Source organism: Solanum dulcamara, chromosome 9 (genome assembly GCF_947179165.1).
Source record: "Solanum dulcamara chromosome 9, daSolDulc1.2, whole genome shotgun sequence".
Classification (NCBI taxonomy): domain Eukaryota; kingdom Viridiplantae; phylum Streptophyta; class Magnoliopsida; order Solanales; family Solanaceae; genus Solanum; species Solanum dulcamara.
Genome location: NC_077245.1, coordinates 18,375,310 through 18,439,769, shown reverse-complemented (window position 1 = coordinate 18,439,769; position 64,460 = coordinate 18,375,310). Strand labels below are relative to the sequence as shown.

General features: G+C 34.2%; 2 protein-coding genes and 1 pseudogene across 5 annotated transcripts; 1 reads left to right on the top strand and 2 right to left on the bottom strand.

Moving 5' to 3' along the window:
• The first annotated feature begins 15,357 nt into the window (after positions 1-15,357).
• LOC129903584 (SNW/SKI-interacting protein A-like) lies at positions 15,358-32,570 on the top strand (annotated as a pseudogene).
• A 94-nt stretch (positions 32,571-32,664) lies between these two features.
• On the bottom strand, positions 32,665-37,318 carry LOC129904189 (uncharacterized). 4 transcript variants are annotated; one of them, XM_055979731.1, is made up of 7 exons: positions 36,820-37,318; positions 35,842-36,012; positions 34,680-34,914; positions 34,214-34,436; positions 33,942-34,104; positions 33,071-33,219; positions 32,665-33,003 (listed from the first exon to the last, which is right to left on the bottom strand). In XM_055979731.1, the coding sequence occupies exons 1-5, from the start codon at positions 37,189-37,191 to the stop codon at positions 33,963-33,965; spliced, it is 1,143 nt and encodes a 380-aa protein (XP_055835706.1). In that variant the 5' UTR covers positions 37,192-37,318; the 3' UTR covers positions 32,665-33,003; positions 33,071-33,219; positions 33,942-33,962. The 4 variants fall into 4 exon arrangements, with proteins under 4 accessions (XP_055835706.1, XP_055835704.1, XP_055835707.1 ...); XM_055979729.1 differs by having other exon boundaries at positions 32,665-32,986; XM_055979732.1 differs by having other exon boundaries at positions 33,099-33,219.
• A 14,356-nt stretch (positions 37,319-51,674) lies between these two features.
• On the bottom strand, positions 51,675-61,170 carry LOC129904405 (chorismate mutase 2). Its single transcript, XM_055979967.1, has 5 exons — positions 60,866-61,170; positions 59,792-59,878; positions 59,520-59,666; positions 52,419-52,511; positions 51,675-51,987 (listed from the first exon to the last, which is right to left on the bottom strand). Exons 1-5 carry the CDS (start codon positions 61,064-61,066, stop codon positions 51,757-51,759), a joined length of 759 nt encoding a protein of 252 aa, XP_055835942.1. The 5' UTR covers positions 61,067-61,170; the 3' UTR covers positions 51,675-51,756.
• Positions 61,171-64,460: the final 3,290 nt, after the last annotated feature.

Below are 64,460 nucleotides of genomic sequence, written 5' to 3'. Positions count from 1 at the left end.
ACTAATGTTAGGTTTTTATGAGGGTAGATTGGTATTTTTCCACCTATGTTTGTAACATCCCCTAAAAACGTTGTATACGATGTTTCAAATTTTGCCTAAACATGATACAGCCTCTGTATTGTGGTCATAACTTTTCATAGAAATATCCAAATTGAGTGATTCAAATTTCTGAGTAACCACAAGATCATTACCTACAACTCTTATGAAGACCATATTGTAAGATTCGGAGGTTAAGTAGTTCAAATAAATTAATCTTTGTAAGGTAGGACGCTGTGACGGAAATAAGTGTTCATAGAAGAAAAATCATATCTCACTGTAGGTTTATCCAAATTGGTTGATTATTGAACGATATGAAACTAGACTTCCATATCTACAATTCTTATGAAGACACCAAATCCTAATAAGGAATTTATCGTATTCAAACACAGCTCTTAAAAAGAGTATTCTGTCAAAGATAACGCATTTCACCTACCATAGAAAGATCTAGATACATTTGACATCACTCATGACATAAATTGTCCTCCATTTAACATCATCCATGACATCAATATATTCCACTAAATTTTCAGATTTTTCTTTATAATTATTTTATTTATTGTTAGGTCCCTCTTTCCCACCTATAAATACCCACCTTATTTCCTCATTTTATTCATCAAGCTTTCTCAAGCAAATCTTCTCTCTATACACTTCTTTACACATTCTCAAATATAGTTTTAGTTCTTAGTAGTGAAGAAATACTATTCCGGTAATTCATATATTCCGGGTAGTACACAAAACGTTCCGGCAAGGAGAGAAGCTAGGACTCAAGAGTGGTTATTAAGTCTTCCGGTACCAACTAAAGCTTCGGTTTCCAGGTATGTAAGGCTTCAATGAGAGTATTCCTTCCACTCTCATGTCTAAATTATTTTGATTATATGATAAATTATGTTTATTTTCTTTAAGCTTTACTCTAAGTTATGTGAGTGTTTATCCATGGGTTCTTCCAACCATGTAGTCCAAAAAACTCTTTCAATTAAATATCTTGATTTCAAGTAATATTTTCTTATGTTAATTCTTAATTTTACTTAATAGTATGAATCATGGTTAAACTAATGATTATTTCTCTATTTTGATGCAACATAATTTCATATGTATGAATTGATGGTTTACAAGTAATTCTTTTATTTATCTATTTAAAGGTTCTTGAAATTCATGGTGGGTTGTTTAAAGCATGATTTTTAATTAATGGATTTTAAAGTATTTATGTATATTTATTTACATACATATTTGCAAGTTGAAGTGATTTGAACCCACCTAGTTTTACTATGTTTTTAATAAAGTTTGACTTGAAAGCTTTGACTCCAAATAAATATTCATGAAAGTAATATCTATGATCAAAAAGGGAGTCTTATGAAATGAAAGAATGATTAAAATGATATGAATCATGGATTCTTTATGCAATAAGGACAATTCTTGCATATTTGAATTATTATAACATCCCCTAAAAACGTTGTATACGATGTTTCAAATTTTGCCTAAACATGATACAGCCTCTGTATGTTGATCATAACCTTTCATAGGAATATCCAAATTGAGTGATTCAAATTTCTGAGTAACCACAAGATCATTACCTACAACTCTTATGAAGACCATATTGTAAGATTCGGAGGTTAAGTAGGTCAAATAAATTAATCTTTGTAAGGTAGGACGCTGTGACGGAAATAAGTGTTCATAGAAGAAAAATCATATCTCACTGTAGGTTTATCCAAATTGGTTGATTCTTGAACGATATGAAACTAGACTTCCATATCTACAATTCTTATGAAGACACCAAATCCTAATAAGGAATTTATCTTATTCAAACGCAGCTCCCAAAAAGAGTATTCTGTCAAAGATAACTCATTTCACCTACCATAGAAAGATCTAGATACATTTGACATCACTCATAACATAAATTGTCCTCCATTTAACATCATCCATGACATCAATATATTCCACTAAATTTTCAGATTTTTATTTATAATTATTTTATTTATTGTTAGGTCTCTCTTTCCCACCTATAAATACCCACCTTATTTCCTCATTTTATTCATCAAGCTTTCTCAAGCAAATCTTCTCTCTATACACTTCTTTACACATTCTCAAATATAGTTTTAGTTCTTAGTAGTGAAGAAATACTATTCCGGTAATTCATATATTCCGGGTAGTACACAAAACGTTCCGGCAAGGAGAGAAGCTAGGACTCAAGAGTGGTCATTAAGTCTTCCGGTACCAACTAAAGCTTCGGTTTCCAGGTATGTAAGGCTTCAATGAGAGTATTCCTTCCACTCTCATGTCTAAATTATTTTGATTATATGATAAATTATGTTTATTTTCTTTAAGCTTTACTCTAAGTTATGTGAGTGTTTATCCATGGGTTCTTCCAACCATGTAGTCCAAAAAACTCTTTCAATTAAATATCTTGATTTCAAGTATTATTTTCTTATGTTAATTCTTAATTTTACTTAATAGTATGAATCATGGTTAAACTAATGATTATTTCTCTATTTTGATGCAACATAATTTCATATGTATGAATTGATGGTTTACAAGTAATTCTTTTATTTATCTATTTAAAGGTTCTTGAAATTCATGGTGGGTTGTTTAAAGCATGATTTTTAATTAATGGATTTTAAAGTATTTATGTATATTTATTTACATACATATTTGCAAGTTGAAGTGATTTGAACCCACCTAGTTTTACTATGTTTTTAATAAAGTTTGACTTGAAAGCTTTGACTCCAAATAAATGTTTATGAAAGCAATATCTATGATCAAAAAGGGAGTCTTATGAAATGAAAGAATGATGAAATGATATGAATCATGGATTCTTTATGCAATAAGGACAATTCTTGCATATTTGAATTATCAAATGTTTTAATGAGCTATTCTACCAAATATGATGTTTGAATTCTCAAGTTATATGCTATGAATATTTTGAAGTATTAAACTATTCCGTGGGATTGACTTAGCACCGAATGAGGCATTGAGGTGGGATTCGGTAAGGGAATCCTAGTAGCAACCCCTTGTCTCATTAACTATGTGCCAACATAGGAGCCCTTGTAGGCTTAGGCTAATGGATCCATAAATAGCCTTTAAAGTTAAAGTTAAAGAAATGAATGAAGTTGATGGAGTTCTACCTAGCAAGTAGTCTCCCCGGCCAACGTAGGGGGTTATGTTGGATTCCATGTAATAGCTCGCATGGTCTTAAATGTCGGTTATGGTTAATTTCCCACAAAATGAATGTTTTAAAGGATATCTATATGATTTATTATGCATACATTAAATTATGTTTCATATTACATAAATGTTTTAATGTTTCCTCAATGTTCATGCATCCTTACATACTTAGTACATTCAAAGTACTAACGCATACTCTTTTGCCTACATGATATCACCATGTAGGGATCGGTGCTCCTCCTCGTTCTCCTCCACGTGGCTAGTTGATATTCCATTGGAGACTACTTTTGGTGAGTTCCCATGTTCCGGGAACAATACTCTTTTATCTTTCCAGTTTATGATATGTTAAGATATTTTACTATTACATTTCTTCTATTATGATTGAGGGTGAGCTAGGGACTTGTCTTAGCCCCGTTAAATCTAATAGTTAGAGGTATTGTTGGACATATGTAAGTTGAAGATTTACTATTATGATTTCCGCTTGTTTATTTATCATCATTACCTATGAAAGGCTAAAAGAATGCTAAGAGGCTTGATTGAGGTACTTTCGGGTTCCTCATTCGCCATGTCACATCTAGGCCCTAGGCTTGGGTCGTGACAATTATCAAATATTTTAATGAGCTATTCTACCGAATATGATGTTTGAATTCTCAAGTTATATGCTATGAATATTTTGAAGTATTAAACTATTTTGTGGGATTGACTTAGCACCGAATGAGGCATTGAGGTGGGATTCGGTAAGGGAATTCTAGTAGCAACCCCTTGTCTCATTAACTATGTGCCAACATAGGAGCCCTTGTAGGCTTAGGCTAATGGATCCATAAATAGCCCTTAAAGTTAAAGTTAAAGAAATAAATGAAGTTGACGGAGTTCTACCTGGCAAGTAGTCTCCCCGGCCAACGTAGGGGGTTATGTTGGATTCCATGTAATAGCTCGCATGGTCTTAAATGTCGGTTATGGTTAATTTCCCATAAAATGAATATTTTAAAGGATATATATATGATTTATTATGCATACATTAAATTATGTTCCATATTACATAAATGTTTTAATATTTCCTCAATGTTCATGCATCCTTACATATTTAGTAAATTCAAAGTACTAACGCATACTCTTTTGCCTACATGATATCACCATGTAGGGATCAGTGCTCCTCCTCGTTCTCCTCCACGTGGCTAGTTGAGACTTCATTTGAAGACTACTTTTGGTGAGTTCCCATGTTCCGGGAACAATACTCCTTCATATTTCTAACTTATGTTATGTTAAGACATTTTACTATGAAATTTCTTCTATTATGATTGAGGGTGAGTTAGGGACTTGTCTTAGCCCCGTTAAATCAAATAGTTAGAGGTATTGTTGGACATATGTAAGTTGAAGATTTATTATTATTTCCGCTTGTTTATTTATCATCATTACCTATGAAAGGCTAAAAGAATGCTAAGAGGCTTGTTTGAGGTGCTTTCGGGTTCTTCATTCGCCATGTCACGTCTAGGCCCTAGGCTTGGGTCGTGACAATCTTAGACTAAAACCCTGACGTTTTAGGACTAAATTAAGTCCCTTATAAGTAACTAGTATTCCTAATACCCTCAATAACACTTGGATTATTTGAAATCGAGGATTTGATAAGAGAAGAAAGACTAGGGTTCAAGTTCTTCAAGCGAGGTCTCCGAGTTCTTGATTGTTCTTCGAGTCCAGGTATGTAAGGTTGAACTAAAATATGGATTTTGTTATTCCATGTGCCCATGATTGTGATAGATGGAATATGTACGGATTGAGCCTCCATGATTGTACTCCATGAGAAGTTCTTGTCTTAAAAATATACATGTTTTACTGATTATTGATGGAATATTTTTTTTCTACGAATTAATTCCTCGAACACATGAATTCAACTACTTGTTTTACTTAAACCCTAGAAGTATGTTGATTGATATGGAATTATATACATCTTAAGATTGAGTCTAGAGCCTTGAATTATGGATGTAGGATTTTGATTGGAACTTGAGTGTGATGATAGTATCAACAAATTAATAGTCCTGAATGTTGTCATAAATGATTGTCTAAAATCTCTTTTAATTACATGATTTAAAATGATTAGGAAATTGATTAGTTGAAGGGATTGATTTGATAGAACGAATGAATTGAGAGAGTCCAAAAACGACTTATTGATTTGGTTTGATTCGGATTAATTGTCTTATGAGCTTGAGTCTTGGGAGGAGTATCGAGCACCGAATTAGGTAAAAGTAAGTAATAACTCAAACCCAATAACTACGTCACCAAACGTAGAAGAGGATTGAAACGTTAAAGTTGGATGTTTCCCAAATTACTGTCCTGACATGATAGGACTTAATTCGTTATGGATCTATGATTGTTGATTCGTTCCTACCCTGGCAAAGTATGAATGGATGTGGCAACAAAGTCGGTTTGTTGTACTATCATTGGCTCATAAGTGATAGTTGTCAGATAAGAAAAACTCTCATATAGGTCTTGATAGTAGTCTAAGTCAGATTGGAATGGATTGGATTGGATTGTATATGATTGGTGTTGTCTAAATCATATTCTTGTTTAGACTTAGGACATCTTGATTGAGTTGTTCCTTCTTATGAGTTGAGATTCTGAGTTGATTTGATTCTACCCTGATGCATGTTTCATTCTACCATTTTACATACTCGTACATTCCACGTACTAACATTCATTTGGGCCTGCATCATTTCATGATGCAGAGACAATTACTAGATATCATCAACAGGTGCATCGTTGAGGATCTATTCACTTCCAGCTAGTTGGTGAGTTCTCCCTGTTTCCATAGGATACCACGGTTATCTTTTCAGCTTTGAGTTAGCTTTTCTTTATTTGATTTGTGGTAGTCATGAACTTGTCATTAACACCTCTTAGATTGTTGATAGAGGCTTCATAGACTAGAGTGTCGATGATGTTGATTTGTTTTATTTTGACTAGTTTCATTCTTACTAGTTGTTGATTGGATAGATGGTTGGCCTTTGGCCTTATTTGTGAGTAGTATTCTTGTGAGTTGAGTCTTTCACTGATAGAATATGATTGAATGAAGGTGTGATTGGACCAAGTGGTTTGGTTGACGACCAACAATGGTCTTCGAGTACCGACCACGTCTAGGGTACCCTTTCGGGGCGTGGCAGTGACAATGTTCCACTTTTACATATTTACTATATTTAAATTCATGTTAATTGTACTTGTTTAATTAAAAAAATTAAGAAATAATTATCACGTAGTTCCTAATTTATCCTTGTTATTATCGATCAGTTTTTTCAATGAATTAATTATATTCAAAAAGTGTGATAAAATTGTCATTATATTTACAACGAATAACGTACTTGATCCTCCTTCAAACTTAATTAATGAGCCCAAAATTGAAAGAGTCGACTATAACCCTAAATTTATAGGTTTATCACTCAAATAAAAGTTCTGCATATCAAGATTCAACACTTAATTATAATCTTATATTTTGAATTCAACAAATAAGTTTGATTAAAAATCAACAATAATACTAATGAATGATATACTAAAATATAGTGATATAACATAATCACAATTAAGTTACAATTAACCTGAAGAAATATGTAATAAATAGTGAAAATGAGGAATCAAGCTCTATTGATTGTTTATCTTACGATATACAGATATGCCTATTTATGCTTGTTGGACATGGAGTCCTAATACTCTTCTTCCTATTCCTATATATGTTTATACATCTATATAATACAAAGCGCATAGCGGGAGCTTTAGTGCACCAGGCTGCCCTTTTTTATATTACAAACTATCAACATGGAAGTTTCATCCAAACACAATCCTATACAAATACTTAGATGTTATCTACTAATTTTTGGAGTTCAGATATTGAGTATCCTAACAAAATGAACATAAAAAATTTCATATCAAATATCTTTTTTAAAAATATATAGGCATTTTTTAAAACTCCAAGATTTTCATTCTATAGTTACCATTCAACGGATGACTTCAAAGCTCCAATAAACATCTAACACATTATTGTTGACACTCAATTTTAACCCTCACAACATAAATTAATAATCAAGTTTCTTCATTTTTAACAATTTCAAAATAATTTGCTTGCAAAATTTCAAAATATTTTAAAGTTATTTTAATATTTTTATAATTCTTGAACAATATATATTTCTAAATATATTTGGCATTCAGTTAATTAAAATATATGTTTTTAGTTATTTTATGTAGTTGTATGTTGTATTTGGACTATTTTAAAATTATTTTACTATAAAACATGAAGTAATAATTAAATTTAATATAATAATATATGAGTAACTAAGTAGTCGAACGGTTGATTATTATGTTAAATTGGGTGAATATTCATCAACAAAGAAATTAAAAGTGATATTTTAAGTAATTGAAAGTAAAAAAATATTTTTTTAGATATCGCAATAAGTGGAAATATAATTTATCAATAATTGAGATACTAAAATATTGTTGGTTTTTTTATTATTATTTATTTAGTAAATTTTGAATTCCTTTTAAATTAATTGTCATTTTACCAAATTTATTGAGAATGTAATTTTGAATTCAAAAGATTCCTCAACGTTGGAATTTGGAAATTTGACCAAATGTACTTTGACTAAATCAACTCTTTGGGAGTCATGTATTACTTTTATTTGTACAGTTTTAATTTTGTACTCTTTTAAGAAATATATTATCAATATAATATGACGACATCCAATTTCAATCATTCGCAATGTATATTAATTATCGAACTTCTTCAATTTTAAATAATTTACTTGCAAAATTCTTAAATGTTTTAAAGTTATTTTTGATATTTTTAAAATTCTTGAACAATATATATTTTCTATATATCTATATTTAATTACTACATTTTACGATTATTCAAAAATCGTCTTAAAATTTTTTTGTTTCTAACTAAATATCATGTTAATTTGGTTAGTCTAGCTAGTAGCTTGTATTTTTAAATTAATTAATTTGTAATTAAATTAATTATTTTATTTTATCAAAATTAAAAAGCTTGTTAATTAATTAATATTAATTTCTACAAAGCTCTATCTCGTCACCTCACCAATACCTATGTCTAAGATTACACTACACACAAACCAGTACTTACCCACTTTTCTTATTTTCTACCTACAGCAACGTGTCTCCAATTCCATACATGCAACATCACATTCTTACACATATATTCCTGCAATTAACTACAATTTTCCAATCCAACAAGCACACAAAAAGACCTCCAATGTGTGCACACCCAACAAATACATACAACGCCTATACGCGCATACTTGCGACAACACACACAGACGTGTGTGTGCCCATGCCATGCGCACTGTCCCATCTTTTTCCTCGAGCACGCCCGACAAATAGCATACTAAAAGGATGGCTCCTCTGGTGTCGATGGGGGGAATGCTTCTCCTTTATGTCACTCTACTGATGAGTAATTTTAAACGAAATGTTGGGTCTGTTTGATTCTGGCACCTCGAGAATGGTGTCTTCGATCGTATTGTTTTGAAGTGTCGAATAGAAGCTGAAGAAGAGGAGTAATTTGGAGAAGACGACCTAAGAGAGTTGAGAGAAATTTGGGGATTTTGTATTTTGTCTAAGAGAGAAAAGAGTAAAGTGAAGCTCTACTTTTCTTTTCTTACACTGATGTATATATATAATGTGGTTAACTTATTTGTTAACCTCCACTAATAACCACATCTAACAACCCTTAACAAACTAACAACTCCTTAACAGAATTACTTAACAGACCAACAACTAACTACATATTTACATTATGTGCATAACTACTAACTAATTACACTTATGTGTCAATACTCCCCCTCAAGTTGGAGGGTGCATAACATCCAACACTCCCAACTTGTTCATCAAATACACATGTTGCTGCCTGCTCAGTCCCTTTGTCATCAGGTCTGCCTCCTGATCATTTGTCTTTACGAATTCAGTCTTGATGATTCCTTCCTTTATCTTGTCCCTTATAAAGTGACAGTCGATTTCTATATGTTTTGTTCTCTCATGATAGACTGGGAGCCCGTTTGGATGAGCTTAAAAAGTAACTTTTATATATGAAGTGCTTTTAGAACTTTAAAGTGTTGAAAGTTATTTTTATAAATAAGCAATTGAGTGTTTGGATAAAAGTTCTTAAATGAGAAAAATTATGTGAATTTTAGGGTTAAAAGAATAAAAAGGGTAATTTGGGAATTTAGTTAAAATATAAGGGATATAAAAGTAATTTCCATGGTCAAAGAAAATGACTTTAAGCACTTAGAAAAAAAAAGTTAGGAATCCTAACTTTTCATTTTTGACTGACTTTAAGAACTTTCTGGCTTAAAGTTAGCATTAGGCAAACACGTCCAAAAGCTGAAAAGGGGCTTTAAGTTGGTTTTGACCAACTTAAAGCCAATCCAAACGGGCTCTGGATTTGCTGCAAGTTGAATCGCTGCCTTGCTATCACTCCAAACAACTACTGGCTGATAAACCTTCACTCTAAGCTCACTGAACAAGCCCAGCAGCCAAGTAACTTCTGCAACAACCGCTGCCATGCTTCTATATTCAACTTCACCTGGACTCTAGGACACTGTTTGCTGCATCTTTGATTTCCAAGAGATTAGTGACTCTCCAAATTTTACTACATAACCTGTAATAGATCTTCTTGTGTTGGGACATGTTGCCTAGTCTGAGTCACACCAACATGTTATTTCCTATGTAGGTTGTTCTTTGAAAACAAGACCTCGACCTGGTGCATTTTTTAGGTACTTGACCACTCTAACAGCTGCTTCCCAATATGATACCTTGGGCTCTTGCATGAATTGACTTAGTGTTTGGACTGCAAAGTTGATATCTGCCTAGTGATGGTGACATACAACAACCTTTCTATCAACCTTTGGTACCTTGAGACTTCCTCCAAGGCTTCATCTCCTTTAACTCCAACAGCCTTGCCATATTCCACAGTGGTCAGTTTGTTTCCAGCTTCTAGTGGTGTGGTAACTGGCTTTGTGCCTGCTAAGCCCATCTCTGATATGAGTTCCAATATGTATTTTCTTTGATTAAAGATGATGCCATGTTGTGATCTCAGAACTTCTATACCAAGGAAGTATTTGAGTTTCCCCAAGTTTTTCACTTTGAAGTCATGCTGCAGAATCTGTTTGGCTGCTTCTACGAGACTGTTGTTGTCTCCAGTGATAAAAAGGTCATCCACATATACAAGTATTATGACAATATTGTTACATGACCTCTTTATAAAGAGTGAGTAGTCATGAAGGCTTTGTGTGAATCCTGCAGCTATCAATCAGTCAACTTGATGTTCCATTGTCTTAATGCCTATTTTAGGCCATACAGAGATTTCCGCAACCTGCATACCTTGGTCCCCCTTGTCTCTTGAACCCTTCTAGCATCTCCATATAGACTTCTTCATAAAGATCCCCTTGTAAGAATGCATTGTACACATCCATTCGATGAAGTTTCCACCCTCTTGAGGCTGCCAGTACAATCCCTGATCTCATAGTAATCATTTTAGCCATTAGAGAGAAGGTCTCATGATAATCAAGTCCTTCTTTTTGACTGTATCCTTTTACTACCAGCCTTGACTTGAATCTTTCTACCTCCCCATTTGCCTTATACTTGATCTTGTATACCCACTTACAACCAACTACATTCTTTCCATTTGGAAGATCAACAATTTTCCAAGTATGATTGTCCTCAAGCGCCTTGGTCTCCTGTTACATAGCTTCTATCCACCTTGCATCCCTTGAAGCCTCCTTAAATTTTTTTAGTTCAGCTAGGGCAGACAACTTAGCCAAATAACTTATATAATTTTATATTGTGTCTGCATATGACAAATATTTGTTTATAGAATATATGTAGTCATGGCTAGTATTGACAACATAGTCATTCAACCACCCAGGTTGCTTAGTTGACCTGACTGGTCTGTTGCCAGTGACAGCAAGAGGAGCAACATCAGTCTGCAATGGAATTTGTGCATTCTCTTGTGCAACTTCAGCAGATGGAATTTGTGCACTCTCTTGTACAGCTTCAGCATCATCAGCATCATCAAGTTCTTCAACATCAACCATATCTTTTACCGTATCTGTAGCAATAGCAGCCTTGTCAGCAGCAGAGTGTGTCCCCCTTGCTACTACTGGTGGAGGCTGGCAAATGTGAGCAGGGGCAAGGGAATCATATGTAGCATCAACATGGCTCAGTTGGAGAAATGTGCTATCTTCAGAGTCTGCAATGTTGCTGAAAGGAAATTCATTTTCATGGAACACCGCATTCCTGCTAACAAAAAATTTATCAATAGATAAATCAAGTACAATGTAGCCTTTTTGGGTTTCTGAAAACCCCATGAATGCAACTTCTTTGTCTCTATAGGCAAATTTGTCTGATTTAGGCAGTGCAGTAACAAAGCATAGGCAGTCAGGTACCCTTAGATAATCAAGGGATGTCTTACTGTGATATAGCAACTCATAAGGAGTATACCCCTTTAGGGCACTTGATGGCAACCTATTCATAAGGTATACTGCAGTTTTAACACAGATACCCTAGTACTTTGTTGGAAAGGAAGCCTGAAATTTAATAGCTTTTGCCATCTTCAAAATATGCCTGTGTTTTCTCTCCATTACCCCATTTTGTTGAGGTGTATTAGGACAGCTGCTTTGGTGAAGTATCCCCAAGTTCTGTAAAAGCTCACAGGTTTGAGAGTTAAAAAATTCAGTACCATTGTCAGAACTAATGGTCTTGACCTTGCAGTTAAACTGAGTATTCACAAGGGCAAGAAATTGTTTCAAAACTATAATCACTTCAGTCTTCAGTTGTAACAAATGAATCTAAGTATATCTGGTATGATCATCAACAATAGTGAGAAAATAACTCTTCTTATCAAAAGTAGGAGTTTTATAAGGACCCCACAAATTTAAGTGAATCAATTCAAAAGGCTGATTTATTCTAGAGATGCTTAAAGGGAATTGTAATCTGGTCTGTTTTGCTAATGGACATATTCTACAATTATTATACACATTCCTGTCAATCTTATTTTGGAATTCTACCATAGTCTTCATAGTGGATATAGAAGGGTGGCCTAGTCTTTTATGCCATAAGCTGCACCTTCTATCAGCATCTACTAGGTAAACTTGCCTCACATCTCCTCTTCCTTGTTCATCAGAGTCTTTAACTGCCCCTTGGAAAATGTATAGTCCTTCTTACAACCTACCAATCCCCTTCACCCTGCCATTGTAGAGATCTTGAAAGATACAGTGATCAGGAAAAATAATGACTGAGCAACACAACTCCTTGGTTAATTGTGACACTGACAATAATTTATATTTAAAATCAGGCACAAATAACACATTTGTGATTCTCTCCTATCCAAATAATTCTGCACTTCCTGTATGTGTAATTGGCACTGTACTTTTATTTGGCAAGTGCATCCTTACTCCTTTATTGGTTTGCAGGCTATGAATATTCTAGAGTATTTTGTCATTTGTAGTGGCATGGTGAGAAGCACCGGAATCTACTATCCATTCACACCTTTCTAGCTGGGACATCAGACAAGTCACCATACCTGTCATATGGGCTTGATATTCTTCAGAGTCATTGTCATGATGCTTGTACTGATATTCTGAATCATGATGATTACTCTTGCCATCACTTCTTCTGTTGTCATCAGTATATTGTCCTCCATTATCATTCTTACCTGCATGTTTCCCTTGAAAGCAATCTGCATTATTAGCCACTGCAATATGTGTTTCTTTTTTCCATCCTTCATTGTTATCCCTCTTATACCTTTATCTGTATCTATCTTTCCTCCATCTTTCTCGATAGTTGTTATCTTTTCTGTAGCCATCATAAGCACCTTTCACCTTTCTGTTGGCTTTGCTATCCCTTTTCGAAGGATATCCAACAAGTTTGTAACACTCCTTCTTTGTATGATTTCGCATGTGACAGTGCTCACAATACATTGGACTACCTCCCTTATAGTTGTCATTTCTTTTGACTTGCATTGCTATAGGATTGGATTTTTCAACACTTAACTGTTGACTTTTATCTTGCACTATTAGAGCATAGGCTTGATTTACAGATGGTGCATTGGACTTCATCAAAATTTGCCGCTTAGCTTGATCGTAAGATTCGTTCAAACCTCTCAGAAACTGCATTAGCCTTTGCTCTTGTAGATACTCAATATAGTCCCTGGACTTTGGAGAACCATAGTTCAGAGAAGGATCTATCAAATCGGATTCACTCCACAACTCCTTCAGCTTGGAGAAATACACCGACACTGGGTTTGTTCCCTGTTTGAGATTTGCAACAGTTGTGTGCACTTGAAAAACTAGTACTCAATTTACCTTGTCAAAGATTTCCTTCAGATCCTCCTAGACTAAATATGCATTTGATGCATACATGATGCCACTTAACAGGCTCTCTGATACTGTGTTTATGATCCATGATAGTACAATCGCATTCACCTTCTCTCACTGTTCATGAAGCAATTCGTCGAATGATTCCTTTGTGCATATACCAGTCATGAATCCTAGCTTCTTCTTGGCTAGAAGAGAGATCCTCATAGCTCGACTCCATACCCCATAATTTTTAGATCCGGTGAGTTTCACTGGTGCTAAAACACATCCCGATGTGTCCGATGGGTGCACATACAAAGGATGACCATGCTCTATGACTATTTTTTAATTGATGCTTACGATTGTGCGAGCTTACCCATGATTTTTAGTTTCGAGCTTCAATGGTGATAGTAAGCTTCTCTGATGAACTCCAGCTCCTCAATCCCTTCTCCAACGAACTCCAGCTCCTCAATCGGCGACTCGATCTGATACCATGTCGAATAGAAGCTGAAGAAGAGGAGTAATTTAGAGAAGGCGACCTAAGAGAGTTGAGAGAAATTTGGGGATTTTGAATTTTGTCTGAGAGAGAAAAGAGTAAAGTGAAGCTCTACTTTTCTTTTCTTACACTGATGTATATATATAATGTGGTTAACTTATTTGTCAACCTCCACTAATAACCACATCTAACAACCCTTAACAAACTAACAACTCCTTAACAGAATTACTTAACAGACCAACAACTAACTACATATTTACATTATGTGCATAACTACTAACTAATTACACTTATGTGTCAATATGAAGAACTTTAAATGTTAACTTTGTTATTCTTAATGTCTAATATAGTCGAGATTGGTGTGAAGTCTTCTAAAGCTTGAAACAAGTTAATAAGCCTGTTAATTTTTAGCTTTAGAATGTAACTTTACGTCTCTTTGTTGTTCTTTACACCAAAGTCAATCGGCTAAATATTATGAGTTTTTTTAAGTTTTTGTTAAGGTTCTATCCTTAAGTTCATTTGAAGCATGAATTTATTGATTTTAATCTTCAAAGGATAATGTATATCATGTAGTGCTTATGTGCATCCTTGAATATTGAGTACTATTTTAATACGAATATGAATCTGACTATGGATTAGGTTTATTACTCGATTGTCTCGGTCTTCATTTGTTTTACTATTAAGTTATGAAAATCAATTAGTCTACCTTATTTAGCTCGTCAATTTCTGTGTTTTCAATATGTGCCTAGTCATAGACTTGAACATATGAATTCTTTGGCATCCCATATTGTTACAATGGGCTAAGACATGACCAGCATATTGATTTTGGGGTACAATAGCCCCACTTGCAATGTTAAGTCTATCTATTCATGGTTTCTAGTTTCAAGTTTAGTATGGTGTTTTAAAAATATATGCTTCGGCCTTTAAATGCTTTGGTGCATAAGTGTTAGCAATAATTTGATTGGTATAAATATTTAGTGCCCTTGTAAGTATTATTATCTCTCTTACATTTGCTTTCATATCAGTGTTTATATGGAAACTTCTATTATTATTATTATTATTATTATTATTATTATTATTATTATTATTATTATTATTATAGGAGTAAGGTTTGCGTATACTTTACCCTCCCCAGACCCCACGTTGTGGATTTTACTGGGTTGTTGTTGTTGTATATTTTTTTTCTCCATTCTTTTGCTCTCTGGGTTTTGTTGTCATTGGGGCGTGTTACTAATCCATTTGTTTTCTCCTTCTTGTATCATGTGGGATTTGTTCCGAGTTCTTTGTGGATTTATTTTCCCCTTTACATTATCAACTCGAGCCATGGAGGTTCAAAATTCCAAATCTTTTATCGAGTCGAACTTATCTATAAAGGAAGTTGATGAACAATTGTATGGGAAGCTGGTATACAGATGCCGAAGATCGTATACGCCTAATATATGGCCAGATATATAGGGAATTTGTGTTGTATACACTGATATACAGTGTACACACAATTGTGATATGGAGAAATAGGCCAAAAGTCCTAAATGCAGGTGATCCAACTCCTTAGTCCAGGCGTGCAAAAATTAAGTGTTGGGTCAAATTTTTTCATATTTTCATTGTTTTATTTATTTTATTTAATTGGGTTGTAATAATTTAATTTACTTGTGGTTTAATTTATTAAGTTCCCCCTAAGGAGAAATCATTTTATTTTAATTTACTATTAAAAAAATAATTTTGTTTCAAGTGTTTTCTCATATTTTAATATTTTGACAAATAGAATCTTCTTTCAAATTATTTTGAAACAATTTAAGTTGATATTCTTTCAAATGAGTTTAAAGTATCTTTTCTTTAAATTTTGTTAAATAGACAAATGATTTACATCGTTGGATAACCGCATATTAGCGGTTATTTTAAGCGTTAAAACCTTCTTAAAATAGTAATTTGAACCTTGCACTCTTTTATCTAAATTTTTAAGACTTGTTTCTGTTTAGGTCTTTTAAATTAAAGTTTTCTTAATTTCCTTTAAAAACTTAAGTGACGACTCTTTTTTAAAGTTGATTTTTAGTAAAAAGTTTAAATCAATTTTAAATCTCATCTATTTTTCGACATAGCAATTTTTATCTAAACAAAGAAAAAACTAGGCAAACCATTATTTGTCTAGCTACTTCATTTGGCAGCAACAAATTTATTTCATCCAATTATAAATTTTCAACTGAAAGAGAAAACACAAGTGATTATCAAAACGAAAGAAGTCATTGTCAATTATTAATTATATATAATTCATATAATCTTTAAAGTTATCAAGCAAAAAAAAGGCATAAATGATGATGATAATGAATTCAAGAAGACAATTTAAAATAAGAAGAAAATCTAGAGATAGAAAAAGCGTACTTAATTGTAGAAACTCTTCTTTATATAAGGTAAAATTCTAATTGATGTAGAATTGTTAAATATTATGATTTCTAAGTTAAATCTCGATGACAATTTATTCTTTGACTATTAACCTACTGTCACAATCCCGACCCGTCGTGACTAGCACTCACACTAATACTCCGATGGAAGAACCAATTATACAACCCAAAGTAACAACACTGACAGGATATAATAAGTTTTAAAAAATGCGGGAGCAGGTTTAATCAACAAAACATAGGCTGAGTTCACATAAACTCAGAAATGTCTAATTATCAACCCAAACATGCACAAAATCATCCTATGAACTGAAAGTCAATCGTACCAAAACTCTAAAGGACTAACAAGTCTAGAAATAAAAAATGGACACAACCCCAAAAGAAACATAACCATAATGTCTGAAGTTTAAGTCTCAGAAGAAGGACTAGAAATAATTAGAGAGTCCACGGCAGCCTGAAAGAATTCGTTCACCCTTGAACTCGAACAACTTTCTCTCCTCTAAACGAGGCCTCTCTGTAGATGGCTGAATATGCCCTGTACTCAACAAAGACATAGCAAATATAGTATCAGTACACAAAATCAATAGTGTACTGATAGGATCACGCGGCTAGCCAGTAAGCAAGTCATGGACAAGTAAACCCAACATAGTAAGCACACACATATATATAATAACTTAATCATTTTCATCTCAATTAGTACTCAACAAGATCATAGTTCATCAATTCCAATATCATGCATTTTCACATAAGGGTCCTCTCATAGGATTTGCAAATACTTAATTTGTGTTGGAAGGTGACACCCGATCCAAGTTTTGTGTAGAAACATGAAACCCAATTCAAATGTGTGTCGAAACATGATATTCGATTCAATTATGTGTTGTAATGTGACATCTGATCCAAACGTACAAGCAATCACCAATTACCAACAATAGTCAACATTATATCACCAAGAACAGGTTCATCACAAAACAGACCAATAGTGATATTCATTTCATATATTTCGTAGTATGCTTCCCTAATCATATATACATATACCTACAATGAAGTAATTTATCAAGTATATGAAACACATACGGGAAACAAAACTATCACCAACCTCGAATTCGAGTTTCACCACTCTAAGATGCAAGAGTTTTTCCTTTCCGGGTTTGTTTCGCTTGTTCTTAGTCGAATTATTGTATGATTCCCTTCTTAGACCAACCCATGATCTTAAACCCCACCTATAGCTAATTTCCACCATTACCCACAGGTCAAAATCCTCCCATAATGATCACCCATCCTAGCTTATGTGTTTTAGGAATCGAATTATGAGTTTAGGGAGTAGACATCTTACTTTTGGCATGATAATCCATGGAAAAGTGATTAAAACCTCCCTAGGTCGCCTCCTAATGTCTTAAGAATAGTTTTTGAAGAAGAATAACATTTCTAGGGTTTTCCCCAACTTAAGTCGCGATTGTCCCGCCACAACAGGACCATCCCGCTCTATCGAGAATAATTTCAATCTGGCGGGTTACACGGAAACAAAGAGCTCAAAACTTGAGCTCCAAACTCCCATTTCATAACACACCTCCATTTCATGGCATCTTAAATTATACCATTCACGCCGAATCCAATTCCAGGAGTTTTACTCATCCAAATGCGATTTCGTGAAGCCGTAACAGCTCCGTATCGTCCATGCTATCCATAAATTTAATCAAATCATTGATTTGATCCCCCACCTATCACCAGGTCACCCTATATCTCTCCTGAATAAGAATACATCCAAGCCTGGCCTAGGCTCAAATTTCCAAAGTTACTACCCAAAGTTTTTTGGCCTAAATTCCTTTTCCCTTGGCCTATCCATATCAACGGGTACATGTCATTACACCTGCGTATCTTTATTTAATTTTTATTATGTTTATTATAGTCAATATTTAACATCATTAAAATAATAATATAATAATTGAAGTAAAATGGTGAAAAGATGATTGTAACACCCCAAAATTTTTTACTAAGATTCAGACCATTCTTTGTGTACGTATAGGATCGTACTCGACGATTTTAAAGTGCATTCATGAGTTAGGATCAATTCCTAAGTAATTGAAGGGTATTAGATGTGATTTAGGGTCATAAGGGATCCCTAAAACCAAGCCAAATCCAAAGAACTCGTCTTGGCTAAGTTTCCGAATGAGTTCGTATAAGGGTCAACTTCCAATGCTCTTATATTTTTTAATATAATGAAATGGGTGGCCCAGTACCTATCAAATTAAAGGTCTTTGAGTTTTCTTTCCAACGCCGCCAAGAATGCAATTTTTGGAGTTCGAAGTCAAAAGTTATGACTATCCTACGACGTACTAGTATTGCAAGAATTTCAGGCCTGGACTATAACTGCGGAAAACATGACCTTGGCGCCGCAGTGGCGCGATGCGCCACTATAGCACCTGGAACAAGCCTCATTAGTTTGTTCCTTGGCGCGATGCACCACTATTAGGCCTGCAGGGTTTTTAAGCCCATTTTCCAGATTTCAGAAAAATTTAGGCTTGGCGCTGCAAGGGCGCGACGTGCCACTATAGCGCCAGAAAATAGCCTCAGTAGTTTGGTCCTTGGCGCGATGCGCCACTGTTAGGTGTGCAGGGTTTTAAGCCCATTTTGGCTTGGCCCTGCAGTGGCGCGACGCACCACTATAGCGCCAGAAGGGTTTTTAGCCCATTTTTCCAGATTTTTGAGGAAGGGCAAATTGGACATTTTCCCTAATTATATATACACTAACTTAGGATGATTTGGACCATTTTTTCAGTCTTGTGCCTCTCTAAAAAAACCTAATCTTCATTCTCTTCTCTCTCAATCCATCTCCAAAAGAATTGCCCAAAAAAATTCCAAGGGTTCAAGCCTTCCATTGAAGACCTAACATCAAGGTTTCTTCAAAGTCTTCACCAAGGTAAGTAAGGCTACTCAAAGCATGGGTTGAGTCCACCCATGTGCTCTGCATCTTCCTTGAGATTAAATGTTCATAAGAATGGAGTTTCTTGATGGGCTTATATCCAAATGAGCCTTTTTCATCTATTAACTTAATTTTTGTTATGTTGATGTTGTTGAGTCAAGAAATTCATAAATACTTCATGTTGGTATGAGTTGATTGATATGAGTTGTTAAACATATTTTGTTGATTTTCTTAAATATGTCGATTATCTTAAATATGTTAATTATCTTAAATTGTTGATTTAGAGTCTTGGAGTCTTGATAAATCTCGAAAAGATTTGCTAAATGAATGGAGAAACGATTGGATAGGATTACATGTTGTCATAAATGCATATCTAAACTACTCTTGAAAGATGTGATTGGGATTGATCGGATAGTATGATTAGAAGAGGTTTGATTGTGATAGAATTGATGAACTGACAAGGTTCCAAATGAGACTTATCGATATAATTAGATTGAGTTGATTGGATGGAGTTTTATGAGCATTAAGTATTGAGAGGAGTATAGAGCACCGAATTGGGTAAGAGTAAGTAATAACTCGAATCCAATAACTACGTCACCAAATGTAGGAGGAGATTGGACAGTTAAAGTCGGATCTTTCCCAAATTATTGTCCTGACATGATAGGACTTGGTTGGTAATGGATTCATGATTGGTTGATTCATTCATACCCTGGAAAAGTATGAACGGACGTGGCAACAATGTCGTCTTGTTGTACTATCACTGGCTCATAAGTGATGGTTATTGAATAAGAGAAACTCCCATATAGGTATTGATAGTACTCTGAGTCGGATTGGGTTGAATTTGTATGTGATTGGTCTTGTCTAAACCATATTTTTGTTTAGACTTAGGATACTTGATTGAGTTGTTCCTTCTTTTGACTAGAGATTCCGAGTTGATTTGATTCTCCCTTGATGTTTGTTTCATTCGACCATTTTACATACTCGTACATTCCACGTACTGACGCTATTTGGCCTGCATCATTTTATGATGCAGAGATAGGTACTAAAGATCATCAATCGGCGCACCGTTGAAGATCTATTCACTTCCAGCTAGTTGGTGAGTCCTCCCTATTTTCGGAGGATGCTGAAATATCTTCTTTTTTTTGCTTTGATTAGTTTTCTTTTATTTTGATTTTTGGTAGCCATGGACCTGTCATCGGCACCTCCTGGATTATTGATAGAGGCTTCATACACTAGAGTGTGGAAAATGTTGAATTGTTCATTTTGACTAATTTTATTCTTGCTAGTTGTTGATTGGATATAAGTTTGGCCTTTGGCCCTAAATTATAAATAGTATTCTTATGATTGAGTCTTCCACTCATAGAATGTGACTGAATGAAAGTGTGATTGGACTAAGTGGTTCGCTTGAAGGCCATAAATGGTTTTTGAGTGCCGGCCACATCTAGGGTACCCTCTCGGGGCGTGATAAACATGATATCAGAGCATAGAGTTCAAGAGTCCTAGGGAGTCTATGAACCCATTTCTAGTAGAGTCTTGCTTATGGGTGTGTTTTGCACCACACTTTTAATCAGGAGGCTATAAAACATTAAGAATTATTTCACTTCTTTCATACTCTGAACTCGTGTGATAGAGTTAAACTCTATAAGACTTTTTTTCTAATTCGTGCATTTATACGTTGCAGACAATGCCTCCTAAACATACTACCAACCAGACAAATACTGATAACACAGAGATTCCACAGTCAGAAATGCGCCCATCGAGGACAGGGGCCGACATGCAAGGTATGCTGAGGCACCTCAAGTGTCTACTACTCCGCCTTATTTCTCAAAGATAGACCTAAGATCAGGTTACCATCAGTTGAAGGTGAGAGAGTGTGACATCCCAAAGACAGCTTTTCAGACCCGTTATGGCCATTTTGAGTTTTTGGTCATGTCCTTTGAGTTGCCCAATGCCCCTATAGCTTTTATGGATCTCATGAATTGAGTATTTAAGCCATATCTTGATATGTTTGTGATTGTATTCATTGATGATATTTTGGTTTACTCCAAGAATAAGGAGGAGCACGCCTATCATCTCAAAGTCGTCTTGCAAACTTTGAAGGACCAAGTATTGTATGCAAAGTTCTCCAAATGTGAATTTTGGCTTGCATCAGTGGCTTTTCTCGGCCACATTATATCTAGAGATGGTATTCAGGTTGATGCCCAGAAGATTGAGGTAGTGAAAAATTGGCCCATACCCACATCCCCAACAGATATAAGAAGCTTCTTGGGTTTGGCTGGCTATTATCGAAGCTTTGTAGAGGGATTCTCATCCATATCATCACCATTGACCAAGATGACCCAAAAGAAGGATAAGCTCTAATGGTCCGATGCTTGCGAGGAGAGTTTCCAGAAATTGAAGACCAAACTGACCACTGCTCTTGTTCTAACTTTTCTCGATAGAATAGAGGATTTTGTGATCTATTGTGATGTGTCTAGAGTTGGTTTGGGATGTATGTTGATGCAGAGGGGAAAATTGATAGCCTATGCTTCAAGACAACTTAAAGTTCATGAGAGAAATTACCCAACTTATGACCTTGAGCTGGTAGCGATGGTATTTGCTCTTAAAATTTGGCACCACTACTTGTATAGAGTGCATGTTGATGTGTTCATCGATCATAAGAGTTTGCAATACATCTTCAGCCAGAAAGAACTCAATCTGAGGCAAAGGAGATGGCTCGAGCTACTCAAGGATTATGATATGAGCATTCTCTACCATCTAGGTAAAGCTAATGTTTTTGCTGATGCTCTTAGCAGGTTGTCTATGGGTAGCACTGCCCATATAGAGGAGGGAAGGAAAGAGTTGGCTAAAGAGGTGCATAGACTAGCTCGATTGGGAGAACGGCTTGAAGAGAATAATGAAGGTGGAGTTAATGTTTAGGATGGGTCTGCATCCTCACTCGTGGCAGAGGTAAAAGAGAAGCAAGACCAAGATCTCATCTTTCTCCAGTTGAAGAAAGTTGTTCACAAACAAAAAGTGATGGTTTTTACCAAAGGGGGAGATGGTGTGTTGAGGTACCAAAATAGATTGTGTGTCCCAGATGTTGATGATGTCCGAGAAAGGATTATGGCCGAAGCGCATAGTTCCAGATACTTTATTCATCCTGGCTCTACAAAGATGTATCATGACTTGAGAAAAGTTTATTGGTAGAGTAGAATGAAGAGAGATATCGCGGAATTTGTTTCCAAGTGCTCGAATTGTCAATAGGTTAAAGTTGAGCATCAAAGGCCATATGGGTTAACGCAAAATATAGAAATTTTGGAATGAAAGTGAGAGATGATCAATATGGAATTTATTATAGGATTGCCGAGGTCCTGAAAATAACATGATTCGATTTGGGTGATTGTGGATAGGATGACGAAATCAGCTCACTTCTTGGCAGTTAAGACTACTGACACCGCAGAAGATTATGCAAAATTATATATTCAGGAGATCGTCAGATTGCATGGGGTTCCCTTTTCTATCATCTCAGACAGAGAAGCTCAATTCACTTCCCAATTTTGGAGATCCTTTCAGAAAGGACTAGGTTTAAAGGTAAATCTTAGTACAGCCTTTCATCCCAGACAGATGGCCAAGCGGAGCGCACCATCCAGACATTGGAGGATATGTTTAGGGCATGTGTACTTGACTTCAAAGGAAATTGGGATGATCACTTACCTCTCATACAGTTTGCATACAATAACAGTTATCATGCAAGTATTCAAATGGCTCCCTATGAAGCTTTGTATGGGAGGAGGTGTAGATCACCAATTGGGTGGTTTAAGGTTGGTGAAGTTGAGTTGATTGGGCCTGATTTTATTCACTAAGCTATGGAGAAGGTGAGAGTTATTCAAGATAGGCTAAATACGGCCCAAAGCCGTCAAAAATCTTATACTAATGTGAGGAGGAGAGACTTAGAGTTTCAGGTGGATGATTGGGTGTACTTGAAAGTTTCACCCATGAAGGGCGTCATGAGGTTTGGAAGGAAGGAAAAGCTTAGTCCTCGATACATTGTTCCTTACCAGATTGTGAGGAGGATTGAGAGTGTCGCTTATGAGTTGGAGTTACCCTCGGAACTAGCCGCTATTCATCCGGTATTTCACGTTTTGATATTGAAGAAGTGCTTGGGCGATCCCTCATTGGTAGTCCCTATTGATAGTATTGGAGTTAAGGATAACTTATCATATGAAAAGGTTCTGGTCCAAATTCTTGATCGTCAGGTTCGCAAATTGAGGAACGAGAAGATTGCCTCGGTCAAAGTCTTGTGGAGAAATCAATTTGTTGAGGAAGCCACATGGGAATCGTAGGAAGATATGAAAGCTAAATATCCGCATCTATTCATTCCTATCGATGAGAATGTTGAAGGTAATGTCCATTTTCTTGATTTGAATTCGTATGTGCATTTTTGAGTTCAGATAGTAAATTATTTTGAGAATTTGATTGGTTGAATGACTGAATTCTGATTGAGATTTGTACCTCGAGTCCGTCCTTGGTTTACTCATCATTCGAGTACGAATGATCCCAAGGGGGAGATAATGTAACACCCCAAAAATTTTCACCAAGATTCGGACCATTCTTCGTGTATGTGTAGGATCGTACTCGATGATTGTAAAGTGCATGCATGAGTTAGGATCAATTCCTAAGTAATTAAAGGGTGTTATATGTGATTTAGGGTCATAAGGGATCCCTAAAACCAAGCCAAATCCAAAGAACTCGTCTTGGCTAAGTTTTCGAATGAGTTCGTATAAGGGTCAACTTCCAACAATCTTATCTTTTCGAATATAACGAACTGGGTGGCCCAGGACCTATCAAATTAAAGGTCTTTGAGTCTTGTTTCCAACACTGCCAAGATTGCAATTTTTAGAGTTCGAAGTCAAAAGTTATGACTATCCTACGACGGACTAGTACTGCAGGAATTTCAGGCCTAGACTATAACTGCGGAAAACCTGGGCTTGGCGACGCAGTGGTGCATTGCGCCACTATAGCGCCAGGAACAAGCCTCAGTAGTTTGGTCCTTGGCACAACGCGCCACTATTAGGCCTGCAGGATTTTTAAGCCCATTTTCCAGATTTCAGAAAAAAAATAGGCTTGGCGCTGCAAGGGCGCGACGCGCCACTATAGCGCTAGAAAATAGCCTCAGTAGTTTGGTCCTTGGCGTGACACGCCACTTTTAGATGTGTAGGGTTTTAAGCCCATTTTGGCTTGGCACTGCAGTGGCACGACGCGCCACTATAGCGCTAGAAGGGCTTTTAGTCCATTTTTCCAGATTTTTGAGAAAGGGCAAATTGGATATTTTCCCTAATTATATATACACTAGCTTGGGACGATTTGGACCATTTTTTTCAGTCTTGTGCCTCTCTAAAAAAAGCCCTAATCTCCATTCTCTTCTCTCTCAATCCATCTCTAACAAGAATTGCCCAAAACAATCCAAGGGTTCAAGCCTTCCATTGAAGACCTAACATCAAGGTTTCTTCAAAGTCTTCACCAAGGTATGTAAGGCTACTCAAAGCATGGGTTGAGTCCACCCATGTGCCCTGCATCTTCTTTGAGATTAAATGTTCATAAGAATGGAGTTTCTTGATGCGCTTATATCCAAATGAGCCTTTTTCATCTATTAACTTAATTTTTGTTATGTTGATGTTGTTGAACCAAGAAATTGATAAATACTTCATGTTGGTATGAGTTGATTGATAGGAGTTGTTAAATATATTTTGTTGATTTTCTTAAATATGTCGATTATCTTAAATATGTTAATTATCTTAAATTGTTGATTTAGAGTCTTGGAATCTTGATAAATCCCGAAAAGATTTGCTAAATGAATAGAGAAATGATTGGATAGGATTACATATTGTCATAAATGCATATCTAAACTACTCTTGAAAGATGTGATTGGGATTGATCGGATAGTATGATTGAAAGATGTCCTATAGCCTCCTGATTATAAGTGTGGTGCACAACACACCCATAAGCAAGACTCTACTAGACACGGCTTCATAGACTCCGTAGGACTCTTGAACTCTGTACTCTGATACCATGTTTGTCATACCCCAAGAGGGTACCCTAGACGTGACCGGCACTCGAAGACCATTATTGGTCCCCAAATGAACCACTTGGTCCAATCACACATCCGTTCATATCAATTAACCAGCGGAAAGTTTAAAATAAAGAAATAATTTAGTGGGCAATCCAAATCAACGATTCTAACTCAAGAAAGAAAGGCCAGGGGCCAACAAATCAACTCCAATCTTTGTCATTTAAATTAGTTTGAAAAGAATAATTCAAGGAAAGAAAATACTCAATCGACCCATCACTGTCTAGTCTATGAAGCCTCTATCACTACTATCTAATTGGTGCCAATGACATGTTCATGGCTACCTCAAATCAAAATGAAAAGGGCTAACTCAACACAAGAATAACATAATCAGTGTCCTCCGAATGTAGGGGAGGACTCACCAATACGCTGAGTGTGTATAGATCCTTAATGGTGCTCCTATTGACGATCTCTTAAACCTGTCTCTACATCATGAAATGATGCAGGTCCAAATGGACGTCAGTACATGGAATGTACGAGTATGTAATATGGCAGAATGAAACATACCTCAAGGAAGAGTAACTTTGGTTCAAATATCTCAACTCAGAAAGATAAGATAGACTCAATTAAAGTGTCATAAGTCTAAAGTAAGAATACAATTTTTAGACAAAGATCAATCATATACCATACAATCCAATCCAATCATGTACAATACAGTTTAATCAAATCATATACAATCCGATCCAATCCGATCCAATCGTACACTATTCGATCACATATCATTTAATCTAATCCATCACATATCACCTAATCCGATCCAATCATACACAATCCAATCACATATCATCCAATCCAATCCAACCATGTATATTCCGATTTAATCCAATCCAAGCATATGCAATCAACTCCACCATAAATTCAAAGGACTCAATTCAATAGATATGCAAATTAAGTTATGCAATGGTTCACAATTCAACTCAATCATCTACAATCACAATCAAACCAATCATATCAAGCACAATCCATTCAATTGGGAGTTTCTCTAACCGACAACTATCACCATATGAGCGAGTGATAGTACAACAAGACGACGTTATTTCCACGTCTGTTCAAACCTTGTCAGGGTAAGAACGAATAAACAATCATGGATCCGTAACCAATCAAGTCCTATCATGTTAGGACAATAAAATGGGAAACATCCGACTTTAACGGTTCGATCCCATGGGAAGCATCCGACTTTAACAGTTCAATCCCCTCCTACGTTTGGCGACGTAGTTTATTGGTTCGAATATGGACTATACTCTTACCCAAATTCGGTGCTCGATACTCCTCTCAAAACTTAATATGCTCATATCTATCAAGTGAGTAAAATACTCAAAATACTCATTTAGTCTCATTGGAATCTTTCAAATCAACTCATTTAGTCTCATTGGACTTTTTCAAATCAACTCATTTAGTCTCATTGGACTCTTTTCAAAACTCAAATCAAATCTGGCCTCATTGGACCTTCTTTCAAATCGACTCATCTCAAATAATCAAATTTTTCTCTTTAAAATTTATATAATCTCAACTCAATCTCAAAAATTGACATTTTTAAAATAAAAATGCTCAACTCATTTATACTCAAAATACTCATGTTCAAAAATGAGAATTTAAGAGACTTTTTCAAACTCCATTTATGCTTAAACTCTTTCTAAATCAAGAATGAAAATAATCACTCTTTAAACTCAAAATAGTGTATAAATAGTTTATGCAAAAATGTTCACAAATCATTTATTTAAAACTCCTTCTCAAAAGATGATTTATTTTCAAAATATTCATAAGACTCCAATCAAATCAAATTATGCAAATCACATATCACATAATCACATTAGACTCCAATCCACTTCATCACACAACATCCTCATCAACATAACCTCTTCATTCACATCATCATCAAATATAATCATTCACATCATCATCAAACATCATCATTCACATCATCACCAAACATCATCATCACATCATCATCAAACATCTACTCCAAAATTCTTATTTAATTCTATGTTCAATTTATAGAGACAAAAGGACATTCTAACTCTACCAAGGTTTCGTTTCTTTTTATGCCCTTCACATTCATAACTATTCAAAAATTCTCATATAACTAAAAATCAATTTTTATCAAACTCATGTAAAAGAATACTTCATTTCACTATGAAAAATAATATTGTTTTTATTATACATAAAAACCATCAATCTCAACCTCAAGACAAATTATGACCAAAAAGAAAATCTCATCTTGATTTCATGTGAATGAATACATGAATTCATAATCTCAACAAACTCAACTCAAGAACATTATTAATATATGGATTTATTTACAAAAAAAAATCAAGAAACATTCATAGAAGGTTCAAATATTTCACAACTTCCATCCATCACATCTATGGGCATATGGAAGAATTCAATTCATATTTTAGGTTAGTCTTACATACCTTACAGTAGATTTTGAAGAAACCTTATTTTTGAGTCTTCAATGGGAAGCTTGAATCCTTGAATTTTTTAGGGCAAATCTTATTAGAGATGATTTGAGAGAAGAGGGTGAAGGTTAGGGTTTCTTTAGAGGTGAGGAGGCTGAAAAATATGAGCCTAAAACGTCTTATGTTAGTGTATATATGTTTAGGGAAAATGTCCAAGTTGCCCCTCTTTAAAATCTGAAAAACTGGGCGAAAAATCTTGCTGGCGCTATAGTGGCGCGTCGCGCCACTGCAGTGCCTAGCCAAAATAGGCTTAAAACCCTGCACATCTAATAGTGGCGCATCGCGTCAAGGAACAAACTACTGAGGCTGTTTTCTGGCGCTATAGTGGCGTCGGGCGCCACTGGAGCGCCAAGTCTAAATTTCCTGCAGTGGTCGCCCAGGCCTGAAATTACTGCAGTACTAGTCTGTAGTAAAATGGTCATAACTTTTGACTCCGAACTCCACAAATTACAATCTTGGTGGCGTTCGAAAGAAGACTCAAGGACCTTTAATTTGGTAGGTCGTGGGCCACCCAGTGCATTATATTCTAGGGGATATGGTCGTTTGAAGTTGACCCTTATACTAACTCATCCGAAAACTTAATCGATTGGAATTCTTTGGACTCGGTTTGGTGTTAGAGATCCAGTATGACCCCTAAACACATCTAACACACTTCAAATACATAGGAATTAATCCTAACTCATATATATAATTACAAGTCCTTCGGTTCGAGTCTACACACTGGTGGAGAAATGTTCGAGTCTTTGCGGAAACAAATTCTGGGGTGTTATATGAAATATCTTCTTTTTTTTGCTTTGATTAGTTTTTTTTTATTTTGATTTTTGGTAGCCATGGATCTGTCATCGGCACCTCCTGAATTGTTAATAGAGGCTTCATAGATTAGAGTGTGAAAAATGTTGAATTATTCGTTTTGACTAGTTTTATTCTTGCTAGTTGTTGATTGGATATAAGTTTGGCCTTTGGCCCTAAATTATGAATACTATTTTTATGATTGAGTCTTCCGCTGATAGAATGTGACTGAATGAAAGTGTGATTGGACCAAGTGGTTCGCTTAAAGGCCAGAAATGATTTTCGAGTGCCGGCCACGTCTAGGGTACCCTCCCGAGGCGTGACAACGATTTTGTGTAAAACCGAATTTTTTAATTAAAGGCAAAAAGTTCAATCAATATTTTAAGGGTCTTCATGCTTTTAATATAATTATAGATAGTTAAGATGCTAATTGTAAATTATGCAGTCTTTTCAATCAGAAATTTATTTTCAAAAAAAATTATTCATCTAAAAAATAGATTACAAAAAATACATATTCCAAAATCAAAATAGATTTCAGAAATAAAAATACTTATTTTTAAATAAAAATGATTTTCAAATAAAAAAACAAAAAATAATATCAATTTTTAAAACAGTAAAAAATTTCATAGAATCTCATCTACCTCCATGTTGAATTAATATTGAATAAACACTACTATCTAATGAAATTTTATAAAAATTTAACAACTAAAAAAGAAGGATGAAGGAAAAACCAAAATAGGAGACTGGTATTGTTAATTAGGAGATTGATAACAACCAACTAATTGGGAGAAAATCTGGAGATATATCCTAACAATTGTAAAACTCTATATTTAAGGAAAGCATATTGTTAACTAATTGATTAAGATTTATTTTAATTCATTTTTTTATTTTTTAATTAATTTATTATTTGATAAGTATTATTAGAAATCTAATGCTATTTATTGAACTAGAAAAGACTACTAAGACTAATATGATATTAACTCTTAAATACGTCATTTATTAAATTTTCTCTATATTAAAAGATGAAAGCAATAGCAATAGAGAGACAAGAAATGAGAGTTTTTTTTTATTTAATAGTTACAGTGCTCATATAGGCCTAAAAAAGGTAGTAATAACATGACAATAACGATGAAGATCATAGATGAACATCACCAGGAAGGTTACGAAGGTGTGGAAATTAATATCGTAATAGTGAAGAATAGTGAGATTTATTTCTAGAGTAATGAGCATCTACCCTAGCTAATTGTTATATAACACATGCAAACAAAAAATTTCATGCAAACAAAAAATAATTTTAAATTTTTTTTTGTCCAGATGAGAGAAAACTATGAAATAACCAAGAAAAGAAGAATAATTAAAATTTAAAATAATTTAAGTATACTCTTAATAAAAAGTAAGGTGAAAAATAAGGTTGGATATCGATCGGTTTGATTCGATTTTGAAGTTCATCTCTTCAACTTATTAATTATCAATTTGTAGACATGTTATAGTACATTAAGATTTTGATTTGTCGTTTATTGATTTAACCGTTAAAATTTGACACTAAAAAGATCATTGAAAATAACTTTAGAAATAAAGTGACAAACACATGAGTTGACAGATTACATATTGCTCAAAAACAAACATTGACATATTGTAGAATAAGCGAGAGTTTGAGACAACCAAAAATAAAAGTATGAATAGGAAGAGACTACTCAGGAGACCAAGGCTGTCCTTCAGAAGATTATGAGCCCATTTGGATGGACTTAAAAAAAAATAATTTTTATATATGAAGTGCTTTTAGAACTTTGAAGTGCTGAAAGTTATTTTTATAAATAAGTAGTTGAGTGTTTGAATAAAAGTGCTTATGCTAAAAATAAGTTGTTGATGTGTTTGGCAAATAAGTGTTGTTAAGCACTTATTTTTTTGTCAAAATGACTGAAATACCCTTAAAGCTGTTAACACCATAATAAGTTGATTTAAAAGATTTTTAAACTCTAAAGTTGATTTAAATCAAAAATTTATAATGTAAAATCACTTCCACTATAAAATGTTTAAGTTAATTTTTTATAAATACATGTTACTTAAGGGGAAAATGTGGTATCATTCGATTATTAACTAAACATTTTTATAAATAAGTTAATTTCTTGTTGATCTATTAACTACTTCCCTTCCCCTCGGCACTCACCCTTAGGGATTAATAATTCAAAATTTAAATAATATGATTTCCGATTATTGAAAAATAAAAGTTGAAGACGAAATGTTCAAACTCCTATAACGATATATGGAGTTTAAATTTTAAAAGGTTCAAATATTTAATGCAGATTATATGATATCACAAATTAGAGAAAATTGGCACATGATTGTCCAAATGAGCTTGCCCATGATTTGTTTTAAATTAAAACTTTGCTAGAATATGGGTTTATGGACTTTGGCTAATTCTATATCAATTTTCATAAATTTAGACAACAACTTCAGACAAAAATAAATTAAATAGAACTTCATACCAAAGCTCGTGTCACTGTCGGAATTGCCATAGCTGTGGCGTCTCTGTTCTTGGTGGACTTCAGCAGAAGAAATGAGGAAAATGAGGTGAATTTTAAGGTTAAAAGAATAAAAAGGATAGTTTGGAAATTTAGTTAAAATATAAGGGATATAAAAGTAATTTCCATGGTCAAAGAAAATGACTTTAAGCACTTAGAAAAAAAAAAGGTTAGGAATCCTAACTTTTCATTTTTGACTGCTTTAAGAACTTTATGGCTTAAAGCTAACATTAGGCAAACGAAACCAACTTAAAGCTCATCCAAACGGCTCTATAAAACCTACACAATCTCGAGACACCCAAGTTTATCAAGTACAAGCCTTCTCAGCAGCAGGGCTCAAGGATTATTAGGATGGTTGAGAAGGCAGTGGACCCTATGGAGCCACCCAAGTTCAAGCACAAGAAGGTACCTAGGGCATCTGGTTCACCGCCTGTGCCCCTTATGCATTCTCCTCCTCGTCCTGTTACAGTGAAGGAACAACAGGATTGGAAGATTCCGCCTTGTATATCGAATTGGAAGAACCCTAAAGGTTACAAAATCCCACTTGATAAGCGTCTTGCTGCTGATGATGGAAGCAGAGGACTTGAGGAGGTTAAGATCAATGATAATCTGGCAAAACTTGAAGTGGCTCTGTATGTTGCAACTGAGAAAGCTACGGAAGCAATTACAATGCGGTCAAAGGTTCAGAAAGAGATTATTCTCAAAGAGAAGGAGAGTTCTTGATGTATGACCAGAGATTGTTCAACCAGGAGAAAGGGAAGGATTCTGGATTTGCTAATGAGGATACCTACAACCTCTATGACAAAAGCTTTTTTACTGCTCAGACTACTCCATACAGACAGAAGAAAGATGTTGATTCTGATACGTACGGAGAGCAGCAACTGGAGAAAAACGTCCGCTTTAAGCCTGACAAGGTATTTGTTGGAACTTCTGAGAGGGCTGATCCTAGAGATAGACCTGTGGAATTTGAGGCTGATCCATTTGGTTTGGAGTCTTTGAACCAGCATTGGACAGGTAAGAAGAACAATATGGCAAATGATGGTAATTGAGGCACCATGAAGGCAGTGACACGAGATGGCCATGAAACATCTAGAAGAACTCGTATTTCTTTGGAGAAGGGCGTTGATGACCTCCTGGTTGGCTTGCACAATGTCATTTGTTTCTTCTTTCTTTTTCTTTGATGCATTTGAACAATGTCATTTCTCTTTTATACATCTATCAAATAATAGCATCAATAAAATTTTCCACTAAAGCAGTGTCGCTCTTTACTCAAAATGTGCATCCGCCCCTGCCAATTGAAAACCTAAGGTTTCTTACCAAACTTGAGGAAATTAATGAGAATTTCTGATGATTCTCCCCAACTCAATGAAAAGTCTAACCAAAACAAGTATGGAAGAAAAATTAATAAAAATGAAAATCACGTCTGGAGATATCCCTATGAGTTAATGAAGTTCAATAAGAAAGGCAAATATCTACTGTGGTCTTTGTACATTAGCATTAGAATAGGTGAAAACAGGGGGAAATGGGAACGAATTGAGGGTCCAAATAGGAGTTATATTGAATTAAAGTATGGATACAAGTTGGGCATTTGCCATGTTCTTTCATCACAACAGATGAGCACTGAATAGTATCACGAATCTATTCTAGTGGCAACTACTAAAAGAATCTCAAACTTCTGTACATTTTAGACCTCAGAAGTCTCTTCTTTAGTGGTTCATCCAAGAAGAACGATGGCTAAGTTTTCTACTGTATGCTTCTTCCTGATACATGAAGAAAACTGAATTCTTGTTTATTGAACAGACAAACATTAGAACATGAAACAGAAAATATTAGTCTATACTCACTGTGAATTCGGATATTCCAATTCAGTACCTTGGTTCATCTGGTCAAATCTTCTGGCAAAATTTGGTATTTTATTTGTTTAGTTTGATAGTTGTGATGAAGCATCAAGATCATCCTTCTTCAGGTTTTAGAGCCTACATCAACTTAAGCACTGCATAGACCAGAACACAGCACTTGAGGATTTGAATAACATGACATTCATTTCATTTTCTGTTCCTTTTCAGGGTGTCCATTGTCTTTTTCTTCACAACAAAAGAATCTTTTGAATGTTTTAAAACTGAACTAAGGCCTTTCTAGTTAATTATTCACTCAACATCATACAATCATTCCGACTATCATTCAGAATCTACAACAAATTATAACGGAAATACTAAATTTGAAGAAAAAACTACCTAAATCTGGAACAAGATTGTATTATGTTGTAGCTTTTTGGTGTATGATTAGAATGCTGAAACACTTTTACAGTTCATAGAAATTTTTCTATAGGCATTCTGGGAATTTTTTTTCAATTTTCACTTTTCTACAGCACCTCCTTAGTGCTGATTTTAACATCAATAACACTTGCCACTTCAAAAAGATGTTGGGAACAGAATCTTTTGCTGCTTATATTGTCATTTCAAACCAAAGCAAATTTATTCTGGATTGATCCGTGATTTTATATTGAAAAGTGGGCTATATGGGAAAAGTAATGTCTTCTTTTGGAAAGTTGGGATAGATAAATGTGCAGTGTAAAATGGTGGACTAGCTAAGAGACCTTCTACTACACCGTTGACATTTTACAGTCTTTGTTATCCAAAAGATACTTCATATGTCATTTCGTCAAAGCTGAAAATTTAAAATGGAACAAATAAGATAGTAAAGAAGAGAACTCACAGAAGCTTTCTTCTGGCAATTTCAACCATTGGAATGAGATCTGCTTTGTGAATAAAGATTCCGACTATCTTTAAGCAAAGTGATGAAGTTGGATAAAACTAGTGAGTCATTACGCGCATCCCTCTCATTAAGCCATTGGTCCTCAATATGGATACTGACATCCCTTTTAGTGCATTCCATTGAAGAATAGTTTGAATTAGAAAGCTGTAAAAAGGCACTGAAGAACGCCTTTGCTATTACTGATGGAAGTGAAAGAAAAATGAAAATGTTACCTCTTCAGAGAAAGAACTTCATAATTTCTGCGCAAATAATCAGAATACTTTATGAGGGCATCTTGTGCATACTGCCTCCCCACTGATCTTACTGCAGCAGCATTAAGCAAATTCTCCAATGTGCCGTGCTTTTTCAAAAGCTTCATAGCAGTCTTTCGACCAAAACCAGGAACAACGTGCTGGATTCCAGGAACACCATCAACCTCATCACCCAGTATGCACCCTTATCCAGAAAACCACAAAATTTAGCAGCCAACATGATAACAGCAGACACTTTGAGAACAAAACAGATGATTAGATGATTCTAACAGAATTGACACTGAAGCATCCATAATCCACCCATCCCCTACAGTAGATAGCCCATATTGGCTAGAGCCTAGAAGTGCAGACATGGAAAAATGCTAACAAGTACATGAACTAGTAACTTAAATTAAGATAAACTACACCTAAAAGGAGTGTGACATACTTAGGCTCAAATCAGACCTTGGATCACAATTGTACTGTGCCACATAGTGTTTAAGGGTGTAAAAGGACCATCTATTGAACTCTGGCACTGGCATGACAATTTGAACTTCATCAGATATCAGCTGTTTGAAGTCTTTGTCAGGAGAGGCAACGACGACTCGGTGCCCCCTTTGTAGAACTTGTTCTACGAGTGTGGCTATAACATCATCTGCTTCATGTGATTCAATCTTAACTACCTGCATACTACACTTAGTCAAAAGCTAGTAATCAACTCTTATCTGCCTTCTCATTATGCAAAACTCTAGTGCAAAAAAATATATGAGCAACCCATAGAAGAAAGCTTCCAAACAAGACTGTGTAGTGCAAAAAAAAAAATCTGAGCAAGACTGTGCAGCCCAAAAATATAAACAAGTCTGCAATTATAACGTATGTTGCTCAGTCTCTCCAAAACTGATGCCACTCCTGTGCCGGATCCTCCAAAATGCTCTGTTTTTGGAAGATCCGACACGAACCCGGCAGCATTTCTAAAGAGGCTGAGGAAAATAGAGTATAACTACAACAATCATTGTCAAACTTGAGGCAGGAGATGCACAAGGTAGCAGGTAAATTCTAAAATCAAAAATATCATATAGGGAGTACTGGATCTGTAGGCTTACCTTCTAATTTATTATTTTTCTTTGTTATTAAGATAGTGTGTTTCTGTATGTGTTCCCACCCAAACTTACAGCTAAAATGATATTGATAGACCTCAGAAACTGTTCTCTCGAGGGAAAACTAGCTCGTATTGACTATTCCATTCAACGTTCATGAATTATTTATGTGGTCCAAGATTCTTTCTTTCTCCATTCAACTTTTGCTATATATGAATCTTCATAGTTGTTGCTTGCCACATTTCACCATAAGCAACTCACGTTTTGGAAGCAAAATTTATCTGACAAGAAGAAAATATTAAATCTATATCATGGTTCATGCTTCTTAGTATCTCCAGTTAGAAATAACATTGTAGTTAATATCAGCAAATTACTTTGTCTGTGCACAAAAACTAACTTTCTCAAATTGCTTGTAAAGATTACCTTTAGCTGAGAATACTAAAGAAAACCCAATTACAAGGATGCATCAATAAACCAAAACTACAAGTATTGATCAAGAAATTGTTCACTCACAGGAACATTGCAGCTCTGAAGAATATCCAAGATGAGTCTATGTGACTTTTCAATCGTACTCCTTTGAGATTTTTCTGCATCTGGAAACTGATGCCAATATTTCCTCCTTTTTGCTTTGTAAGAAGGTAACAACTGTCTTCTATACTCATTACCTCTTTCTCCATCAATAACCTGTAAAACAATCACCCAATTCAAACAATGTGTAGTTCATGGTGCTTCCAAATACCATCTACACCTGTCAAGCAGGATCGTAGCTAGAGTATCCTGTGCTGGTTTGGACGAACTCAGTAGCTTTTTCTAAGACTTTGTCTTTGTATAATGAAATCCATTAGATATGAGCAAATATTTAATTGTGAACTCAGTAACTAAGACAAGCTGCGATTTTGTGGCAAATTCAGAACCCTTAAATTTCAAATCCTAGGCAGGCCCAACTCTACTTCCAAGAAACTTTCAGGTACAATAAGGTGAATCAATAAGTAGATTATAGAGTATTCCACTACTAACACCTTGTTTGGATGATTGTTACTTGTTGTATTATATTGTATTGTTAGTTTAAATACAATGTTTATTTTATTGTTACTTAAATTATATTGTATCGCATCGTTTAAATTCATGACGAAAAGTCTCATTTTGTCTTACAACTTATTTGGTGTGATCGAGTCGTACTCTTAATATTTTTTCCTCATTTTGTCTTCACTTACTTTTTAATCCTACTTTATCTTTTACCTTAAGTAGTTCTCTCATATCTACTTTTTTTCGTTGGTTTATTATTCAAATAGTTGATGTGCAGCAGCAGTGAATGATACAATCAATCCAAATATTGTATTAATTAAAAGAATACAATACAACCCAATATCCAAACAAAGTGTAACTCTCCAACTCTTTTCTTTCTCATTTCCTGGCTCAACAAACAGAGTTACACACAGTGACACATCCATGTGTGTGTGTGTGTGTGTGAGAGAGAGAGAGAGAGCTTACAGCAATAACAGGATCAGTGAGGCTGACTTGAGAGAAGAAAAGGGAAATCCAATGAGCAAAAGATTGCAAAGAAGGGATGCTTCCTTTGTAACAAATAGGATTAACATCCAAGAAAAACACCCTCTTTTTTCTTGAATTCTTGTAATGGGTCTCTCTGCTTTTCCTAAAAGATTCATTCCCTTCTTGCAAAATTGGGTCTTGTACAACAGGATGACTATGAGAAGAAGAACAACAAAGAGGGCTTAGTTTTAGGAAATTTCTTTGCTGTTTCAGTCTATGTCGTGGGGAAACAAGAACTGAGTGGTGGGTAGAGTTTGGAATTGGGAAGAAATGGGGAGGAGGGATGGTAAAGGTAGCTTTCTGAATCTCCATGGTTGCTAATTGCTAAGACCTCTAATGGAGTTGTAGCTATCTCATCTGGTCTTAAGGTCCTAATCGAAACTTTAGGGGTCGAAAATACTGAAAATTATAGTTCATGTCTCTAACCATAATACTCCTAAGTTTAGGGACCAAACATCTAACCATTTGATCCTTAAAGGTGTATTTGGCCGAAGGAAATATTTTTTAATTTTTTCATATTTGATTTATCAAAATATTTTGAAAAGTACATTTTTTAAAAAAAAAAACTAAAAATGAAGAAACTGACTTTTGTGATGAAATAATAGGAAGAAGCAGGGCCGAAGAACGAGTATTCTGTTAGGAAAAACAAGAACGAGTCTCCTTCACACTCACTCGACACCCCCACCCTTTGATCATCCCACCACTCACTACCCCTGAGTTCTCATCTGGTCATTCCATCATAATAGTATTTTATTAGATTATATATTTATATATAAGTACTTTTAGATAACGTTGATTTACTTATTTATCAAATATTAAAAAATAAGTAAGAGACTTACTTATTGTCTAAGAAAATATTTTTTATGAAAAAAAAATTCCTCCCTACCTAACACAAATGTATAAATGGAAATGGTATGTACTATATTTCAAAAATTGATCGATTTGATACTAAGTCATATAAATAAAGATAATCGCTATTTTTACCATCAAAATAAACGGAGGCCATCAAAATGTTATTTTTTGCCTTAAAAGAAATTACTTTTCAATTATATTTGAAATAATATCATAAATTTTAATTATCGACTCCAAAAAAAAAATAGACATCTTACATAATTTTCGCAAAAATTTGAAAATCAAACTTCATGCTCAATTAGGGAAATTCCATAATTACTACCAAGGCTTTCTTCTAATATTTCAATTTCAATTTAATATGTTCAATCCATTTAATTCTTTTTCAGATATTCTAAATTTTACATAAGATTTTATTAGTTTCAATTTTTTTTTATTTTTAATTGAGGTAACAGTCACCCTTTATATAGAATTAAGTCTTTTTAATCGAATAAAGTATGTAAACTAGAATATTATCTTCTATTTTATAAAAAAAATTGATATTTTTAATACTAGAAAGGGAACATGTCTAAATTCGCCTTTGAGCTTTGGGAAATTATATATATTTGTTCTTCTTTTATACAGGTTAGGTTTGTCTTTATTAATTGACGACAAGTGCTTTTTGTGACCTTTATTATGAGGGTGAAAATTGCCCTTGAACTATATGAAATATTCCATATTTGTTTCTAAGCTTTGAAAAGAAAGGATCATTATTCTGTTGATAGCAATATTGTCTTCTTCATTTATTAGAACCCCAATTGTTAAGTCTCTATTTGCCTTAACCAACATCAAACCTCGGAATCATCCGAATAAATCTCAAAATAATGATCAATTGCAACCAAGGGCGGATCTATGTGTGAGAGGGGGAGTGCCACGGCACCCAGTGACGGTTGAAATTTTGTGTATATTTATAGGAAATATAAATATATATTTATTATGCAAGTGGTGGATGTCACCATCTAAGTGGGACCCACCCAATTTGCATTTGTCAAAATTGGCAACGGATTGTTATTCCACCTTGCCTATATAATAGGCACAATTATGTGCAATTGAAAAGATATAAGAAGAAAGACATAGAGATATACGGCTATTTTCTCTTCTGCTTCTTTTGTTATTCTCTCCGAGTTAATATTTCTTAAATTGCTCAACTAGTTTATTTTACAACACGTTATCAGCACAAGGTTCCGGCTAATTTTTCAAGGTAACAAAAAGCGGTAAGAGTTTTATTTAATTTTATTTTCATAAAATGGCAAATATTTCAAAAATTGAATTTACTGCTCTTGATATCTCTAGAAAAGGCTACTCATCATGGGCCCTTAATGCCGAAATTCATTTAGAATCAATGGGTTTGGCAGACACCATTAAAGATGAAAATATGACATTCAATCAAGACCGTGCTAAAGCCATGATATTTTTCCGTCACCATCTTGACGGGGGGGGGGGGCTAAAATTACAATATCTTACATTAAAAGACCCCGTTAAATTGTGGAAAAATTTAAAAGAAAGATATGACCACCTGAAGTTGGTCATGCTTCCACAAGCTCGTCATGATTGACTAAATCTGAGATTAATGGATTTCAAAAATATAACTGAATATAATTCTGCTCTGTTTAGAATTATAGCACAGTTAAATTTATGCGGAGAGGAGATCACTGAACAGGATAAACTAGAAAAAACATATTCCACATTTCCACCCGCGAATATGCTCCTCAGCAGCAATATCGCGAAAAAGAATTTTAAAAAAAAATTTGAATTACTTTCTCACCTTCTGATTGTTGAACGCCACAATGAACTATTAATGAAAAATCATGATAGTCAGCCCGTTGGTTCTTTGCCCCTCCCTGAAGTGAATCGGGCAAATTATAACCAACAAGAAAGAGGTCATGACCCCAGTCGTGGTCGTGGTCGTGGTCAAAGAAGAAATTTTAATCATGATACTCGGCTGGAATCGAGAAATGACCAGCAATATAAAAGGCAGGGTAAAAGGCGAGAAGTTTTACCCAAGAGAAATTTAGAAACAATATGTCATAGATGTGGAGGTGTGGGGCACTGGTCGCGGATTTGCCGATCATTAAAGCGCCTTGTTCAGCTATATCAGGCATCTTTGAAAAGGGCAGAAAATAATTCAGAGACGAATTTTATCTCTGAAGATAATATTGAGCCCATGCATTTGGATGTAGCTGATTTCTTTAATTTTCCAGACGAAAATATGAATATTGATAAGACTAATAATATATAAATATATTTCTTTTTATCTGTATTAAATATGATATTTGTATTTTCCTAGTCAATGTAAATAAATAAAATTTGTGTAATATACCATGTGTTAATACGTATTTTATTTCTTATTGAAGAAAATATGGAAATGCCTCAAATCTTGTTTGGATCAATGATAAATCAAGAGGATATTTGTGTAATTGATAGTGGAACAACTCATGTTATTTTTAAGACGAGAAATATTTTTCCAATTTGCTTAGAAGAAAAGCTAATGTTGCTACAATATCTGGTAATTTAAAAATGATAGAAGGCTCTGGAAGAGCTACTATAATTCTGCCTAAAGGAACAAAAATTGTTATAGAAGATGCATTATTCTCTTCTAAATCCCCTAGAAACTTGTTAAGTTTTAAAGATATCCGCAGAAATGGATATCATGTTGAGACACTAAATGAAATGAATATTGAATATCTTGGTATAACCAAGAGTGTCTCAGGCCAGAAATATATTTTGAAAAAATTACCAACTCTGTCATCTGGCCTATTCCCCGGACCCTGCGCATAGCGGGAGCTTAAGTGCACCGGGCTGCCCTTTTTGCCCTTCTGTCATCTGGCCTATATTATGTAAAAATTAGTGCAATTGAAGCACATATGATCGTAAACCAGAAGTTTACTGATCTAAATACATTTGTGCTATGGCATGATCGAATAGGTCATCCTGGATCAATAATGATGAGACGAATTCTTGAAAATTCAACTAGACATCCGTTAAAGAACTAGAAGATTCTTACAAATGATGAATTTTCATGTGCTGCTTGTTATCAAGGCAAATTAATTGCCAGACCATCGACCTTGAAGGTCGGCATCGAATCTTCTGGCTTTTTAGAGCGTATACATGAAGATATATGTGGACCTATTCATCCACCTAGTGAATTGTTTAGATATTTTATGATCCTAATAGATGCATCATCTAGATGGTCTCATATGTGCCTTTTATCATCCCGCAACCTGGCATTTGCGAAGTTGTTGGCACAAATAATAAGATTAAGGGCGCAATTCTCAGATTATCCAATTAAGGCCATTCGCCTTGATAATGCTGGAGAATTTACATCCCAAGCTTTTAATGATTATTGCTTATCAATTGGGATAAAAATTGAACATCCTGTTGCTCATGTTCATACTCAAAATGGCCTTGCAGAGTCATTTATAAAGCGTCTACAATTGATAGCAAGACCTCTACTAATGAAAACAAAATTGTCAATTACTGTTTGGGGTCATGCTATCTTACATGCGGCAGTATTTGTACGTCTCAGACCGACAAATTATAATAAATACTCTGTCACAATTAGTATTTGATCATGAACCAAATATAGTCCATTTAAGAATTTTTGGTTGTGCAGTATACGTGTCTGTAGCACCACCACAACGTACAAAAATGGGCCCTCAACGAAGGTTGGGCATATACGTTGGGTTTGACTCACCCTCCATAATTCGACACATTAAACCGTTGATTGGAGACTTATTCACTGCTCGATTTGCAGATTGTCGATTTGATGAAACACTTTTCCCGCCATTAGGGGGAGAGAAAAAGGAACCCGAAAAAGAAAAAGAAATTGCGTGGAAAGTTTCATCACTATCACATTTTGATCCACGTAATCGCACATGTGAGCAGGAGGTCCAGAAGATCATCCACTTGCAGAAAATATCAAATCAAATACCAGATGCATTTACTGATTTGAAACGGATAACTAAGTCACATATCCCTGCAGTGAATGTGCCTATCCGAATTGATGTCCCAAAAGGACCATCTACTAGTATCATAGCTTCTGAATCCCAAACACGCCTAAAGCGTGGTAGACCATTGGGATCAAAAGATAAAAATCCTAGAAAGAGAAGCGTGAGAAACCATAAAAATGATACTACACAAGAACCTCCTGAAGAAGGTCAAGATTTGAGTACTCCTGATATTCCTGAAGAAATCAGTGAACCTGAGACTCAAGTGAATGAAGAACTTTCAATAAGTTCTACCGGTGATGAGATAAATCTAGATCGATCTAAAATTACGGTGGATTATATTTTTGCATATAATGTAGCAATTAACCTTATGCAAGATAGTGAAAGTCTTAAGCCTAAATCCGTCGAAGAATGTCGACGTAGATGTGATTGGCTAGAATGGAAAAAAGGCAATTCAATCAGAATTAGACTCACTTGCTAAACGTGAGGTTTTTGGACCTGTAGTCCAAACCCCTGAAGGTGTAAAACCAGTTGGCTAAAAATGGGTATTTGTACGAAAACGAAATGAGAGAAATGAAATTGTAAGATACAAGGCGCGCCTTGTTGCACAAGGATTCTCTCAAAGACCCGGGGTCAACTATGAAAAAACATATTCACCTGTTATGGATGGAATAACATTTCGATATCTCATCAGTCTAGCTGTACATAAAAATCTTGATATACATCTAATGGATGTAGTTACAGCCTACCTTTATGGTTCACTTGATAATGAAATTTACATGAAAATTTCAGAAGGATTAAAATTGCCTGCAGCATGTAAAAAGTCTCGAGAAATGTACTCAATAAAATTGCAAAGATCATTATATGGTCTGAAACAATCAGGGTGTATGTGGTATAATTGCCTTAGTGAGTACTTAATAAATGAAGGCTATATAAATGATGTCATTTGTCCATGTATTTTTATTAAGAAAACAGAATCGGAGTTTGTTATACTCGCCATTTATGTTGATGACATAAATCTCATTGGAACCCCTGAAGAGGTCCAAAAGGCAATTGAATATCTAAAAAAAGAATTTGAAATGAAATACCTTGGAAAGACAAAACTTTGTCTAGGTCTGCAAATTGAACATTTAGCAGACAGAGTTTTTGTCCATCAATCTGCCTACACTGAGAAAATCTTAAAAAGATTTTACATGGACAAAGCACATCCATTAAGTACTCCAATGATTGTTCGATCACTTGAAGTGGAAAAAGATCAATTTCGACCTCCAGAAAAGGATGAAGAAATTCTTGGTCCTGAAGTACCATATCTCAGTGCTATTGGTGCACTTATGTATCTTGCTAACGCAACTAGACCTGATATAACATTTTCTGTTAATTTGCTAGCAACGTATAGTTCATCCCCAACGCGAAGGCATTGGAACGGTATCATACATATTTTGCGATACCTGAAGGGTACTATTGATATGAGTTTGTTTTATACTAACAAAGGTTGCGCAGACCTTATTGATTATGCAGATGCAGGTTATTTATCAGATCCACATAAAGCTTGATCTCAGACAGACTATCTATTTACATACGGAGGAACTGCTATATCATGGCGATCTACGAAGCAGTCCATTGTTGCTACTTCTTCAAATCATACTGAAATAATAGCAATTCACGAAGCAAGTAGAGAATGTGTATAGTTGAGATCGATGATAAAGTTCATCAAAGAAAGATGTGGCTTGGAAAATCATATCAAAGTACCCACAATTATAGTCGAAGACAATGCCGCGTGCATAACTCAATTAAAAGGCGGCTTCATAAAAAGAGACAGAACAAAACATATTTCACCAAAATTATTCTTCACACATGATCTTCAGAAGAATGGTGATATTGATGTACAACAAGTTCGTTCAAGTGATAATCTTGCAGATTTATTCACAAAGGCATTACCAACATCAACTTTTGAGAAGCTAAGATATAAGGTTGGAATGCGTCGTCTCCAAAATATCAAATGAAGTTTTCATCAGGGGGAGTAAAATACGCGCTGCACTCTTTTTTCCTTAACCATGGTTTTGTCCCATTGGATTTTCGTGGTAAGATTTTTAATGAGGCAGTATTCAAGGCGTATTAACAGATATGTGTACTCTTTTTCTTAACTGAGTTTTTTTGTAAGGTTTTAACGAGGCACCATATCCATGGATGTTTACGATAAATATGTGTATATTTTTTTTGGACATCCAAGGGGGAGTATTATGCAAGTGGTGGATGTCACCATCTAAGTGAGACCCACCCAATTTGCATTTGTCAAAATTGGCAACGGATTGCTATTCCACCTTGCCTATATAATAGGCACAATTATGTGCAATTGAAAAGATATAAGAAGAAAGACATAGAGATATACGGCTATTTTCTCTTCTGTTTCTTTTGTTATTCTCTCCGAGTTAATATTTCTTAAATTGCTCAACTAGTTTATTTTACAACAATATTAACATTGCCACCTAGAGTAACAAAAGGCTAAAGTGTGCCAATAGCAAAAGGCTGAACATTTCATCCTCGTTACACGTGTTCGAAACTATGTGTAGTCAAATTTTTTACCCATTTTTTGCTTGTTGCGGCTTTTTTCCCCCTCTTTTTTGTATTTTTCTTTATTTAATTCTTTATTTCCATTCTTTATTAATTCAAATCGACTTTTTTTACTTTAGTTATTTTTTATTTTTTCACAACTATATATATGCAACAACATGTAAAGGGCAATGCATGCAATATAAATACAATAACATTATTAGATAATTCATACAAGTTCAGATTTTTAATGTGAATTTTTTTCTTTGTCAATTTTTTAGAGAATAAGACCTCTAATTCCTACAAAAAAAAAAAATGAACGGCTAATTAATTATCTTGAATCTTAAAATATCTAAAAGAAAACATTACTAAATATGCATATTCGATCGATTTGTATATAAAAAATGAAATTATAAATAATTCGAATCGTAACACATAATTGAAGAAACCGACCCGTTTATTCTTTTAAAAAAATGTGTCACCCATAATCTTCCAATCCTGAATTCGCCTCTAATTACACCATTAAATAGAATTTCTACCTCTATGAGAACTCCATCAACACAACTTTATCACCAATCCTTCTCTTGTTCTTTATATGAATATCGTGGTGTAAAGTAATGGTGGAGAAGAGAGACGGTTGTTGATTAAAAAAGAATCGAGATCATTTCACAAAGTTCAGGAGTAAATATCCATCATTTTACATTGTTTAAAGGTCAATTTGACATTTTCTTTTATTAAAAAGCCCATGTGTGTAAAAAAGCCTCCGTTGTATTTGAACCCAAGTAATAATCTTGGGCAAATCTAAACCATTTCATAAAAAGCTTTAAGGCAAATTTGGATCTTTTCTCTTTTGAAAATGAGTCTAGACCATCAATTAGTGCCAATTGCCAAAAACTCACTCCGTCCCCTTTTACATTTTCAGTTTGCATTTTGTATTTCTCTTAAGATAATATTAATTAAATATTCATTTTACGGAATTATATTTATTAATGATATTGTGTAAATTTAAATTTGACTAACACTCTAATCAGTTTGAAAAACAGCTACTTAACGATAAGAGTAAAAATGAAAAAAAAAATTCTCTTCAAATTTACCAAAAATAGACTAAGAAATTTATTTTTAATATACCGGAGAGCATACTATATTTTAAGAAACATTCAAAATTAAAACCATGATCTTAACTAAGCACAACCTAATGATTTTAACTAAGCATAACCTGAATAAGTCATATCCATAAGCAAAGTAATGGTAATTAGCTCAACTTTAGGCAAACTTAAAAACTCTTAGTAGGTGATTTTGTGTATAAATATTCAAATTTATTGTACAGGGAAGGCATCAAGAAATACAAAGAAAATTTCTATATTGTTCTTTTTTTCTTCATGGTATCCGAACAGTGTTGATCTTTATATGTTCATATAGTCTTCATCTCCTTCTTTCTCTTTGATTTTTGAAAAATGAATCAAGTTCAAAATTGTCCTACTCAAACCACTGAAAGAAGTGAAGCAATTCCTGTAACTAATGCAGTGGATTCATCACATGCTTTTTATATTCACCCTTATGATTATTCAGACATGAACTTAGTCTCTACTGTCTTTGATGGTAAGAGATATGGTGGCTGGAGAAGGGCTGTGATTATTGCTCCTTTAGCTAAGAACAAGCTAGGATTCATTGATGGATCCCTAGCTGTTCCTACTGATATAACTCTTCAGAAGTCATGATCAAGATGTAATGATATGGTCTTGTCATGGTTGCTCAATTCTCTTTCAAAAGAAATTGATGAGTCTGTCTTGTATTTCAAAGTACCAAAGTCTTGTGGTCTGACCTGGAAGATGGATTTGGTCAGGCAAATGGTGCCAAGTTATTTCAGCTTCAAAAAGATTTAAATCAGTAGGTCAAGAAAATTCTAGCATATCTATTTATTTTACAAGGATGAAGATTCTATGGGATGAACTAGATGCTTTAAACACCTTTTCTGCTTGTACTTGTGACTCTGTGTGTGGTGCAAAAGAAAAACGTGCAAAAGCTCATCAAGATGAGAGGTTGTTGCAGTTTCTGATAGGTCTCAATAACATCTTTCTAGGGGTTAGGAGCAATATTCTCATATCTTCCCCTCTTTCTACTATTGGGCAAGCATATTCTCTTGTTATTCAAGATGAAAAACAAAGAGAAATCCATGCTACTCCTGTTTATCCAGGAGATTCAATATCTTTTATTGTTGCTAACGCTGGTGAAAGAAGATTCAATGATTATAAGATACAACCAGGAAATCCTCTTAAAAAAAATTCTATAATTTGCAACTATTGTAAAAAAATTGGCCATAAACCAGTGTTATAAGATTCATGGCTTTCCTCCTGATTTCATGTTTACCAGAGCCAAGAAGTATCATAGAGGATCAATTGCTAGTAAAACTTTTAGCACAAGAGAAGGATATTTGCATCTTTAATTCTTGGGCTTGTTTGTTTAAGGTTGATAGTTGTTTTTGGATACTGGATAGTGGAGCTTCTGAGCATAAGACATTTGATAAAACTTTCTTTACTAAAATCAATCTTCTGCCTACACCTATTATGGTAACTCTTCCTAATTCTCACAAAGTAATGGTTGCTCATTCAGAATCTGTCTCCCTTCTATCTAATATAACTCTTGATCATGTTCTATATATTTCTTCCTTTAGGTTCAATCTTATTTCTATTCACAAGTTATGCAGATAGCTTCAACAATATGTTCTCTTTACCCCTAACACTTGCTTCTTGTTGCAGGGCCCTTCATTGAAGATCCTTCAGGTACTTGCTAAAGAATAAGAAGGTCTATACATCCTCAAGTCAAGTTATCTAGATGTTTCCACCAAAAACCTACCATGTTCCAATCATCATAGTTTATGTTTTTGCAGTTCTTTAACTGATGTTTCTAGTTCTTGTTCTAGTTATTTCAATTCCAATGTAAAAGAAAAGCTATGGCATTATAGATTAGGCCATATGCCAATGAGTAATATGAAGAGTATCTTTCTAGACTTCCCTTCTTGTTCAAAGTTCTCTTGTCCTTGTATCATTTTTCCTATGGCAAGATAATCCAAGTTATCATTTCCTTCTAGTACTATTTCCACTAAATGTGTTTTTGATTTAATACATGCGGATACTGGGGGTCCTTATCAATCTACTACTCATGATGGTTTTAGATATTTTTTTACAATTGTTGATGATTTTAGTTGAGCAATTTGGACTCGATTTATAGTCTATTATGAATAAATTAATATGTAATTGTACAAGATCACCAATAAAATCAAGTATAAATATTATAATATATCAAAATCACTTTATTAATCATTTAATATGATTGATATAATTAATTAACAATCAAATTGCTCAATCATGTTTGACTACGCGTGCAATTACTTAATCTATCATCTTTTATAAATAAATTACTATGTAATTGTATAATATCACCATTAAAATTAAGTCTAAGTATTATAATATATCAAAATCACTTTATTAATCATTTAATATGATTGATATGATCAATTAACAATCAAAATACTCAATCAAAGTTGACTACGCGTGTAAATATTAAATTTATCGTCTGCTATGAATAAATTACTTTGTAGTTGATTTATTTATCCAACTAATACTCAATTTATTGTAGCAACTAACTAACTTTCTATATTATTCAGAAACTACTAGATAATTCACAGCAACTCACTAAGTTGCTATGAGTAATTTCAGCAGTTGTTAGATGAGTAACTTGTTGATACATTTTCAACAACTAGCTACTAAATATTTACTAAATCTAACTTTTAGTCTAAAATTGAACTAACACCACTTTAATTATCAATAAATATTATTGATCCAATCAACTATTAATTAATTTACTCAATCAAAATTGACTTACATGTGTAATTGCTCAATTAATCACACATTACTTATCTAATAACTATCTCAATGTATAAGGTCATTATTGAATATAATTTTACTCTTGAATTGAATTAACACCGCCCCATTTATCATTAGATATAATTGATTCGCCTAACTAATAATTATTTAATTTAATATTGTAATATCAACGTATATGTGTTATTTCCAAACTAATCATATATTATTTTTCTAATTACTTTCTCAACGTATAAGATTGCTATTGAATCTATTTTAGTCTTCAATTAGACTTTTTAGTCTTAAATTGGACTAACACCACCTCATCTATCATTAGATATAATCTATCCATCAAACTAATACTCAATTTATTATAGCAAATACTAACTTGCTATTAAACATTCAACAACCGCTAGATAATTGACAATAATTGTTAGATGAGTTCCAATAAGTAGCTAACTTGTTGATGCATTTTACATCAATTGCTATAACACTTTCAGCAATTAGCTAATTCTCTGTTGCTATTTTACAGCAATTGCTAGAATACTCCCAGCAAATACCTAACTTGTTGATGTATATTATAATAATTTTTAAAATAATTTTAGCAATTGATATAATTCAATTGTTATAATACTTATAACAACTAGCTAACTTACTACGAAATATTCAATTAAAATCTAGTAAATTTAACTTTTAGTCTTAAACAACAACTAGATAACTTACTACGACATATTCAATTAAAATCTCTACTAAATTTAACTTTTAGTCTTAAATTGGACTAACACAATCCCACATATCATTAGAAATGTTTGTTACGTGTCTCAAAGCCACAAAGATTGTTGGTTTTGAGCTTGCAACCTTCACTAGATACTCTAATGTGAGAGTATAGCCTTCTCGACCCTATGGATAGGCAAAAAATGCTTTTCGATCAGCTAAGAGTTCAAACCAAAAAGCACAAGCATTTGTATTCGAATCTTTACCATAGAGAATACAGTTTACAAAAAAAAAATTAAACACAATGACTTTTCACACTTTTGTTTTTATTTTCCTAGACTTAAAAAACTCAAGCAACTTCTTTCATTTGCAATGTTTTTTTTCATCGCATCAATAATTTTTTTATATCTTTTGTCTGCCTTGGTTGACTTGGCGACATAATGATGAGGTAGATGGAAGTTCAAACTAGTTACAATGGCGAACTCTTTCATGCCAAAACAAACAAGCATGCCACGATAATTTATCCAAAACTCATCTGTTCTCTCACTTTTAATCCAACGTCGAAGAAGTTGAAATATCAAATTCATTTGAAATCGAGCATTCACACTTTCATCTAGGTCTAGATATTTTTCAAGCACCGTAGACCTAAAAACATTTTCCAAATTTTGCTTCTACAATATTTCTATAAAATCATTAAATAATTTTCCCAATTTTGATCTTACCACAAAATCATCTATCATGTCTGGATGGGTATTCATAGTTGTCTCAAATCCATAAGATAAATAGCTAATAAGCTTAACAAATTCTATTGAAAGATCGACAGCAGAAGGATTAGCAACTAAAGGACCGACAACTGAAGGACCAGCAGCTGAATGACTAGTAATTGAAGGACTAGCAACAGAAGGATTGGCGGCTGAATGATTGTCAACTAAAGGACTAGAAGTTGAAGGACTAGCAACTGAAGGACTGGCTGGTGGAGACTCCGGTACAGGTTTATCATGATACCTTTTTGATCTAACTTCACTTTCTCTATCCTTATCCTCATCCTCATCTTTTGAAGTCTCTATACCCTCACCATTATCTTTAGTTTTTCTTTGAATTATCAGCAGCATCAGAATTATGTACATCTTTGGAAAAAATATTTTTTTTCCAGATTCTTCTTCTCTAGGTTGCTCCAAATTTTGATCTAGTTTTCTAGGGCTTGACACTATCTTACCATCAGTAATGACATGCTTAGCAAGATTAGTTAATTGTATTTCATAAATGACTTTATTTTGTTGTTCTTCAACCTCTTTTTGTATACTACTTTGCTTTCCTTTTGATCTTATAGTAGGAATATCATCTCTATAATTTTAATTCGAGCAATTTAATCTACACACCTGAGATAAAATAGAAATAATCTATTAATTTAATCAATCATTTTAAATAAAGAGGAAAATGAATTAATTGCTGAAGTTGATTAAGCAATTGTTGCAGCAAATTCTGAAATTGCTGTAAAATACTTTAACAGTTGTGTCATAGACTTAAGCAGTTGTTATACATATTTCAACAGTTGTTGCAACAAATTTAGCAATTAGGCTGACCTGCTATAACAACTTCAATAACTACTTCATCTATTCACAACAAGTTCTAAGGTTGTTACAGCATATGCATATTTTTCAAACTCAATACTAGAATATCAACCAAACATCAATACCAACTACAAGAGAATATTTTTTTTCTCACAAAGAGTACAATAACAACCAAGAACAACATATTAAGAACACATCACTAAATGAACAACTCAAGAAATTCATGTTCTTCATCTTTAATTTTTTACAATTGAGTGAAACAATTGCTAAAACTTCTACAGAAGAGCTTCTATAGAAACTTCAACAACTGATTCACTAAACACTTAGAGAAAATTAAGCATTTATTTAAGTACTTCAGGAGTTGCTGTAAGTACTTTAGCAACTTTTTCATTTATTTATAGCATATTTGAAGAATCAACCACCAATATCAATCCACCATCAATTACAAGAACATATTTTTTCTCTCAACAAGTAAAACAATTTCAAGGACAACATATTTTCTCACAAAGAGTACAACGACAAAAATTAAAGAACAACCATATTTAAAAACACACCATAATAAAAACAACACAAAAATATATTTACTAGGGCATGCAACAAGATTTGTGAAATCTATATATTTTTTTCATCTTCTTTAATCTAAATCATCATTTTCACAAGAAAAATTAAAACCCTAACTATGAGAGACAGAACTTTACCTTTGAAGAGCTTTGAAACCCTAACAATGAGAGAAGCAAGATGACGAGCAAGAAGAAGAGGACGACGAAGAAGAAGAAGAAAAAATGAAGAAGAAGAAGAGACGCAGAAGGAGAATTTCTAAATGAAAGAAAGAGAAAATAAATTTGAAATGGGGAAAGGGTGGTTTTTTTTTGTATTTTATTAAAGTTTCAAAAGTTTTAAATACATTTTACCCCTACTTAACTTAATTCCTAATTACTAGAAGATTTGACTTTGGTCAGTCAAAGTTGCCACCTTTTTTTAATTGGAAACTTATTTATCACCTTGAACTCAATTTTCTCCACTTTCTGATGTATTCTCGACGTGTCGTTGAGATGACGCGCATGTATATCACCTTCCAATTGTGAAACTGGTATTGCACCTATAAGGTGGTATTTAATTCACTTGAAAGTTGTTAAGAGGGTATTTAAACGTTTGCGTAGTTAAAGTTCTAAAGTAAGTTTTGCGAGGGTTTGATATATTTATCTTTTTATTAATTAATCTATCTTGAGGGGGAAAAGGGGGGTACATATCTCTTCTTAAAACGGTTTAATGTAAAATCATTATTTTCTTGCACATTAATGTCATCAATCATCGTAACAAACAATTACAACAACAATAAGAATGTAATTAATCAAGACGGCGTAGGAGGTACTCAACTTCAACAAATTTAGTCAAAGGCATTATCCATTCATCATATAAACGTGAAACTAGTAATGGATCAACTTTGCCTTTCACTTCTTTAGCACTATCCTTTAAGGTTACTTCTTGGCCAAATACCTTGGCTTTCTTTGCTACTCTCTTCTTCACCATCTCTTCAACTGCTTCAAATGTCAATAACTTCATGAGACCATCCCTATCCTGCAACAACAAACATATATATCTCTTCAGTTCTGTACGTCGTCATACTAGAATCCTTGTAGTTCTTGCCTTATGTTGTGCATTGTGTTTCAATTATTAGGCTATTTTTGTTGTTGTTATTATTTTTTTCTTGTAGACTTTATACTGTCTTTCTTATTAACAACTATGTTTTATTTATTGTTTCTTCTTCTTCTTCGCTTTAACTTGGGTTTGATGCACTTGATAAATCGAGGGTCTTCTCGAAATAGTGGTAGGATATGCGTACACTTTACCCTTTCCATACCCTACTTAATAGAATTTCACTGGGTATGTTGTTGTTTTCGTCTTTGTGACTGAATGTTAAACACTTAAATAGAGACTTTTTTGGAATTGTTTTTTGCAATATTTAGAAAAATCTCCATAATTAATTGTAAGTCATGATGATGAGATACCTGAGCAAGAATAAATGGTTTATAATCATCAGTGCTATCCCTGAATTTAACTTCAGCAACAAATTTTCCATAGTGAATCCTTCTAGACAGTGCCTTCAACACAACAACAAAAAACATACATCTTTACATCAGCATATAAATGTTGAAGAAAAAATCCAAAGTTTATCTATAATATTTCTGAAGCTACATCTTTAAATGGATGAACTACATTTTTCATATAACCATGCATTTCAATTTGGCCTCAGCTGACATTTATGCCCTCCAACTATGAGTATGCACAACTAGACATTTAAACTTGTATAATGTTGAATAAGTTCAGACTTCTAGATGTAGATAACAAGGCAAATGAGCTGACTTTTCCAAATAACCAAGTAGACATATGTGTCCTTCATGGCAATTCACGTCCTACATAGCGTCTTACGTGTATTATGTAGGGGTATGCAAAAATCGAACCGACCGATAAATCAAACCAAAAAAAATGTTATTGATTTACTACTATTGGGTTAACGGTTATTTAGTGATATTGGAATGAACACATTTGAGAGAGAATTGGGGATTTTTTATTTTTGTTCTGTAGAGAAAGAGGTTCAGTAGAAGAAGAAGTTGAAGAGAGACTACATACAACTGTACACTACTCACTTATACTTAGCTAAGCCAAGTTTCTAACCCCCTCTAATCACTTAATTAATGTGGGACCCACTACTAACTAACTATCTAACTAATTACACTTTACACCACTTACACCATGTGCACAACACATGCCACATGTCACCACTAATACTCCCCCTCAAGTTCGAGGGTGCAGAACATCTAACACTCCCAACTTGTTCATCAAATACACATGCTGTTGCCTGCTCAATTCCTTTGTCATCAAGTCTGCCTGTTGATTATGTGTTTCCACAAATTCAGTCTTTATTGTGCCTTTCTTTATCTTGTCCCGTATAAAGTGACAATCAATTTTGATGTGCTTTGTTCTCTCATGATATACTGGATTTGTTGCCAGTTGAATCGTTGCCTTGCTATCACTCCAAACTGTCACTGGTTGGTTAACTTCCACTCCAAGATCATTGAATAAGCCCAGCAACCAAGTGATTTCTACCACAACGGCTGCCATGCTCCTATACTCAGCTTCAGCTGAGCTCTTGGATACAGTTTGTTGCTTTTTTAATTTCCAAGAGATTAATGACTCTCCAAACTTCACTGCATAACCTGTAATGGATCTTCTTGTGTTTGGGCATGTTGTCCAGTCTGAGTCACACCAGCATGTTATCTCATGTGTATATTGTGATCTAAAAATGAGACCCTGACTTGGTGCATTCTTCAGGTACTTGACTATTCTGACAGCTGCCTCCCAATGTGAAATTTTAGGCTCTTGCATAAATTGGCTTAGTGTTTGGAATGCAAAGCTAATGTCTGGTCTAGTAATGGTGACATACAGGAACTTTCCTATTAGCCTTTGATACCTTAATGCCTCCTCTAGAGCTTCATCATTCTTGACTCCAACAACTCTGTCATATTCCATAGTAGTCAATTTGTTTCCAACCTTCAGTGGTGTGGCAGCTGGCTTTGTGCCTGCTAAGCCCATTTCTAATATAAGCTCCAATATGTATTTCCTTTTATCAAGGATAATACCACATTGTGATCTCAATACCTCTATACCAAGGAAATATTTGAGTTCCCTTAAGTCTTTTACTTTAAAATCATGATGCAGAATCTTCTTGGCTTCCTCTATGAGACTGTTGATATCTCCAGTGATAAGCAGGTCATCTACATATACAAGGATTATAACAATGTTGTTACCTGATTCCTTTGTAAAGAGTGAGTAATCGTGAAGACTCTATTTGAATCCTGCAGCTATCAGTGCATCAGTTAGCTTGATATTCCACTGTCTTGATGTCTGCTTTAGGCCATACAAAGATTTTAACAACCTGCACACCTTAATCTCTCCCTGTCTGTTGAACCCTTCTAGTAACTTCATATAGACTTCTTCATAAAGATCTCTTTGCAAGAAAGCTTTGTATACATCCATTTGATGAAGTTTCCATCCTTTTGATGCTGTTAGTGCAATCACTGATCTCACAATGATCATTTTTGCCACTGGAGAAAAAGTTTTATGATAATCAAAACCTTCCTTTTGACTATATCCTTTTGCCACTAACTTTGCCTTGAATCTTTCAATATCCCCATTAGCCTTATACTTGATCTTATACACCCATTTAGATTGCATTTTTGTCATTTGGAAGACCAACAATCTTCCAAGTGTGATTATCTTCTAGAGTTGTCATCTCCTACGGCATAGCTTCTACCCACTTTATATCCCTTAAAGTTTCCTTAAAGTTTTTAGGTTCAGTCAAGGTAGAGAACTTAGTCAAATAGCTCTTATACTTATTTAATATTCCTGCATATGACAAATACTTGTTGATGGAGTAGATGTGATTTCCATCATGACTAGCATTACAACATAGTCATTTAACCATCCAGGTTGTTTGGTTATCCTAATTGGTCTGTTGCTAGTGACAGCAGCAAGAGCAACACCAACTTCTTCTACTGCATCTGCAGCATCAATTACTGCTACTGCATCTGTAGCATCATTATTTACTACTACTGCTGATGGAGACTGATAGATGTGAGCAGGAACAGGAGAATCATATAAAGATTTAACAAGACAGATTTGCAAAAATGTGTTACCACTTGAGTCTGCAATATTGCTAAAAGGAAACTGACATTCTTTGAACACCACATTCCTGCTAACAAAAAACTTATTAGTAGATAGATCAAGCACAATATATTCCTTTTGGGTCTCTGAGAAGCCCATGAATACAGTTTTTTTGGCTCTATAAGCAAATTTGTTTGATCTAGGCAATGTAGTGACAAAATAAAGGCAACCAGGTATCTTTAGATGATCAAGAGAGGCCCTTTTATGATGCAATAACTCATAAGGAGTGTAGCCCTTCAAGGCACTTGATGGCAACCTATTCATCAAATACACTGCAACTTTAACACAAAAACCCCAATACTTAGTTGGAAAGGTAGCCTGAAACTTAATAGCTCTTGTCATCTCCAGGATCTGCTTATGCTTTCTCTCAACAACCCCAATACTTAGTTGGAAAAGTAGCCTGAAACTTAATAGCTCTTGCCATCTCCAGGAACTGCCTATGCTTTCTCTCAACCACCCCATTTTGTTGAGGTGTATAAAGACAGCTACTTTGATGAATTATCTCTAGGCTCTGTAATAACTCACAACATTGAGAGTTAAAAAATTCAGTATTATTGTCAGACCTAATAGTCTTGACTTTGCAATTAAACTGAGTATTCACAAAGGCAAGAAATTACTTCAAAATAATAATTACTTCAGTCTTTAGCTGTAATAAATAGATCCAAGTATATCTGGTATGATCATCAACAATGGTGAGGAAATAACTCTTCTTACTAAAAGTAGGAGTTTTGTGAGGACCCCACAAATCAAAATGAACAAGTTCAAAAGGCTGATCAGCTCTAGAAAATGCTTAAAGGAAACTGTAATCTGGTCTGTCTCACTAAAGGACAAATCTTACAATTATTATGCACATTCTTGTCAATCTTATCTTTGAACTCTATCATAGTCTTCATTATAGATATGAAAGGATGGCCTAATCTTCTATGCCATAAATTGTATCTTTCATCAGCATCTGCTAGGTAAACTTGTCTTATATTTCCTCTTTGTGCATCAGAGTCGTCAGCTGATCCTTGGAAAATGTATAGTCCTCCTTGCAACCTACCAATCCCTTTCACCCTGCCACTGTATAGATCCTAAAAAATACAGTGATCTTGGTCAATTTGGACACTGACAACAAATTATATTTAAAATCAGGCACAAATAACACATTTGTAATCTTTTCTTGTCCAAATAGTTCTGCACATCATGTATGTGTAATTGGAACTGTGCTTTCATTTGGTAAATGCATCCTTACTCCTTTATTAGTTTGTAGGCTATGAATGTTCTTTAGTAACTTATCATTTGCAGTGACATGGTGAGATGCACCAGAATCAATTATCCATTCACGTTTTTCTAACTGAGACATTAAATAGGTCACAATACCTATCATATGAGCTTCATATACTTCAGAGTCATTGCCATAGCCATTGATATGCTTGTACTGATCTTTTGAATAATGGTGACTACTCTTGTCATCACCTCTTCTATTATCATCAGCATACTGGCCCCTAGTATCATCCTTACCTACATATTTCCCTTGAGCAAAGTCTGCATTGTTAACAACTACGGCATGTGCTTCCTTTCTCCATCCTTCATTATTATCCCTCTTGTATCTTTCTTTGTATCTTTCCTTCCTCCATCCTTCACGATAGTTATTATCCTTCCTGTAACCATCATGAGCTTCTTCCATTTTTCTGTTGGTTTTGTTATCCCTTTCTGAAGGATATCCAATAAGTTTGTAACAATCCTTCTTTGTATGATTTCTCATATGACAATTTTCACAATACATTGAATTGCCTCTCTTGTAGTTATCATTTCTTTTGACTTGCATTGTTATTGGATTGGATTTCTCAATATTTGCCTGTTGACTTTCATCTTGTACTATCAGGGCATAAGCCTGAGTTACAGATGGTGCATTAGACTTCATCAAAATTTGCCGCTTAGCTTGATCATAAGATTCGTTTAAACCACTTAAAAACTGCATCATCAACCTTTGCTGCTGCAGGTACTCAACGTAGCTCCTAGACTTTGGACAACCACAGTTCGAAGAAAGAGCTATCAAATCAGACTCACTCCACAGTTCCTTCAATTTGGAGAAATACATTGACACTGGATTGGTTCCCTGTTTAAGATTTGCAATTGTTGTGTGCACCTGAAAGATTCGTACTCAATTTACCTTATCAAAGCTTTTCTTCAGATCCTTCTAGACTAAATGTGCATCTGACGTATACACAATGCCATTCAACAGGTTTTTCGATACTGTATTCAAGATCCACGAGAGAACAATTGCACTCACTGTCTTCCATTGTTCATGAAGCGATTCATCAAACGATTTCTTTTTGCATGTGCCAGTCACAAAACCTAGCTTCTTTTTAGCTAGAAGAGACATTCTCATAGCTCGACTCCATACCCCATAGTTTTCAAATTCGGTGAGTTTCACCAGTGCTAAAACACATCCCGATGTGTCAGATGGATGTACATACAAGGGATGACCATATTCTATAACTATCCTTTCACTCGACGATTGCGATTGTGAAAGATCGGCTGCTAAATTTTGATTATCAACCATTATTTCTCAACTTCCTCTCTGTTGTTCTTCAGCTCGAGCTCCGATCCTTCTCCGATGTTCTTCAATTCAAACTCTAATGGCTGTTTAATTCCTCAAATTGAAACCCGCTCTGATACCATGTTAGAATGAACACATTTGAGAGAGAATTGGGGATTTTTTATTTTTGTTTTGTAGAGAAAGAGGTTCAGTAGAAGAAGAAGTTGAAGAGAGACTACATACAACTGTACACTACTCACTTATACTTAGCTAAGTTGAATCTCTAACACCCTCTAATCATTTAATTAATGTGGGATCCACTACTAACTAACTATCTAACTGATTACACCTTACACCACTTACACCATGTGCACAGCACATGCCACCACTAATACTCTATCTAACTAATTACACCTTACACCACTTACACCATGTGCACAACACATGTCACATGCCACCACTAATAAGTGATTTTATAAAAAATAATTATTGGGTTATCGATTTGATATTGATTTTATAATATTGAATTATTGGGTAAATCGATAATCCATTAAGACTATAATAGTTTGCTAATTATATTTTTTTAGTATTTTACTCATACACAAATATCAAACAAAAATATTAATATAAATATATAATCAGTTAATCACTATTTCATATTATTTAGTAGTTAATATTTTATTATTTACCATTTAGGTTTTACCGCTTTAGGTTCAGCGGCAAGGGTTTGCAAGTTGCTATGACGGCGGCGCTCCAGGTATCGTATATTTGTTTTAAAAGTATCTTCTTATTGATTAAACCAAACCGTTAAGGACCAAAAATCGATAACAAATATCTTATTAGATTGGTTATCGGTTTAAGGTATTTAGAAATCAAAAACCGATAAATAGAACCAATAATACTTAAAATCAAACCGACCGATAAACACTCCTATTATTATGCCATGCGGACGCATGTGTCTACTTATTCAATTTTATATAAGTATTTACTTGTGCACACCCAAAATTAAAAAATATAAATATCAACCAAAATCAAGTTAAATGACACATTTATATATTATGTCTTTATAATTCATCTATTAGGTCCGAGTTCCCTTTTTTTTTCTGGTGAAGTGAAAAAAATCATATTCCCTAGTTCACTGGACCTTAACTAATAAAGTCAAATTGTTTATTTTTGAAATATAATTTTAAAAAAAAAATTCAAAAAGATGTAACATGAAGTGTTAGGTCATGTCATTTAATGTGGAATAGGCTTTAATTAGAAATGATAAAAATAACGAGTTGTTCATTCTAACATGTGTTTGAAGTCACATTTTTTAGTATAATCTGCAAGTTGCTGAAAAATTCTGAGAATGCAGAGAACTTTATTCTTTATGTTTGTCTAGCTGGATCAAATTTTTTATATTGAGTTAGAAGTGTGGGTGTTTTATATTTTTATCTTAAAATTGAGATTTTATCGCACAAATTTAAATTGGTTGTGCTTTAAAATAGACGTTGAGCATCAAATGAGAAATCAAAAATTAATATCTTCTTCTTTTTGGACTCTTTAACTTTGTTTTTTCAAGAATTAAAATAAAAAAGAAGAGAATAACTATAATTTCTCCTATTCGTGTGGTAGGTCTGCATTGGAGGAGCATAAATAATCGCAAGAAAAGGAAAGGTGCATATGAAAAAGATTTAAAATAAATTATTCATACTATGTGTTTACAACAAATTAATTAATGAATGTAAGGCATGTTATTTCTCGTACAAACATTTTTCACTTAATCATGATCAAGTGATATACGTGTTCATTGAAATTCTCAAATCTAAAATTAAATTGCTTGATTCGATAAAAACATCAAATGTGAATAAGTATTTACCTGCAATAATTGAATGTCACAGGCAGCAGTAGTTGCAAAATTTGCATCATCATCAGCCTCAGTACAAAATAGTGGAAGCATCTGCTTTATATAAATATCTAATATCTTCTCATTTACATTTGCCAAGTTTGCTGCAGGATGCAAAACCTATGTAATATTAATCAAATTAATTAGTGACAATTATTATAATTTTTAAATCCTAGTTAAAAGCACAACATAAGTTTTTTTTTTTTAAAAAAAAAACATTATTAATCTGATAGATGGATACTTACTGGTGTGCATTTGGTAGGTGGAATGATTGAGTCAGGCAAATTATCTGGGAAGAAAGGAATTTCCTCTTGGGACAAGTATCTACCAACCTATTATATATAAAATAAAAGCAATCAAATTAAAGGAATTTTCTTTTGCAATATGCCAATACATTTATGGTTAATTTGCACAAATAATTGATTGATTTTATTGGTTTGTACAATTTTTTTTGATGTCTCACCCGATATCTTGATATCAATTTTTCTTTAGAATAAATTTCCCAATTCAAATTCAAAATATTTAATTAAAAAAATACATATTTATTATTTTACCACAATCTTTGATAATAAATATTTCCTTTTCAAACCTATTAAAGTGAACGCACAACAATCTCAGATCAGTTGAAAATAGGACCCCAATAGTTCTTGTAAGATTAGCACACTAGCTAGTTGATAATTTTCGAGTTGATTTTTGAGATGGTCACCCAATCAATAGTTATTATTTGAGATAGTCGCTATTTTTGCTTTAAAAAATTGAAATCAAGAAAAAAAAATGACTTTTTAAAATAATAATTATAATTATTAATTGAGTAAGTATGAATTATTTTTTTTGACTATTACAACGATCAAAATACGATTAAACTAACTTCAAGAAGATAATGCATGAATGTGTGGTCATAAATTTAAACGTTAGTATTACATAATTACTCAAGATTTAAGAGAAGAAAAACAATTATAAAATGAAAAAGTAAAGGGGGAAGAAAATCATAGTCAACCCAAAATAAAAATAGCTTCCGAAAATTGAGGAAAACCTACCAAAAGAGTACAAATATAACGACAACACCATTAACATTTCCAAGAACTCCAACAAATAATTCGGCCTAACCTAATAATTTTTATTCAAACAATATATTTTTATTGAAAAACTCATTAAATTTATACACATTAAATCTAAAGTTATACCCAATTGCTAGCTTTTGAAAAATTCAGAACTCATAAAATTAACATTTTATCAAAACAGAGACGGAATGGATGGACAATCCATTAAAAATCGTATACATAAGCACACAAGAAGAGAAATCGACCAAAATATTTTACCTTAGATTGAAGGGCTTCTGTTTGTTGAAACAAGTAATGAAACAAGGACCCTGAAATATTTGGTAATTGTTGTTTGTACAAGGTTGGATTTGTTGGGAATTTGATTCTTTCAATAAGGTTGAAAATGATGGTGTCTTCTTGTCTAATCAAACTGTCTCTTATTGAATCAAGACTCAATTTACCATCATCACCACAAGCCATTTTTTTTTCCTTTTTTTGATAGCCAAAATTCTCAAGAAGATTTTATAGGGGGTGGGTGGACGCAGGGGACAACAGAGAGAAAAAAAAAGGAGAAGAAAGAATTAATGTTATCAGTTTTTGGTTGATTGGTTTAAGTTTGAACTATATATTGAAGAGGTTTTTATGTTTTTAGTCCCTATATTTTTGATTCATTGAAGGTTATGGTCCTACTACTATTTAACTAGCAACTTTAAAGAATATATATATTTTTTAATTTTTCATCCGATGTCCGATATTTATATTGGAGTCCGATTAATTTGAATTCGCGTCGGATAGGACCTCATTCGGAGGTTAGCGCTCCCTATCAAAAAAAATTCATATTAAAATTCGAACTCAAAGCCTATAATTAAAAAAAAACAGTCATATCGACTGTATCACATTTTTTGCCGGTAAGAATGGTTTTCAATCAAATGAAAGGATATGAGTTTGCACATAGAGTTCTCTCATTTAATTATATTTAAATAATAATTTCACAAATTGGCAACTTTATGTTTTGTTCCTTGCTTTCACTTTCTTAATCATTGATTCATATCCAATCTTTTCTCTTTCCTTTCTAAATTCGTCAATTTCTCTTGCAAGTTTGACAAGATTTTTGTGAGAATCGAAAAGATGTATAAGACTTAAAGAAAGTAATGTATGTAATTTATGATCTTCTCAAGAGCAATATTATAAAAAATTATCAATCAATTGAAGATTAATGGAATATATAGAATTTAAAGTCACAAAATATAAGGAAAAAAAATCTTAGATGATTCAAAAAGGGGAATGATGTAAGCTTGTTATCGAGGAGATATTTAGAAGGCGATATTAAATTGTTACTTTCTCAAATATAAATATTTGTCGATCGATGGAGCATCATTTTTATTCATCTTTTAAAATTTATATAACACTTGTTGTGAAACTAAATGATTTTTTAAAGTATATCGGTCTAATACATTATTAACATTTTCAAACATAAAAAGCGACAAAGCTATGGTATTTTATTAAGACTCTTATAATCTAAGTTTTGTTTTAAAAATTAAGAAATCAATGACTGAATTAAGACTAAAAATTCTAATATTTAACTTTGTATTTTGAATCCCTTTCATCCTGTCATAATTTTGAAAAACTAAAATTAGATTTGTCATAATTCAAGTGCTAAAAGTGCAATTTATCATGCCTTTTTTAACTAAACAATTTTTTTTTTTTTTTTTTTTTTTGGGAACAGACCCTACACGAGACTCCCACCTCTCGTGCACAGTCAGGGGTTGAGCATCACCCCCAAGCCTTAACATAAAATTAAAACAGAAAAATACAAGTAGGGGGACATAAAGCCTTACCTCCGATCCTATGTTGGTACATAAGTCGGCTAACCTACTAAGGTCGGCTAACTCATCCCCGATACAAAAAAGGGCTAACTATAACTAGAAAGCAGTAAACCTATGAGAGGACTCCTCCTGATACAAATCGACTAAGAAAGCATAAATGAGGGAGACTCTCCCCTTCCATGAGAATACAAGAAAGTAACTTACACTAGTCCTATTCAATTATGCTACGACTCAGGCATAGCTACATTGAGAAGAACAAGTATACGAACCTTCTATCTCGCATGGGTTGAGGAAATTCTTTTCATCTTTGCCCTTTTTAGTCATATCGTACCAAGTAGGTCCAAGGAGTTATGTAGTAACAACAATAGCAGCTAAGGGGGGTGAAATGATAGGAAATAAATGGAGCCATAGCAGCCAGCTTTCTTGGGGTTGTAGTTAAGGAAGCTGAGGGACAGAGTATGTGTAACATGCATTTTGTATGTGGTGCAGCCCTGACTTGAACAGCTGGTTGTGTGGTTCCAGTGTTGTCGACTGATCAGGGATGTACCTGCACATCTACAATTAAACCAAGAAAGAGTTCCAAGGGTGAATCCCTGGCTTAAATGTATGTCTGAAGGTGCCTTGCACTTTGGAAGGGTCCATTGTTGCTGTTTGATATGCTTGCACATCAGCAAGTAAGCAAGCCAAGAGTTCCAAGTGGAGGTTGTATACTCAGCATTGTGTCTGTTGGTGCTCCATCTTCTTGTCTTCTCAACAATGAAAGCAGTCAAGGAGTTCCAAAATACTTGGATGAAAGGAGGCTGCTGCAGGTGTTGAAGGTATACAACATGTATGCATGGAGAGTTGGTGGGAGTAGGTGAGGCCCTTGCAATTGTGGTTGTTATGTCCCTTTGTCTGTGACTTTGTTTACCTGCACAAACAAGCAAACAAAGAGACAACCAAGTGTGATAGTTGTGGGGTTTGTTGCAAACCTGTAGGCAGCTTCTTGTTGTCTCCAAAGAAGGATTGAGCAGCTCCTTTGAGGGTATCTTATGTGCCTGCACATAACAATTAAAGGAGCCAGGAGGTTCAAGAGTTTTTGGAAGCAGTGGAGCTGCTACAGGTGTTGCAGGGATGGAATGTGTATGGGTGTAGGGATGCTGTGTTGGTGAGGTCCTATCTTTGAAGGATGTTGTCTCTCTGTTGATGCTTTTCATCAGACAACCAGGGGTCTTGGAGTTGATGGTTGTATCTGTGGTGTCTTCTATGTAGTTGTTGTTAGTGCATGTTGATGAATCAATCCAGCAACCTACAACAATACAACAAACAACCAAAGGCAAGAAAGAACTTGCACCAGCTAGCAACAAGGAAAGGACCTCCAAGAGTGCTTTGGAGTCTATTAGGATTTTCAACGTCGCTCGACTAACGTCTCCAATTATCCGATTGAGTTGAAACTTCTTGAGATATGTACAAACAGTCCTTTCTTTAGTTCTGCAAGATTTGGTGATTTTTTGCACAAGTTGGAAAAAAGGCACCCTCTTTAGGCCTAAGGCAGCTGACTTTTTCAAAGTCGCTCGCCTAACGTCTCCAATTGTCCGTTTGTGCTGAAACTTCTTGGGCCTTATCCCTACATTATTTTCTGCCATCCCGCAAAGTTTGGAGGCCTTTGGACAGGTCCACATGGTGCAACTCACCCTGCACTTCATTCTCTGCTGTAGCTTAGTTACAGATGTTGCATGGAAGAAGTTGGCTTGAATGGGAGGCTGAAGAGAGGTCCTAGCATGCCCTGCTGTAGACCTTGTTCTTGGAGATTTCAATTGTGTATTGTACCTGCACAAGTAAAACAACCAGAGGAAAAGTACCTCCAGGACTTCTGCATAGCTAAAACTGTGTTGTAGTTCTGAATGTCCATTGTAGGCATGTAGTTTCTCCTTGTATGCTGCATGTTGTTGGAGTTGTTGTGTGTTGTGGCTTGTGAACATGTTTCCAAGTGTTCCATGTTTTAGTGTACCTCCAGCTATCTGCAAATGCATAGAACCAAGCCTGCAAGACCAAAAACAAACATGCAC

Coding starts and splice junctions, on each gene's coding strand:
- LOC129904405 (XM_055979967.1), bottom strand. CDS start 61,066: ATGGCTTGTGGTGATGATGGTAAATTGAGTCTTGATTCAATAAGAGAC. Junction 59,667..59,791: donor CACCTACCAAATGCACACCA/GTAAGTATCCAT, acceptor AATATTACATAG/GTTTTGCATCCTGCAGCAAA. Junction 51,988..52,418: donor AACCATTTATTCTTGCTCAG/GTATCTCATCAT, acceptor TTGTTGTTGCAG/GATAGGGATGGTCTCATGAA.
- LOC129904189 (XM_055979731.1), bottom strand. CDS start 37,191: ATGGAGATTCAGAAAGCTACCTTTACCATCCCTCCTCCCCATTTCTTC. Junction 36,013..36,819: donor TCACTGATCCTGTTATTGCT/GTAAGCTCTCTC, acceptor ATTGTTTTACAG/GTTATTGATGGAGAAAGAGG. Junction 34,105..34,213: donor GAAGTTCTTTCTCTGAAGAG/GTAACATTTTCA, acceptor ATGCACTAAAAG/GGATGTCAGTATCCATATTG.